Genomic DNA, 72089 nt, shown 5'->3' with positions numbered 1-72089 from the left:
CTTGTGAGCTTCCTAGTACCTCGTATGCAGGAAATAGCCGAATCAGAAAACTTTCTTGTATACGTTCTTTAGATTCAAAGAAAAGAAAGTTTTCGACTTTCAAACAGAATAAAGAAGTGACCGAAGGATCTTCAAGGCGACACGATATCAGGTGTATAACATATCATATATTCATATTCCATAAATACAGTAGTTAAAAGGAAAAATTACAAGTTTTGTCCTTTATCTTTATACCACTTTTCAGGCGATGTCCTTTTTAACAAATGTTGACAGGCGGTGGCCTTTACTAGGTATTTTGTTGCAAGTTTAGTCCTTTACACCAAACCCAGTTAAAAAACCCTGTTAATTGTTGACAGGCGGTGTCCTTTACTAGGTATTTTGTTGCAAGTTTAGTCCTTTAGGCGGTGTCCTTTACCTAGGTTTTTTAACTGGGTTGGGTGTAAAGGACTAAACTTGCAACAAAATACCTAGTAGAGGACACCGCCTGTCAACATTCGTTAAAAAGGACACCGCCTGAAAAGTGATATAAAGATAAAGGACAAAACTTGTAATTTTTCCTTAGTTAAAATGGTTCCGAAATCCTAAATGTACTAACTTTTGATAATATTCGTGTTTCGCAGCACTGCTGAACTTGAGTGGGAACATTCTACGGGTCGGATACCCGAAAAGGTGTGATTTTTAATGGTTATACAAACTATATAATCGATTAATCGCGTCTTGTACTAAACAATTTCTTCCTAACCGCAGTTGAATGCATCGACTAAAGAAACAGAAGAGTCGCATTGGATGATTAAACGAAAACGACGTCTTATTTTAACAACGCAGCTTATGCAACTGTTGTTTCAACCTCCACCAGCCAATGTTCTCTCGGAAGATGCGATTGCGCATTGTGATGCTGTGACATATTATGCTTCTAAATTAGCACAGGATAGCACGCGTAGTTTACGCTCGTAAGAGCTGTCATAATGGTTTTTAACTTGTTATTATGTAAATTTTGGTTAATTATTTTTTCTTTGGAATTTCGTTTCAGACGAGCGGGGAAAAACATGACGTCTAAACGCAGCGCTGACCAGGATCTTATAAAAGTAATAGAAGGATTCATCGACAGATCAAAGAGGCTGGCAGACGATTTTTCGAGGTAATACATATACTTATCAATACATATATATAGGGAAATTATAAGTTGAAAACTCCCCTGAGTTGAGTAAACCCAGTGTAAAAATCAAATTTTCTTATGTTTTTTTAAACATATGTAATGTATGTTATTATAGTAGTTACAAAAAAAATGAAAACAAAAACTGGAGGTACTTGTTACACATGTGTTTTTGCTTCTATGTGACACATGTAACATTTAAACATCGAAATTTGTTACACGTTTAAAAATTGCGTACAATTTTTTTGTAATAACTATAATAACATATATTACATATGCTTAAAATATATATATATATAGAGGAAGTTTAACGTACATTACGGCTTAACGTACATCACGTACGACAGGTAATTACGCACGTTCATTTTAAAATCACGCACGTTGTTGTACGTGAAGTATGTTAAGCTGTAATGTACGATATACTTTCTCTCTCTCTCTCTCTCTCTCTCTCTCTATATATATATATATATATATATATAGCTGTTACATTCGATTTTCACGGATTTTCTCAACTCAAGTGGATTATTGATTGGTTTTTTATAAATATATTATGATGGTGATGAAGAGTGGAGAAAGGCAAAGGCAAGTCTTTGATGCTTGAGGTAATGATGGATTGTCAAGATTTGGATAAATTTTCGTTCATCAACCGTTTTGCGAAGTTCCATAGTCGAAGGCCAATGGTTACAAGTGACTCGCCATCATCGACTATGCCAAAACCTGAAAGACATGTTAAAGCTATCCCGATGCCGAAGATGGTACCAGAAGGGCAAAACTGTCTTCTTCTATGAGATCTAGTGCTACTCTAACCTTATGTACTTTTTATCCTAGGCCTAATGCTCTTGTCTAACTAAATCAAGTGTGTGACAAAAGTAAATAATGGTTTTTGTACATATTAACCAATTTTGGCAGGTGTTTTCAAGAAAGTTGATTCCAAAAAGATTCTTGATCTTGAAAATCTTGTGTTTTTTTATCAAGTCACATGCTTTGGTTTTGGTTTTTGTGTAACATGTGAAGACACAAGATTGCATAAAGAAACTATTATGTGATCATTTGTTGTAGCATTCCAATGCTTGTGTTTTTGTGCTGACGTGAAGGAGAGAGAGGAGACGTGGACGAGAGAGGATTGGCGAAACTTAGGGGTCGATTTTTCACAATTCCGGGGGGGGGGGGGGGGGGGCGAAAACGTATATACCTAAAAATTTCTATACGAAGGTAGTGTTCATAACACTACGCGTCGAAAAGTTCGGGGGGGGGGGGGGGTCCCGCCCCAAGGAAGTTGTGCCCATGCGAGGAAGTGAAAAACGACGTTTTTGAGAAAAGAAATGTCTAAAACTGGATTATGTGAGAGAGCGAAAGACGCATTTTTGGAACTCTGCTATTATGTGATCATTCGGGTTCATGCTTAAAACACCAAGTGAATTAGTTAAGGAAAAATGGCCAACATGTGGTGAGCCAAAGCAAGCTCAAATGGACCACAACTGTTGAGGTGCAGAAATTGGTTGTTTCTTTAGACCGGTTCGGTTTGAGTCGAAGTTGGTCTAACGCGGTTTTTGGACATGAAAACATGAACCTATCCGGACCAATTCGGACAGGTTTGGAACCGGCTTGGTTTTTAACCGGTTCTAGTTTAAAAGTTTATTTTTTAACTACAAAAATAAATACATTCCCATGCCTATTAATATTTTTTTTTAGAATTTATAATCCTAATATTTTATTTTTTTAAATGTTATAGAATATAAAGTAAACATAGATTATATAAATAAATTCCAGTGCTTATTATATATAAAATATAAAGTAAACATAATGAATATAAATCTTTAGAAAAAAGATATTCCAATCTATTCTTTTATATCTATATATAAAGCAGGGGCGGACCTGCCCTTTGGCCAGGGTGGGCGGCCGCACCCCTTGAAAAAAAAAATTAGTGTATATTTTAGGTTAAAAAAACCCGACCTCAGTCACCGCACCTCTTGAATATATGGTTGAACACTTATCCGCACCTCCAGCAAATTATTTCTGGGTCGCAAGTCTAATAAAACATAAAAACATATATTTCATTAATAAGTTCCAATTCCTGTTTATATTTTTCATTAATTTACGGATTTTATAATTTATAAATACCTAGTATCAAAACACCGGTTGCTGGAAATCGGTTATCTTCGGACCACATGTTCCGATGGTGCCGAGTGCTGAAGATCCCAAGGTCCAAGTACCTAAGAAACCTGAAACTTACTCCGAGCAGGATTTTCAGAAAATTGAGTTAGATGCCAAAGCATTTAGCATCGTTACTACGGCGCTACCCAATGATATCTATGTTGGCATGTTACATAAACTAACGCAAACGGTGATTCGGGTGGGTGTCACGTGGGAGTACCATTTAGGATGGCGGTGGTGACTGGTGATCAATTCAGTTAGGTTTAGTAGTGATGAGTTTCACGCATTAGCAACTTTCAGTCTAGGTAAGATCACCCGTCAAGGATAAGAACAGAAAAAACGGTGTAGGTTGTTTTTTTTCTTTGCTGAAGTATCCAGTCGGATTTGCGGGTAGGCAGACGGAAGAAGATTTGTCAAAGCGGGATCCTTTGAATTTTGTCGCGTCTAGCAAGGGAAGAAAAAAATGGTAGAAGCATGGAGCTTGTTTTTTTCTTTGATCGGTGGTTAAGAGAGATGTCAAACTTGGTCAAGTGATTGAAGTTGTCGATAACGATGGGATGTGAAGAAACGAATCCAATTTAAGATTAAGCGGGAAAATAAAGACTTTAATCTTGAATTCATGAGATAATTATTAAACGAGATATAGATAATTCTTGTTGAATTTTTTATTGAGGGATAATTGTTAGTTTGACTTAGATATGTTTATCTAGATGGTTATTTTATTAATTAAATAGAGTTTGAGTTTGAGTTCGGTTAGGATTAGGATGAGTCTAGTATAAACAGACGGTTAGAGTCATTATATTGGGTGTGCTTTCAGTGATAAATAATATAAGAGTCGAACAGTTCGTTCAAATCATGTTTGTGCGTGTCTGATAAGGGTCTGATTTCTAACAATTTTAAACATTTCAAAGTGGTTTCAAACTGGTTTCCAAACCATGTTCCTGGCCCAAAATGCTGGACCCGGTTGGACTCCAAACCAGATTCATTCACAAGGAGGATTGGGCTCAGATCCAATGCCCGAAAGAATTATGCATGATGTGACTTAACATCCCATTATTGCTCGCCTTAAGGGCCTAACATTTTGTAAATAAAAAATTCTAAGCCTGAGTATTTTTTTATTTGGGCTTTTCCACAAGTCACAACACGATTTCTTGTATTTTGCATTACACGAAGTCACGAACTCCTCTTTTTGATATTTGTGTCACTTGGTTAATTTGTATATTCGGAATTTCGGATTCACGAACAACTGACTTCTAATATTTCTATAATCATGATGTAACACCCTATCTTTACTAGAAACGAGTTATGATAGACAATGATGTTGGAAATTTTAGTGAAAATGGGGTTTTCACTAAATATTTTGGACACAAATAATTATATTTATATATGTGTCGTATAAATATTCTTTAGTAGGTTTGCCTTCTACGTTGTGAATGCTTCATAACGAACCAAACTATGTTCAAAATAGAGCTAAGATAAATGATATATCGAAGGTTGAAGTTGCATGTTTGGAACAAACAAATAAAGATAAGAAAATTGGATTGAGCTTTGTCAACTTGTCCCACATAGGTGGAATGACAAAACTTGAAGTGCTTTATAAGGAGGAGCACTCCTTCTACATTGTTTCCTTAGAAAGACAAACACTAGTGGGACCCTAAAGGGTACGAAGCGCCCTTACTCGCGCACGAGCGTGGGGTGGGCAATTAATTGGCGCGCTTCGAAGGCACACACTCGCAACGCTACTGAAACACATGACGCGTGTCATTGGATACAACGGATGACAGGAGCGCAAGTAAGCTCGGCGCATATACATGTGGCGTAGCATATGGCGCATATGACAGTTTCGTTGACCACATAAAATCCATTTAGTACAATTAAATCTTGTTTATTACAAGATTTATTATCTAGTTAATTACTAGATTAATGGTAAGAAATGTTTCAACATTTTGATGAATGTATATATGAACATTGGGTTCATGTTCGTATGATATGGAGAAGAATCCCATATCACAAGATCATTAAAAGAAAATTATTGTTCTTATTATTAGATTGAGAGGAGAACTCTCTCAAATAAACAACTTCATTTTTCCACAAAACAATAACACTCCAAATAACTCGGTCCTATCTCGGACACGAGTGTCATCTCTGGCAGTACACATGCTGTTATGGTTGTTTTACCCTGGGAGACAGACTGTCTGAGCGAAGACGTGGAATCTGTTTTAAGGGCCCCGTGTCAAACACGATCCTCAACCAAAACCGTCAACAATTTTAGTGTGTTCCTTGTTGTAGTCAAGAAGCAAGGTTGAAGATTCAACATGACGAAGACTCGAGTCTAGGATTTTGCTGAGCACCAACATGTGACGCGGCTTGAATCGAGTTTGGGATATGTTACTAATACTAGTCTCATCTTTCTCAATGTCTGTCCTTTTAAAATGTTGTTCATAAACATTAAAAATAAAATTCCTAATGCTTTCATTGATTCCCATCCATATATATATTGTTTTATTGCAATATATGGGGTGGGGTCCTCAACCATATTATCTGGTTCCGACGAATGTTACTTTAACTGGGTATACCTGGATTTATCCTTTGATCCGTCGTTTTCAAGTCAATTGCTTTTGTCATATTCAAAAACTCTTTTGCACCACCATCAATCTATTTACATAAAGTTCTAAGTAGCAAAGATTAAGGTTTTTTCTCTAGAAACTTATCTGGTCCATACTAACATTAACATATAACAAATGGGTTACGAAATGTTTATATTTCTATACGTCTCAGCATAAATTTTATTCATAACTGAGTTGTGAGTAATAATTTACAAGTAAACGAAATATAATCGTATATATTATCAAAGTATTTCGCGGTTCACTTTTTAGGCGCTTTTCTTTTGTTGTTTTTTCCACATATAACATTACAACACGTTTATTTTTATCTTCGTTTCCATAATAGTTTATTTAAAACAAAAATGGGTAAAATATAATCAAATTGTGTTTCCTTGTTTCTAAATACAATTTCGTTTTTTCTTTGTAACTTTTCATATACAATGTTTTAACTTGGGGAAGAAGAGCACCGACGGTTAGGGCTAAATGAGGGGAGACATTAATTAATGTCAAAAAAAATTGAAAAAATGAAATAGTTTTGTAAAATTACTGATTTACCCACTGATACATTTGGATGGAGTTAATTGACTAGATAAAAAATAACAAGATTTAGCAACCACGGGGACCCAACGCCAGTAAAACCAAAGGAACGAAAATGAAAGTTTACTCTATAATCCACATTTTGATACAATTTTTTTTAACGGGCTTTCTTTTTTAGTGACCCAATGTCACGTCACCTAATCGGCAGCTTTAGCCAATTCTGCCTAGACTTACGTTGTCTTAACCGGGCCCGCGCTGGATTAGCCAGATTAAATTCGTAAACTTTTTTTATAAAAAAAAAAACATAATAGACCGTTGTATTCCGATATAAATTTTATTAAAAAAAGATCCTTAATAAAATTTGATATCTTAAACTATACTAATTACCGATCACCAACCATACAAAATCACAAATACTCAATAAAAACTACAATAATTCGATAATAAAAAGAATTTAACATGCTACAAGTCTGCATTCAAATTATAAGTGAATACCAAAAATGAAATAAAAAACTTATATAATTTATGGTTACTGCTGCTGTACAGAGGAGGAACAAGATCCATAAAAATCTACTAATTTCTGTAAAATGGAGACCTGGGTACGTAGAAGGAGAATGTAATCAGCGGTTTCTTTAAACAATTGATCGGCCGATGAGGCGTTGGATGCGGTATCGGATCCATCGGTTTCTTGAGCGGGTATGAGGTTCTTCAGAGCCTCGAGCTTGTCGGAAACAGAGGATGATTTCGAAATTGATGATTTGTTATGATGGGGTTTGGATGTTTTGTAGTTTGAAGAAGTGGGTGGTTGTTTTCTTGCCGGAATGTTCTTTAATCTCCTCTGTGTGGACTTCATAACCGGAGTTTGAAAGTGGTGGTGATGAGTGATGGAGATAATGAGAGTTTGGGGTTTAAGTAGTTGGATTGGTTTTTTTTCGCCCTTGGTTTTCGTGTTATTTACGAATATGCCATTCTCTTATTGTTGAAATGGTTTTTGTTTTATCAATGTTGTGAAGACGGGACCGGCTGGTTGGATCGGGAAATGAAAGTTTAGATGACTTGGTTTGAATGAGTTGGCAAGGCTGGTTTTTGACGAGTGACGGTTGAATTGGGTTTAAGTAACTTTGTTTTGTGAGAAATTTTTAGTAACGAGTGACGGTTGAATTGGGTTCGAGTAACTTTATTTTGTGAGAAATTTTTATTTATATGATTTGAATACGTACTTATTTTTAATACACGTATAGCCATAGGGATGAGTACATGGTACAAGAATCGGTATCGGTATCCAATTTCCCGTACCAAATCATTTTCGGTACTGATTTGATACCCTTTTTCTGGCATTTTTCGGTGCTACTTTTGGGTATGGTACCGGTATGTTACCTATTTTTACCTTAAAATGCCGGTGCGGTACTGTATCGTACCGAGCATTTTCGATACTGGTACCCAAAATGACGATTTTTGGGATTAGTACTTTCGGTAACGGTACCAATCTCATCCCTATATACATATGAAAGTGATCTAAAAGGTCTTTGACTTGCGGGTAGTTGAGTACCATGGTGTTGGAAAAATGTGTCCGTTCTCTGGCGAAAGTTAAAGTCCTATGGTTAATAAAAGTTATAAATTTAAAAGTAGGTTTAAAGAGTGTGTTAGTTATTTTTTCTTTAAAAATCTAATGGTAGAAAGATATTGATGCCAAATTTATAGTTACCTAAGATCGAGTGGAGTGGTGTAATGCGCCATGCCAAATCAGCATAAGGGGACGCTAAACAACATGCAAGAGCATCGAGTGAATAACAGACGTGAAGGGAGATGGGGTCCACCAATCACAAATTTCTTTTTTTTCTTTTATATATTTTTAGTTAAACCACTACACTTCTATAAGAGTATAATCTAGTTAAAGTCTCTTAACTGTAACTGTATAATGAGAGTAACTTTTGCAATTTTTGCTTTTTTTCACCACATAGTAATAAAGCTAGAGAACATCTCTTCCAAACAATTTATTCATTATTAAGTTTTCTTTCTTTTTCAAACATAAATTTAAAATAACAATAAATAATGTAATCCCTTTTTTTATTGTGCGGTTCGATTGGTCCGAAGGTTTCTTACTTTCTTCATATAAATAAATGAAAACTTTTCATAATTGTGGTTGTATAGATAGATGGTTGAGGTTGAATGGGTTAAAATAAGGATATTTATGTAATTTGGCAGAAAACGACAAAGGCAGGATATCTCACTTGACTTTGAAAGATTTATAGCGGGAAGAAGATGGCACCCACATCCTACAAAGCCTGCTCACCTGCAAACAGCACATGCCAAAGCACCTCATTAAGGGGTCCATCTCAGTTCTATTTTACCAAAATACCCCTTGTTTTTATATCACATTCATGCTTTTATATTTTAATAATTACATGTAACATGTTGGAGGAGTGTCGACATCCTAAATTCTTCATTAGCCAACTCTAAGAAAGAAATAAAATTAAGTAGATATGTTAAGGTTTTTTTAGAATGGATAAAGTTTATTTACCATTTACCAAGCTAGCAAGTAACTGGCCGGAAAAAAAAAAGAAAAAAAAAACAATAATAAAATTATAATTGGGTTTCGCAACCAAACCACCCAACTATCCTTAACCTTACGTTTCTATTACCAAACTACAAATATGAGTAATTAACAATAGAAGCTGATTTTCTATGGGGGTAATCAGAGGGTATAACCAAACTTTTAAGATGTGCGATCAGGATTTCTGGCTAAAGATAATAATGTAGAAAGTCTTTTAAGCGGGGCGGCTGCCCCTGATGATGTTAGTATTACATGAGTTGAGTGTGTGTGTGTGTGTGTGTGTATATATATATATATATATGGTTAGGTTAACGTACAATAGCTCTTGTCGTATAATATGTATGCGCTCATCTCAGCCGTCCGATCTGGTGCGAATTCAATTTTGAACATGCGATTTATGCTGAAAAACCAACATGCGAAATTGCTTTATATACCAACATGCGATTTCATCGTATTTACCAACATGCGATTTCACTATATCGTACGTATTGTATGTTAAGGGATATTGTATTTTACACTTTCTATATATATATATATATATATATATATATATATATATATATATATATATAGGGAGAAGATCATGCGAGAACCACCTCTTATTGTGAGAACCGCGAGAACCAATGTTAACACACCAAAAATGCTTAAAAATAGCTAAAAATCACATAAAAAATTTTTTTTTGATTTTTTTAATATTTTTTAGGTTAAAATCGCTACTTTTCGAAGCAAAAAAAAAAAAAAATTTTTTTTTTTTAAAATTTTTTTTTTTTTTTTTGCTTCGAAAAGTAGCGATTTTAACCTAAAAAATATTAAAAAAATCAAAAAAAAATTTTTAGATTTTTTTTTAGATTTTTTTAGATTTTTTTTAGATTTATTTAGGTTTTTTGGGGGTTTAGTTTTTAGCATTTTAGCTTGGGTGGGGGGGGGGGGGGTTAGGTTTTTGGGGGGTGGGGGAGGGGGGTTTAGGTTTTTTGGGGGGGGGGGGTGGGGGTTAGGTTTTTTTTAGGTTTTTTTAGGTTTTTTTTAGCTTGGGGGGGGGGGGGTTTAGGTTTTGGGGGGGGGGGGGGGTTAGGTTTTTTTGGGGGGGGGGGGGTTTAGGTTTTTTGGGGGGGGGGGGGGTGGGGGTTAGGTTTTTTTTAGGTTTTTTTAGGTTTTTTTAGCTTGGGGGGGGGGGGGGGTTAGGTTTTGGGGGGGGGGGTTGGGGGTTAGGTTTTTTTAGGTTTTTTTTAGGTTTTTTAGCTATTTTAGGTTGTGTTCACATTGGTTCTCAAGGTTCTCACAATAAGGGTGGTTCTCGCATGAGCTCCTCCCTATATATATATATATATATATATATATATATATATATATATATATATATATATATATATATATATAGGGTGGAGTTATTGTAAAAAAGACTAAAAGTGTGAGAAAGGTAAGCAAGAATCTCAACCATTAGATCTAAATTAATTTAAAAGGGTAATATTGTAAATGCATTAACAAATTCAAATATGGTAATCCTTGATTTAAGGATTTGGAGAGAGAAAATCCTTGATTTAAGGAATATAACCGTCCATAACATCATTCATTTTAATTTTTTTTTTTTTTTGCATCATTCACAGAATCAGAGCCATGTTCATGACATGGTGTTTTAAAAAAATTCATAGTTCAATTCATGGTGTTTTTACGAAAATAATATAACACCATTCAGTGAACAAAAATATAACACCATTCAGTACACAAAATAACACCATTCAGTACAAGATATAACACCATTAAGTAAACAAAAAGTAACACCCTTCAGAAACAAAATAACACCATTCAGAAACAAAATAACACCATTCAGAACCAAAATAACACCATTCAGAAACAAAAAAAAAAAAAACATCCTGTAAACAAAAAATAACACCATTCAGAAACAAAATAACACCATTCAGAACCAAAATAACACCATTCAGTAACAAAAAAAAAAATCATCCAGTAAACAAAAAATAACATCATTCAGTAAACAAAATAACACCATTCAGTAAATAATATAACACTATTCAGTACAAGAATATAACACCATTCAGTAAATAAATATAACACCATTCAGAAACAAAATAACACTATTCAGAAATGAAAAAAAAAACACCATTCATAAAAGAAAAAAAACACCATTAATGATAGAATATAACACCTCTGTATCATCTTCTCCACTTCCGGCGCCGTTCGATGTAGATAGAAAGAGATCGCAGGACCACCACGACTGCCAAATCCGGTACCACCACCGCCGCACCACCACTGTCGATCCAGCACCACCACCGTCGCTGCCACTCGCACCGGCACCACCGCCGCTGCCACTCGCACCAGCACCACCGCCGCTGTCGCTTGCACCACCACCACCGCCGCTGTCGCTGGCCCCACTGCCGCCGCCGCTGCCGCTATCGTGTTTGATCTTCCGATTTCCGATTGGCCGCTGTCGTGATTATGAAAGAGATCTTTGATCGTAGATGGAGATCATCTGGAGAGAGAGAGAGAGAGATTGTAGGGATTATGATTTACAGTTTCCATTTTTTGAATGGATATAAAGACTTTATTACCCCTGGAATTTTCAATTCAGTCTAAAAAATAAATCAAATTTTACAATATGGTCCCTATTAATCTTAACCATTAGATCAAAGATCTAATGGTGTAGATTCTTTCTTACCTTTCTCACACTTTAGGCCTTTTTTACAGGATCCTCTACCTATAGTCCATCTTTTGTAAGAAGTGTAAGAAATAATTTGGGAATGACAAGTGTCCCTCATCTTAATTAATTCAAAAGGGTATATTAGTAATTGTACATTCTTTTCAATTAATTGATTTCCAATATAACTGGAAAAAAATAACTGGCGATGAGAATGTTTAGGGATTGATTCGAATTTTGTATTTTTTTGCAAGATTCAATACGATTGTTATCTACGTATCATTCTTCATCAATTAGAAATACAAGAAGTCTTATGAAATCGCTAGAGACAATACAGTTGTTTAACTTCTGCGCCCTTCTTCGATTCTGGTGTTTTAAAGGGTTATATACATACAGCTTCGATCTTGAATTGGTGTTTTAATGTTTTTTGGATTCCAGATAAAACACCATGACTTGAATCATAGTCATGGTGTGTTAAAATCTGGGAATGTTTCGTATTGATTGTCCAGATGTTAAAACACCATGGATTTAATCACAATACAATGTTTTCTGGATTCCAGATAAAACACCATGACTTGAATCATAGTCAATGTCTCCAGATTTTTAAAACACCACGCCATGAACAATGTCTCTAGATAAAATACCATGATTTGAATCATAGTCAATTTATCCAGTTGTTTTAAAACACCACGCCATGAATCTGATTATACAATGTCTCCATATAAAATACCATGACTTGAATCATAGTCAATTTATCCAGTTGTTTTAAAACACCACGCCATGAATCTGATTATACAATGTCTCCATATAAAATACCATGACTCGTAGACCACAAACTTGTGGTGTAAAAAACTACACGCACGGCATTTTTTTTAATTTTTTTTACGAATGTGTTTATAATACATGCATCTACGTTTTTGAAAAAAAAATTGGTCCACCTCGCCCCGTACGGTGTGGTTCTCGCGGTTCTTACAACTCGAGGTGGTTCTCATTCTAGCGGTCCCCTATATATATATATATATATATATATACATATATATATATAGGTAAAGAGTATGGTACAAATCCCACTATCGTACATTATGTACGCTACAACTACAGCTATACACGTGTCCTGATTCAATTTTAACAAATAAGGGTATATCAGACATTCTATTCTATCATTTTTACGACAGCTAATCATTGAATCCCGTCAATTATGGTGTTCGTTTCATAACCGTTCCATATAAGTATTCTTCTTTATCAATTTCGATTGCGGGGGTTTGATTGATTGATTCCACACAGAACGGCCATTTTTGCAGAGATTTCTTGAATCGTCATTTAGTTAAGTTTTGGGGGTTTTTTTATTTGAATTTTTTTTTTATAATCAGAGGTAGAAGTTAAGTGTTTATTGGAACTAATTGTTGGGTTACTATATCGCATGTCTTTTTTTTATATATCGCATGTGATGTGTTAAAATAAACCGACTAGTAATAGGTTGCATAAATTCGCATGTTTAGATATAGTCATTTCGCACACAATGAAGTTTGGTATATAATTTCGCAAATGTAATTCTAGATTTCGCAAACTTTAAAGATGTTTATCAATTGCAGCTTTTGATTTCGCATTCTTTTATGAGTAATTATTTTTATTTTTGCACTGTGTCTTCCAATTATTGAAATCAAATAATTCAGTTCAATAATTGATTTCAATAATTCATATCAATAATTTTTTTTATTATATATTCTATGTTTTCATCACTATTGCAGACATGCAATTAAAAAATGGCAGATCTACCAACATCCTCTTCTTCTTCTTCTGAACCAAGTATCAAGCAGGTTTTGAGGAAAAGGATTCAGCAACAGATTCAAGAGGATCAATCTTGTCAAGAGATGTTGGAGGCCAACATTTCTCGTGTAACGGAAAACATGAAGAGAAGACAAGAAATTCTGAACATGTTATCCCAGATGCAAGTGAGTAGTCTTAAAGAAATTGCAGTTATGTTTATGGTGGATTTGGGTGAGAGGGATGAGAAACAACTGAAAGAGTTGGCTGGTGCAATAACTGTATTAAGATGCTCTATGAAGATGAAAATAGAGTTTCTTTCATCTTTTGAATGAACTTTTGTTTTTTTTTTTTTTTTGATGTATGTTTTGTTCCAATAAATTTGCATGTTTTGTTATGTAATGGACTTTGTATTTCGCAAATTTTAAGAATTCAATGTGAAACATGCGACTTTCATACAAAACACATGCGAAATAAAAACAAAATTGGCAATTAAGAAACACCAATATATGCGATATTAAGAAGAGAACTAAAGCAGTTTGAAACAGGTGTAACAGTTGAAATATGTAACATAAATACATCATCAAATGTAGTTTAGGTTGCCCTGTCAAAATATATTTTCATCCTTTCTGGGATTTCCTTATCCAGATCTTTCATATATCTCTCTTTGTCTGGCATTTTGTCGAAAGCATTGGCCATTTTAATTATTTTAAGACGATGCATGTTGTGTTCTGACAGAATGATTTTGCTGAGATATCTTGTCCTTAGGAGATGAAGTTGTGCTTTCTGTCTGTTGTTTACTTCATCTTCATTCACAAATCCTGTCGCCCATGGTTTTTGGTCACCTTTGTACGTTTCCATGTGACGCATCGTAAACACTCCACAGTCTACGCCGTTATTCTTCGTCCTCCAATCCATTTCTTTTCTTTCTATCACTGAGGTTGCAAGCTCTTCTATAGCCGGTGTTGGTTTTAAAGCATTTTGTAGGTATAAAACCAATACCCTTCTCTGTAACATTGTAACATTGTGTTAGTAGCTTTTGCATAAAATATAACATGTATAAGTATAGGGTTTTGTATTACCAGTGTGTCTGGGAGCCCCTTGTATCTTTCCTTAAACTCTTGTTTTGCAGCTGAATTGTCAATCAGCTCAATTACGCCGGTTTTTAAGTTGAAGCACAACACATAGAAGTGGTCACCTTGAAGTACCGGAATAAACACCAGGTCAACCGATTCAAGTTTTTTTTACCTCATATCTATTTAACATGTCTTCAAAATTTGAGGCAAATATTTTGAGTCGTTGGTCATCTGTGTATTTCTCCTCGTCGTAAAATGTAACACCTCGAATTTTTGTGTCCAATAATGTGTTAACACGTGTCAATTGTTTACACGTGGCATTGATATTAAATAAAGGACTAATTTTGACAAACCTTGAAAGTATATAAATTCGAGGGTTATAAATGTCAACAAGGGTAAATATACTGTATAGTAACCCTAAATAATGCTTGTACCTTCAAACGAATAAATCATAGATCGGACGGAGGCGAAACGCGGAAGAAAGTGAGAGATTACGAGCTACAGGGGTTAACTATGTCAACATGTTTAATTATACCTCTGAGTGACCCTTTAACGTTCCCAAGGCTTCGTAACAGTATTGTACGCTCACTAGAATATACTGTATAAAATTCCGCGAAGTTCCGTCTTAAAACGAGAGAGTTCTACTCGAATTCGTATGAGAAGGGTTAAAAGCATCAACAGTGAAAGTTAAGGCTTTCCAAATAATTAATAAACTAACCGGGGACTTAATAATGCGGGTAAATAACACGAGGCCCCTATCGGTAAATAACCGAGGGCCAAACCGCAAAGTTACCCCTTCAAACCCGAAAGGTCAGGTAAATCATTACGAAAGATTTCGTTATTAATTACCTGGATTTCGTAATCATGACAAAAGATTTTAAAAATCTGAAAAACAAACCTCTCGCGACCCGCGTGAAGTTTAAGCTTAAGTTGAGGCGGGCCGCGAGCCACCTCAATTACGCGTCTGATTTCTTAAACTCAGGCGACCCGCGTAAAAGTGCATGGGAACTCCCATGCGGGTCGCGTGAGACGCCCAGATGCAGAAAGTTGGTGTTTTCTTGACTTTTGAGCATTATGAACGATCAATCTCCAATAAATGAGGCATGGGCGCCCCCTACTCGACCCATAGCCCTCTGGGACACCTACCCATCATCTCTGGACTGTTGTAGGTGTTTGTAATGATCATAGATGCTTGGCATTGGCTATAAATAGCCACATTATGCACATAACATTCACAACACCAAAAACACACATCTCTGGTCATTGCAAGAGCCCTCAAGTCCTCTTCTCTGCTCTATAATCAGCTCTCAACTTCTGTAAGTTGCCTAGATCATTTATAATTCAGTTTATGCTTAGTAAATAGCTAGAAAACAAACCGTCGTAAATACGGTTTGACTTTAAATTAAATCCATGATGGTTCTGTCTTATGACGAATCAAAGGTGGTTATAAGTTGGTATCAATGAGGGTAATAAACCCCTAAAAGGGTTCCCCCTGATCACCACTCTAACTATGTCAAATATCGAGTCAAACGTGCGGTTAAAAAGTCAACAGAAAACTATTTTAGCGATTTATGCATAATCTGTGATGTACATACTATGAAACCTGTTTAGACGCTCATAAAACATGATAATAAGTATATAAACTTGTTTGCGCTCGTTTGAATCGACCATTTGCTATATTGAACCGGTTCGGAGCCGAATGTCGCAAAAGTTTGACTTTTGCTTTGACTTCAGTTCTGACCCATTTTAGTGAGGTATAGATATACCTTAGAACTCTCTTAGGACCAGGTCACATGTTGGTATAAACCTCTGTGATCGGTTCATGAGTTATCCGAGTCTTTTGCGCATTTCCGTCATTCGCCTAAAAGTTGACCGTAACGGCCTTTTTAAATTAAAACGAGTATTTCGGACACGTGAACGGACCAGAACCTTGCTTATTAAATTATAAGCATGTCCTTAAAGTTTCACGTCAATCCGAGGTCTAGAATGAGAGTTATGCTAAATGGCGCATTTAAAGTAAACTTTAGTAATTAACGGCGCAATTAGCATAACACCTATCTAAACCAAGATTTCGTCACCAAAACTTTTACCCACTGTATTAAAATAATATTTTGGGAATTTTAAAGATTTTTAATAATTTTTACCTCGCTCATAACCTGCGGTTATGGCTACGGTTCGGTAAATACCGAATATGCCCTTTTCGGCCAAAACATGAGTTCTACAAGGTCTTTTGACCCGATTCCAGTTGCTACTGATTTTAAATAATAAATAAAGTATTTTAAGCTTTATAAGCTGTTCGGGAAACTCAGATTTCCTGTAGAACTCGAAAAGCTCTTTAAAAGTCTTTAAAATGACCGAAAAGCCCCTACGGGGCATAATATCAACTTAAACTCGTTACGGGCGTCACGGAAGGTATCCTACTGATACCACAACCCATTTAAGGCATATTGACTTAGGAAATAAGCGTACGACCCTCATGGTTAACCGTTTCGCCTATTGCGCGCACGGTTCGGCTTATGAAACTAGTTTTCATAAATTAGCCGATACGGGTCAAATTATATTATTTGAACCCCAAAATCCAGAGTGTGAACCATTAACCCATATAAAACAAGTCTCTGAACTTGTTGGGTCAGAATCACACTCCGTTCTCGGTTTTCGCCTTTTCGCGCGATTAAACCATATCTATATATATCGGAACCAACCGGTCTAGGCTACGGCCATTATAACGACTCGTTAGGATTCTAAGAGGTTAATTAAAACCTTCGTTCCAGATTAGGAGCCCCAGTAAAAGCTATCGGTGATTTAATCCAAATTAAGGAAATATACTTGCAAAGGTAAATACTTTAACTTATTTCCCCTATATGGGCTTGGGTTACGGTATATTAATACCGCTTGATTGAGCATTATATTCTTCCATCGCTTAGGTGGTTAATTAAATAATATGATCGGCTCATTTAAACAGTTTTGTTTCTTATAAGCCTTTGGGGGGTTTAATGACCGTTGTCCCGGATATCCTTGGCATCATTTTACGAAATGGCCACGACCATCGACATCCCGGTGTAGGCGTACACCCGGTATATAGTGTCGACATTAAATTAAAAGACGTAGCCGTTGGTTTTTATACTACGGGTTTACGCAATGTGGTGTGTCTATAAATCTTTAACCCGGCACGACCTGGGCTACTGAACGCATAAAAGAACATGTAAAACGTTCACAAGATTTTATTATAATTTTCCCAAGTTATAAAAGAGTTTGTGCCTTGTGCATTCAAATCAATTTTAATAAACATTTTTAAATGTGTCAGTTGAATGTATTTACCAGTGTAAACTGACGTATTTTTCCCCAAAGAGATTAAATGCAGGTACTATACGTAATGGGCTGGTATAGGCGTCCTAAGCATCGTACATAGTCTCGCAAACTCGATGCTGCATCTGAATGAACAATATTTTTTACTTTTTGATCCGCTGTGGATATATTCAACTTCTGTAATACATTTGATATTACAACCAGAGGTTGAAGTTTATATATTTATCTTAAGCTTCCGCTGTGCATTATATAATTGTGTGGTTTGACTATATTGTTGCCAACATCGTCACGGTAATCCCCCACCGGGCCCACCGGTGAGACACGTGGAAATCGGGGTGTGACAGGTTGGTATTGTCACACCCCCAAAATACCACCTAGGGAAAGTCCCTGCTAGGCGTGTGACGTATCAACCACGAGCCATTAATTACATTGAACCCATACAAGTTTATAAATAAAATCCTTAATTATTAATGAAAAATACCATTAACAAGTTTAAATGAAAACCAACATGTTCAGCGGAAGCAATTAGTAGACCGAAGTTAATTTGTTTCAAAACCAATGTATACTATTCATAATTCAATCACATGAATCATTCCAGTCGACCCATGACCACTCCTGGCTACACCAGACAGCAAGTTCCAATCCATGACATCTAAAGACCTGTGAGCATGCAACAAGTGTATCAGACAACGCTGGTGAGTTCATAGTTTTACAAAAACGTTGGTTACCCAAGTGTTTAGTTAATCCATTGAATTTAATTCCGAAAGTAATGTTGAAAACAATGTTGATAATACCCCAATACAAGACGGCTTCTGATTATTTTGCCCTTTCTCCAATGCTCCTATCAAAGCATTGGTCATGACTAGGTCATTAGTTCAACACCCGTCCTCCCAGGAACGGGGTGAGGTTGCCAAACCTAAGTAGCGCTACTAACTAATACCATGTTACCTTCCCAGTAACCAAACAACACGGAGGGACTTTAAAGGTGATAGGAAGAGTATATTATCCAACATTCCCGTTTTACCCAAAAGACTTATCCCTTCCCGGGTTACCCACTGACTGTCCCAACCACCGGGACGCATGCTCAAGAGAGATGAACTCACCTTTGGTTTGCTCGGTTAGATTAAGTGCTTGTTTAACAGTTGATCAATCAAACCCTATCGTGGTTACCAAAAATAGTCAGTTTACATGCAATCGGCCCAAATACACACAGTAGTCATTCAACTTAGCCTAGATGGCTCATGCAACCTATTACATATATACACCTAATTTCACCAATAACATCCATCAAAACAAGCGTCATCGATTATTTAAATCACATAACAGTATACCGGCATGCATAGCAAGAGAAATTAATTCAACACACATCTCATCATCACCAATAGCAATTGTATTGTTAAGTCAAAGCAAGGATCGGTTTACATGTTCAAATATTCAAATATGGCAACATGGCTACTCCACTTAACAAGTACATTATTGGACCAAATACAACCCTTCGGATTTTCTCAAGACTATGGCCGACATCCCCTAGTTGATTTGTCCATTTTGCTACTAATATACCTTCTATTGGACCAATTTAAATTAGTCAACTTCATGCTTTTGCACACAATAAACATAATCATCAATAACCATTATCGATCTCAGTGTATAGAACCTATATTATCATGCACCCTAAACCCCTACGTTCATTATTTACAAGTAATAATATGCCGTCATATTTGAAACCAATTACTTACATTCTTGCAGCCAATCACATAGAAGTTGCCAAGAATTCACATCATGTAGTATTCATGAACAATAATTCGACACCATTAAAACAACTATTATGAACTTTATAATAACAGTGAATTAGAGTACAAGACTAACCGAGAGCACCAATTGAGACTAAGTATCGAAGGGGGGAGGGTCTGCTATTGCCGACACACTTCTTCAAAAAGGGAGGTAGGGTTTGTTCGATGAGAAGGTGAGGGCATAAGGGAGTTACGTGCATCTAAATATAGAGTTAAAACCCCACCTTTCTGGGCCGGTCATGTAGCTTTGGGCTGCACATAACTGGGCCGAACATCAATTAACATTTAGATGTGCGAAGTTGGGTTCGGGTGGCCTTCTAACCGTAGAGTGTGACTAATCGGTCCAAAGTGTGCACCGTCCAACAAATGCCAGTACGCTACCTCGCTAAATTATTAAAATTTAACGGGGTTACAAATGAATAGGACGTTTTAGCATGTAAGTAGGAGATAAAGAGGAGTTAAGATTGCAAAGTAAAACGTTACTAACCTCGGAAAATCGGGTTGTCACATCATCCCCAACTTGAAAGAAATTTCGTCCCGAAATTTGACAAGTATGCATAGAGAGGTGAAGTGAGAAATCAAGGTTGTTGTGGATTTTGCTCAGGTGTGACATCATCCCCAACTTGAAAGGGAATTTCGTCCCGAAATTCACTTGTTTCACCCGGTTTAGACTTGTCATTAGGAAAAAGATGAGGATACTTAAGCTTCATTTGATCCTCTCGCTCCCACGTGAACTCCGGTCCACGTCTTGAGTTCCAACGAACTCTAACAATCGGAATACGACTATATTTACGTACCTTGACCTCCCGATCCATGATCTCAATAGGCTCTTCAACGAAGTGTAGCTTGTCATCAATCTTGAGCTCTTGAAACGGTACTACTAGTGTTTCGTCAACCAAACACTTCTTCAATTGCGAAACGTGAAAAACATCATGAACATTGCCCAACTCAGCAGGTAACTCAAGCTTGTAAGCGACTTTACCGATCCGCTCCAGGATTTTGAATGGCCCAACATATCGCGGATTAAGCTTGCCACGCTTCCCGAAACGTACAACACCCTTCCACGGTGAAACTTTCAACACGATACGATCGCCTACAGCGATCTTCCAGCGTTTCCCAAGTTCATCAGCTTTCCTGACAGTCACGCGTTGCCGCCAATCGACTCCCGATCCAAACAACCTTCCCAAGAGTTTCGAGTACCAGTCCTGGACCAGTAATGAAGTTGTCAACCATCTCAGTCTAACAAGAAGGTTGGCATTATTGTCTATGTAATGCCTCAACAGAGCTGTCTGGTTACCAAGATGATAATTGCCGCAGTAGTAGTCAACCATAGGTAAGAGTCCTTCCAATTTGCACCAAAGCCAGTCACATGCTCGCAGCATGTCTTCGAGTGCCAAGAGAGTTTGTTTTCCCGGATCTTTTGCCCAATGGCGATAAGCAATGCTCTGGTCCTGACGTGAGGCAAGGGTGTTGTGTATTGCCTAACATAAATCATATGTAGATCAAATTCGGAGGTAACAAGAGTTGGCACCTCGTGCGTAAAACCGCCTCTCTCAGAGGAACATTCACAGCTCGTGAAGACTCGTTAGTTTCCTTGATTGCAAGAAAGTGTGCTGGTTACGCAAGACAATCAATGATCACCCAGGTGATATTGTTTCTGTTTCGAGTTGTAAGTAGACTAGCAACAAAATCCATGGCAATCTGATCTCATTTTCCATATGGGTGTTGCCGGTTGCTGATACTCCACCTTGACTTTCCCACAAGTCAAACATCATTCACATACATTGCTAGATGGGTCTTCATGCTCGATCACCAGTACAAGATTTATAGATCCTTATATCTCTCATCAAAATCCAGACGACTAGAATATCGCAGCCGGTGTGCTTTGCTCAACACAAGTTCCCTAAAGTTGTCGTATAATGAGATCCACACTCGTTCCTTGAGGTAGCGAATATCATTCGACCTGCCAAAGGTTGTTTCTCCATGCCCCGCCTGGGTTCAACTTGAAAATACTCTTTCTTTAGTTCTCCAGTTTGAACAGAGCGAGTTTGATCAGGTATGTTAGAGTCGATAGTGAGCTGCAAAGCCCGTGCATATTCAAGCATCACAATCGTAATCATCCAAAAGTTCCATCCAATGATACCATTAACTGATTTAGCTCTTTCGTAACCTGGGTACACGGGAGGTCCTTGTGATCGGTCTAAGTAGTGCATTCGGTACCGTCCAAGTAATGCCTCCCACTTAAATCCAAAGACCACGGTTTCCACCGCAGATTGTTTGTCGTGCAGTTCCTCTTCGTAACCCCATTCCATAAGTCATCACTCTCTCATGTCGCATCGATGTGTAACTGGGACTCTGATTCGGACCACTAAATCACCCGCACCCTCGGATAAAGACGATGCTTAGTGCATTGCAGAGTTGGAATCCGACAGCTGAAATGACGTCCTCGTGTTTCGTCTTTCACGAACACAGCACCCTGCTGTGCTAAAGAGATTTAAGTTGTGCGACCTTCGAAAATTCTGTGAATAAGCTGCGATAGTATCTAGCGAAACCGAGGAATTGCTGCATCCCCGAAGGAATCTTTGGTGTCGATCAGTTTCTAACAAAATGGTTCTTGAGCAAGATCCTACGAAACTCCTGCCCCACAGTTCCTGTAGTTGATTTGACAGTTCTTGCGACCCTCCTAGCACAAGACTGTAAGAGGTACGAAGAATCATGGCTGCCTCTGGCGCGGGATCAAACTGAGAGTCCATCTAACAGTTGTGAAAGTAAACCTGAAAGTTACTCGAGTAGCTCACCGAAAGAAATCATGAACAGTTGTTGGATCCTCGATCCTCTTTTCCTTAGCTTTAACATCGGTACGAGTGCCAACACAGCAGGGTAATCCTTCCGTAGACACTTCTGTGCTTTCATAGCTGAAATGACGCTAACCTTTGCGCCACTCTGACGCTTTAGAACAGATAACGATCCTCTACGAAGAAGAGGATACCCAAAATTTTCGCCTTACAGCGTATATCTACGCGATATCTGGATAACCAATCCACACTACTTACCGCATCGAGACTATCAAGAATAGCAGAAGGAAGGTCGATGTCGAACACTTGTCCCACAAGGTCAAGTTTGCATCCCAACGAACATATGAGGTTTCATTTGACTTGCCATCTGCCGATTCCATAGCAAGTTCGGTTTTAAGAAGCATCAGGGTTGAGCAAAACAGCGACGAAGCGATTAGTTACTAAGAACGTGTAGGCCACCATGTTGTTATAATCCTAGCGTCGCCCACGCCAATCCTAAATGCCCTTCACGAGTACCACATCCAGTGTTGTTGCTACTGCTACTAGAACTCCCAAAACTGTCACTGTTCCCTGGGTTGTTGACGTCTTGACTTAACAGCAGTCATTCCTTGCCAATGTCACCTTCGTTTCCATGCTACGATTGCGAGTACCTTGATGTCACCGTGACTGTTGCCTCTAATGCCGTTGCTTGAAACGGAGCCTTACGATCTTTCACAAACAGGGTCCTTTTTGTCACATTTCCGTGCCACGTCCTAAGGCGCTACTCATAGTGCTGGCAGTTACACATTCCACACCATGGTCAATGGTCGTTGTTTATGTCACGATTAATCCGTATGAGCTAACTCCCATAAATCGCTGACTAGGGTTAAGGATTCAGTTGAAGTCAATCTGCTGGAGTTCGTTGCCGGTAATCAAGGTCGTTCTAACACTAAGGTTGCTACGCTCATCCTCTTGTCCATCGTTCTTGCAAGTTGACTGAGTAATACACGGTATGTTTCCAGAGCGTTCCAGAAGTGATCGCACTTCAGAGTCTAAGACGTCAGTACATTGAGTTCCCGCAAACAAAGAGGAATGAGAGAGGTACAGACCAATCGTTGACGCTGCAACATCCAACCCATGGACGTTCGTACAAGCACCTAACATTCTACACAGTTCGCTAGGCGTTCAGGTGGGTGTTCAAGTAATATTTGATAGCACCGAGATTCGAAAGGATTCTGAGAGAAGTGAAAAGGTCATGTTCAAGTAAGGAACAATCACTGCTATGACTCCTATAGGCTTTGTTACGTTTCACATTGATTAAAGAACAGGGCAGAACCCTTTTTCACTTGTTAGGCCTCACTGGGACTCACATGCACCCCACATTATTATTATGTGTGCACCCACAATAATATTGTGATTTGCATGCTCATCTCAGCTCCTCCTAACTCATGTCAAATGGTTCCTCAAACTTAAGTAGCAAACAAAGAGCATCACGAAATGTAAGTCATGAATGTTTAGGGAGATATCACCCTATCAGTCACATAACACATGCGAGTAATACATGAATTCATACTGTTGTGCTAAACGTGCAATCACATGCAATATCATATATAAGTGTTCACTGGTTATGCAGTGCAATGAGTATACGAGAGACGAACCTTGCAGTCTGGAGCTGAGTGTCATGGTCGTATTCACGTTTTCAGAGTTATTCGGTTATAGTCTGGTTTTATAAAAACGTTTTTAAAACCAAGTTCACTATAACCAGTGGCTCTGATACCAAACTGTCACACCCCCAAAATACCACCTAGGGAAAGTCCCTGCTAGGCGTGTGACGTATCAACCACGAGCCATTAATTACATTGAACCCATACAAGTTTATAAATAAAATCCTTAATTATTAATGAAAAATACCATTAACAAGTTTAAATGAAAACCAACATGTTCAGCGGAAGCAATTAGTAGACCGAAGTTAATCTGTTTCAAAACCAATGTATACTATTCATAATTCAATCACATGAATCATTCCAGTCGACCCATGACCACTCCTGGCTACACCAGACAGCAAGTTCCAATCCATGACATCTAAAGACCTGTGAGCATGCAACAAGTGTATCAGACAACGCTGGTGAGTTCATAGTTTTACAAAAACGTTGGTTACCAAGTGTTTAGTTAATCCATTGAATTTAATTCCGAAAGTAATGTTGAAAACAATGTTGATAATACCCCAATACAAGACGGCTTCTGATTATTTTGCCCTTTCTCCAATGCTCCTATCAAAGCATTGGTCATGACTAGGTCATTGGTTCAACACACCCGTCCTCCCAGGAACGGGGTGAGGTTGCCAAACCTAAGTAGTGCTACTAACTAATACCATGTTACCTTCCCAGTAACCAAACAACACGGAGGGACTTTAAAGGTGATAGGAAGAGTATATTATCCAACATTCCCGTTTTTACCCAAAAGACTTATCCCTTCCCGGGTTACCCACTGACTGTCCCAACCACCGGGACGCATGCTCAAGAGAGATGAACTCACCTTTGGTTTGCTCGGTTAGATTAAGTGCTTGTTTAACAGTTGATCAATCAAACCCTATCGTGGTTACCAAAAATAGTCAGTTTACATGCAATCGGCCCAAATACACACAGTAGTCATTCAACTTAGCCTAGATGGCTCATGCAACCTATTACATATATACACCTAATTTCACCAATAACATCCATCAAAACAAGCGTCATCGATTATTTAAATCACATAACAGTATACCGGCATGCATAGCAAGAGAAATTAATTCAAAACACATCTCATCATCACCAATAGCAATTGTATTGTTAAGTCAAAGCAAGGATCGGTTTACATGTACAAATATTCAAATATGGCAACATGGCTACTCCACTTAACAAGTACATTATTGGACCAAATACAACCCTTTGGATTTTCTCAAGACTATGGCCGACATCCCCTAGTTGATTTGTCCATTTTGCTACTAATATACCTTCTATTGGACCAATTTAAATTAGTCAACTTCATGCTTTTGCACACAATAAACATAATCATCAATAACCATTATCGATCTCAGTGTATAGAACCTATATTATCATGCACCCTAAACCCCTACGTTCATTATTTACAAGTAATAATATGCCGTCATATTTGAAACCAATTACTTACATTCTTGCAGCCAATCACATAGAAGTTGCCAAGAATTCACATCATGTAGTATTCATGAACAATAATTCGACACCATTAAAACAACTATTATGAACTTTATAATAACAGTGAATTAGAGTACAAGACTAACCGAGAGCACCAATTGAGACTAAGTATCGAAGGGGGGGGTCTGCTATTGCCGACACACTTCTTCAAAAAGGGAGGTAGGGTTTGTTCGATGAGAAGGTGAGGGCATAAGGGAGTTACGTGCATCTAAATATAGAGTTAAAACCCCACCTTTCTGGGCCGGTCATGTAGCTTTGGGCTGCACATAACTGGGCCGAACATCAATTAACATTTAGATGTGCGAAGTTGGGTTTGGGTGGCCTTCTAACCGTAGAGTGTGACTAATCGGTCCAAAGTGTGCACCGTCCAACAAATGCCAATACGCTACCTCGCTAAATTATTAAAGTTTAACGGGGTTACAAATGAATAGGACGTTTTAGCATGTAAGTAGGAGATAAAGAGGAGTTAAGATTGCAAAGTAAAACGTTACTAACCTCGGAAAATCGGGTTGTCACATGTATCAGAGCCAACATTGAGTGAATTAAACACTATCCTAATGTGTTTAATCTCAATGACACAATTGCACATACTTGAGTCTAGACAAGAACTTAGGAAAAATTCGAATTGTTATTCCAATTTTGTCTTTTCTTTTATTATTGGAATTTAAAGTTTTATAAAGCAGGAAAATGCCACATGTTATATTCCGAGGAAGAGGAAGGGGAAGAAGAGGCAGAGGAGAAATCGTGACACATCACGATAACGAAGCTGGACCATCTGGTACAAGGCATCCTTCGATGACACGGAGCGAAGAGCCACAACGACGAAGAGATCTCTACGAACCCGCGAGGCATTCCACCTCGCACAGCTCGACGCCATCCTACCGGCACTCCTTTGGGCCAAACTCAGAAAATGAACTCAACAACCCACAACCTTCCTTCATACCTCTACAGCGTTCGGTATCGCACCGAAATTACGACGACCCTACTCCATACTTCATAGGTCACTTCAATCCAGCTGATTACATACAGGAACCTTCAGGATTTGTTCCGCTTGGTCCACAAGACCACTTTTCTGAAGATCCCATGGAGGAAGATGAGGATCCTACTGAACCAGCTCGTGGTACGCCCACGCATCCGATAGAAGTCTCTGATGGGTCATCCTTCCATGGCACACCCTATCAGGGACCAGACAGTTTCCAAGCGTTGTTTGACCGACATGAGTGGTACTACACGCCACCTCAACAGACATCTCAACAACCGCGACATCCACAGGATCCCTCTGAGGATTCACGCTTTGAGGCAGTTACGCCACCACCTCCGCCACCGGAGCAACCAGTAATACCTGATCCGCCAAGGCGTAGGAGGACGAATGCTCGTATGTCTACACGAGGAGGAGGGGGTATCCACTTCAGCACTCCTCGACATTCTAGTAGTAGCCACTATCCGCCACTACAAGAAGAAGGACCTTCAAGTCCTATACAGGAGGCGAACTCCGCACCAGCTGCACAAAATTCGCCACCATTTGGGTGTGACCAACCCATACCTGCTTACACGGGTCCAACGGCTTACAACCCGTTCGAACCATCACAAGCACAATACAACTACGGCTATGAGCGCGACCCCTATGTGGTGTCGGCAAGATATAATGCGCGCTACCCTGACGGAGCACATGGAAACATGGGACCACCGGACTACTCAGCTCATGGGTATCCAATACCTCCCAGACCTCCAGTTCCGTATCAAGCGCCACAACCACGTTTCTCTCCTCCTGAACAGGAAGAAATACTCCATCGACTAGATCGTGTGGAGAGAGAGTTCGAAGAAGAGAAAAAGAGCCACCGAGGATTTCTCAAAGGCTTGGCGAACCTACTAAAGGGCATAAAGAAGAAACGTGACCATTAGCCCTTAATAGTTGTACTAATGTAATTTCTATTTTGAAATAAGTCCCTGCGTGGACACTTATTGTATTTCAGTCCCTACGTGGACTTATCTTTTAGTCCTTACATGGATACCTATCTTGTATTAGTCCCTGCGTGGACTTGTCACTTATTTTAAACCTCTATGGAGGTATGTACTATTTGAAAGACCCGTTTAGGGCAATATGTAATTGTATTTGAGATTATGGAATGTATGTTATGAGTTTTGTTTTAATATGTATAAAATAAATCAAAACCATTCCTTTTATATTGATCTGCCTAGATAAAGAATCTCAAAAGGTGAAACCTAGCTTGGTGTCTTTTAAGATCCAGTCAAGATGGTACGACCTAATTGAAAAGATTCTGATTCCCTGTTAACCTCTGTACGCATGTTAACAATCATGGCAGATGTGATTCGTTAAAATCACGCACGTCATTCCTATACAATAATCCTTTAAGGATTTCAAAACCCAACTAAATGATTTATAAATCGTGGGTTAAATCACCAATGAAGGTGATCAATATTATTAAAACATCCATTAGTGATGTAGTGCCTACGGGCCAGTATTGTTAAAACATCCATTGGTGATGTAGTGCCTACGGGCCAATATTATTAAAACATCCATTAGTGATGTAGTGCCTACGGGCCAGTATTATTGAAACATCCATTAGTGATGTAGTGCCTACGGGCCACTATTATTAAAACATCCATTAGAGATGTAGTGCCTACGGGCCAACCATATTAAAGCATCCATTAGAGGTGTAGTGCCTATGGGCCGTAATAATTGTCTTATAACGACAAAAGGCAGTGGTGGTCTATGACTCCCTGTCAGAAAGAGATAAAAGAACTACGGTTCAATTCTCTATGCCTTTGATTCTCTGAAATCTTGGCTAATATTATAAAACATCATCATGATTAGGCTTTATGCCGCCAATACTATTTATATAGCTGAAATAGGATATATTCAAATCCTAATATGTAATGAAGTAATAAGTTAACCAAATATGGTCTCTGTACCATGGTTGACAAATTGTCATAAACGACAATTATATAATAATCTCCTGAATAAAATTTTGTTATCTTCTGTAACAGATTCAAGTTACAATGGCGGATCCCAACGGAGAGAATAGCCATACTAATGATGATGAATACGACAATACGCCAGTACATTTGACAGGCGCACAACTGAAGGCTCTGATTGACAATGCTGTTCAGGCAGCTCTTGATCGTCAATATACTGAGTCCCAAGGCAGAACCGTGTCAAAACCACCCTCTAAACCAAAGACACACTCCAAACCACCCTCTCAACCCAAGAAAGATGACGACAAGCACTCGTCCACTGAGAACAGCGTTCATCGCGATAGAGAATATACTGATGCATCAAATGCAAAGGGTTGCACTTACAAATACTTTGTATCTTGTAAGCCCCGGGAATTTACAGGGGAGAAAAGTGCTGTTGATTGTATCACCTGGCTAGATGAGATGGACACTATAGTGGACATCAGCGGGTGTGCAGCGAGGGATGTGGTGAAGTATGTGTCCCAATCATTCAAGGGCGAGGCCCTGGCATGGTGGAGGGCGTTGGTGCAGGCATCTGGTAAGTCTGCTTTGTACAAAATGACATGGGAGGAATTTATTGCTCTCATTAAGGAAAACTACTGCCCTCAGCATGAGGTTGAGAAGATCGAGGCTGACTTTGTGTCACTGGTGATGGCAAACCTGGACTGCCAGGCATATTTGACGAGCTTCAATACGATGTCTCGCCTAATCCCATACCTTGTGACACCAGAACCCCGAAGAATTGCACGTTTCATTGGGGGCTTGGAGCCTGCAATAAAGGCGAGTGTAAAGGCCTCTCGGCCGACGACCTTCAGGTCAGTTACTGACCTTTCCTTGTCTCTTACCTTAGACGCTGTCCGTCTGAGGACACTAAGGAACAAGGAGGCCGAGAAGAGAAAACGTGAGGATGATACCTCACGAAGATCAGGGAAGAAGCACCGTGGAAGCGGTGAAGGCAAAAGAGGGTCGGAGGCAAAGAAGGATGGGCAAGCTGGTGAAAGGCCCAACTGCAAGATCTGCAAGAAACCCCACTCTGGGAAATGCAGATTTGCATCAAACTCACAGTCGCAATCAAAGACTCCTTCCTGTGGACTATGCAAGTCCAAGGATCATAAGACTGTGGAGTGCAAGAAAATCAAGGATGCAACCTGCTATGGTTGTAATGAAAAAGGGCACATCAAGAGTAACTGCCCTAAGTATGCCAAGAAGGCGGAAGAAACAAAGAAGTCAAATGCGAGAGTTTTTCGCATGGATGCAAAGGAAGCGGTCCAGAACGACAACGTGCTTACAGGTACTTTTCTCGTAAATAATATATTTGCAAGAGTACTGTTCGATTCTGGCGCTGATAAATCCTTTGTAGACCAGAAATTTTGCCAACTACTAAATATGCCTATCAAAACCCTTGATGCGAAATACGAAGTAGAGTTAGCAGACGGCACGATAGAAACCGTCTCAACTGTTCTAGAAGGATGTGAAATGTCCATTAGGAACCATTCTTTTCCTTTATCTCTACTTCCCTTCAAATTAGCGGGTTTTGACATTGTGCAAGACATGGACTGGTTATCCCGTAATCAGGCCCAAATCATTTGCGGCAAAAGGCATATAGTATTAAAGACTCCGAGTGGTGAATCTCTTACCATTCGAGGAGATACGCAGTACGGATTACCCGAAGACGTATCTATGCTGAAAGCTTCTAGGTGCTTGAACAGAGGCTGTGTAATTTACATGGCTCAGGTTATAATTGAAGAACCTAAGCCGAAGATAGAGGATCTTCCTGTCATTTCTGAATACCTCGAAGTTTTTCCCGAAGAACTACCTGGATTGCCACCAGATAGACAAGTGGAGTTCAGAATAGACATCATTCCTGGAGCGGCTCCGATAGCAAGAGCACCTTACAGGCTAGCTCCAACGGAAATGAAAGAACTGAGGACCCAGTTGGATGAACTGCTGGCGAAAGGTTTTATTAGACCTAGTTCATCTCCCTGGGGAGCACCAGTCCTATTTGTAAAGAAGAAGGACGGATCGATGCGGTTGTGCATCGACTATCGAGAGCTAAATAAAGTTACCATAAAGAACAGATATCCTTTGCCGAGGATCGATGATCTGTTCGACCAGCTGCAAGGAGCGAGCTACTTCTCAAAAATCGACTTAAGGTCGGGCTATCATCAGCTAAGGGTCAGAGATGAAGATGTACACAAGACTGCATTTAGGACTCGCTATGGTCATTACGAGTTCCTAGTGATGCCTTTTGGGCTCATAAATGCACCGGCTGCGTTCATGGATCTCATGAATCGCGTCTGCAAGCCGTATTTGGACAAATTTGTCATAGTCTTCATCGACGATATCCTTATATATTCCAAGAACCAAGCTGACCACGAGAAGCACCTCCGTTGCATTCTCGAATTACTACAGCGTGAGAAACTCTACGCCAAATTCTCGAAATGTGAATTCTGGCTACGAGAGGTTCAGTTTTTAGGGCACGTTGTGAGTGAGCGTGGTATCCAAGTGGATCCCGCTAAGGTAGAGGCAGTCATGAACTGGCAAGAGCCAAAGACGCCTACCGAAATTCGTAGTTTCCTGGGGTTAGCAGGATACTACCGGAGGTTTATTGAAAATTTTTCAAGGATTGCTGCGCCCTTGACTTCCTTGACCAAGAAGAAAGAAAAGTACATTTGGGGCCCAAAGCAGCAAGAGTCCTTCGAAATACTGAAGCAAAAGCTAAGCAACGCACCTGTGCTGACATTACCAGAAGGTACAGATGAATTCGTAGTTTACTGCGATGCATCACACACGGGCATGGGGTGTGTGCTCATGCAGAAGGGCAAGGTGATTTCCTATGCTTCAAGGCAATTAAAAGTGCACGAAAAGAATTACACCACCCATGATTTGGAGTTGGGTGCCGTTGTATTTGCACTGAAGTTGTGGAGGCACTACCTTTATGGTATTAAATTTGTGATTTATTCTGATCACAAAAGCCTCCAGCACCTGTTCAACCAGAAAGAGTTGAACATGAGGCAGCGCCGTTGGATGGAGACCCTGAATGACTATGATTGCGAGATCAGGTACCATCCCGGCAAGGCGAATGTAGTCGCTGATGCCTTGAGCAGAAAGGAAAGGATAAAACCCATTCGAATCAATGCCAAGAGCATTGAAGTCAAGAACAATCTAATTGAAAGGATATTAGCTGCACAGCGAGAGGCTGTGTTGGAAGCTAATTACCCTAATGAAAAGCTGGGAGTAACTGAGGAGCAGTTGACTCTTAGCAAGGATGGAATCCTTAGATTGAACGGACGTATATGGGTTCCAATTTATGGAGGACTACGAGATGTTATCCTCCAGGAAGCCCATAGTTCCAAATACTCAGTCCATCCTGGTGCTGACAAGATGTATCAAGATTTAAAGGCAAACTATTAGTGGATAGGCTTGAAAAAGTCTGTGGCCGCCCATGTAGCAAAGTGCTTGACTTGTGCTCAAGTCAAAGCCGAGCACCAAAAGCCGTCTGGCTTGCTACAACAGCCTGAACTTCCCGAGTGGAAGTGGGAATGCGTAACTATGGACTTCATAACCAAGTTACCCAGAACCAGGAAAGGAAACGATACAATATGGGTCATAGTTGATAGGCTGACTAAATCAGCTCATTTTCTACCCATCAAGGAGACGTATAGCTCCGATATGTTAGCCCAACTTTATGTGGATAAGATTGTAGCCTTACACGGCATACCTGTGTCTATTATCTCCGACAGGGATACCAGATACACATCACACTTCTGGAAGAGTTTCCAGCAATCTTTGGGCACGCGTTTGAACTTTAGTACGGCTTACCATCCACAGACGGACGGTCAAAGCGAGCGTACTATCCAAACGCTAGAAGACATGCTTCGTGCATGTGCGATCGATTTAGGTGGTAACTGGGATAAGAACCTACCCCTGATCGAATTCTCCTACAATAATAGCTACCACACCAGCATAAAGGCTGCGCCTTTCGAGGCATTATACGGTAGGAAATGTAGATCGCCTGTTTGTTGGGCGGAAGTAGGAGAGGTCCAATTATCAGGACCAGAGATTGTTTTCCAGACAACGGACAAGATTGTCCAGATCCGGGAACGTCTCAAGGCTGCCCGCGATAGGCAGAAGAGCTACGCTGATCCAAAGCGTAAGGATTTTCACTTCGAAGTGGGTGAAAAGGTATTACTTAAGGTGTCACCCTGGAAAGGGGTGATGCGTTTCGGCAAGAAAGGCAAACTGAGCCCGAGATACATAAGACCTTTTGAGGTCATTGAACGGGTCGGGTCAGTCGCCTATAAATTGAACTTGCCTGAAGAGCTCAATGGAATTCACAATGTGTTCCACATCTGCAATCTCAAAAAGTGCTTCGCCGATGAATCATTGGTGATTCCACACACAGATGTGCATATAGATGAGAGCTTAAAGTTCATAGAAAAACCTTTGTCGATTGAAGATCGACAGGTGAAGAAACTTCGAAGAAAGCACGTACCGATTGTAAAGGTCAAATGGGATGCTCGTAGAGGTCCTGAATATACGTGGGAAGTCGAAGCTACAATGAAAGAAAAGTACCCCTATTTATTTGAGTAAATCTCGGGTCGAGATTTATTTTAAGGGGGTGAGGATGTAACACCTCGAATTTTTGTGTCCAATAATGTGTTAACACGTGTCAGTTGTTTACACGTGGCATTGATATTAAATAAAGGACTAATTTTGACAAACCTTGAAAGTATATAAATTCGAGGGTTATAAATGTCAACAAGGGTAAATATACTGTATAGTAACCCTAAATAATGCTTGTACATTCAAACGAATAAATCATAGATCGGACGGAGGCGAAACGCGGAAGAAAGTGAGAGATTACGAGCTACAGGGGTTAACTGTGTCAACATGTTTAATTATACCTCTGAGTGACCCTTTAACGTTCCCAAGGCTTCGTAACAGTATTGTACGCTCACTAGAATATACTGTATAAAATTCCGCGAAGTTCCGTCTTAAAACGAGAGAGTTCTACTCGAATTCGTATGAGAAGGGTTAAAAGCGTCAACAGTGAAAGTTAAGGCTTTCCAAATAATTAATAAACTAACCGGGGACTTAATAATGCGGGTAAATAACACGAGGCCCCTATCGGTAAATAACCGAGGGCCAAACCGCAAAGTTACCCCTTCAAACCCGAAAGGTCAGGTAAATCATTACGAAAGATTTCGTTATTAATTACCAGGATTTCGTAATCATGACAAAAGATTTTAAAAATCTGAAAAACAAACCTCTCGCGACCCGCGTGAAGTTTAAGCTTAAGTTGAGGCGGGCCGCGAGCCACCTCAATTACGCGTCTGATTTCTTAAACTCAGGCGACCCGCGTAAAAGTGCATGGGAACTCCCATGCGGGTCGCGTGAGACGCCCAGATGCAGAAAGTTGGTGTTTTCTTGACTTTTGAGCATTATGAACGATCAATCTCCAATAAATGAGGCATGGGCGCCCCCTACTCGACCCATAGCCCTCTGGGACACCTACCCATCATCTCTGGACTGTTGTAGGTGTTTGTAATGATCATAGATGCTTGGCATTGGCTATAAATAGCCACATTATGCACATAACATTCACAACACCAAAAACACACATCTCTGGTCATTGCAAGAGCCCTCAAGTCCTCTTCTCTGCTCTATAATCAGCTCTCAACTTCTGTAAGTTGCCTAGATCATTTATAATTTAGTTTATGCTTAGTAAATAGCTAGAAAACAAACCGTCGTAAATACGGTTTGACTTTAAATTAAATCCATGATGGTTCTGTCTTATGACGAATCAAAGGTGGTTATAAGTTGGTATCAATGAGGGTAATAAACCCCTAAAAGGGTTCCCCCTGATCACCACTCTAACTATGTCAAATATCGAGTCAAACGTGCGGTTAAAAAGTCAACAGAAAACTATTTTAGCGATTTATGCATAATCTGTGACGTACATACTATGAAACCTGTTTAGACGCTCATAAAACATGATAATAAGTATATAAACTTGTTTGCGCTCGTTTGAATCGACCATTTGCTATATTGAACCGGTTCGGAGCCGAATGTCGCAAAAGTTTGACTTTTGCTTTGACTTCAGTTCTGACCCGTTTTAGTGAGGTATAGATATACCTTAGGACTCTATTAGGACCAGGTCACATGTTGGTATAAACCTCTGTGATCGGTTCATGAGTTATCCGAGTCTTTTGCGCATTTCCGTCATTCGCCTAAAAGTTGACCGTAACGGCCTTTTTAAATTAAAACGAGTATTTCGGACACGTGAACGGACCAGAACCTTGCTTATTAAATTATAAGCATGTCCTTAAAGTTTCACGTCAATCCGAGGTCTAGAATGAGAGTTATGCTAAATGGCGCATTTAAAGTAAACTTTAGTAATTAACGGCGCAATTAGCATAACACCTATCTAAACCAAGATTTCGTCACCAAAACTTTTACCCACTGTATTAAAATAATATTTTGGGAATTTTAAAGATTTTTAATAATTTTTACCTCGCTCATAACCTGCGGTTATGGCTACGGTTCGGTAAATACCGAATATGCCCTTTTCGGCCAAAACATGAGTTCTACAAGGTCTTTTGACCCGATTCCAGTTGCTACTGATTTTAAATAATAAATAAAGTATTTTAAGCTTTATAAGCTGTCGGGAAACTCAGATTTCCTGTAGAACTCGAAAAGCTCTTTAAAAGTCTTTAAAATGACCGAAAAGCCCCTACGGGGCATAATATCAACTTAAACTCGTTACGGGCGTCACGGAAGGTATCCTACTGATACCACAACCCATTTAAGGCATATTGACTTAGGAAATAAGCATACGACCCTCATGGTTAACCGTTTCGCCTATTGCGCGCACGGTTCGGCTTATGAAACTAGTTTTCATAAATTAGCCGATACGGGTCAAATTATATTATTTGAACCCCAAAATCCAGAGTGTGAACCATTAACCCATATAAAACAAGTCTCTGAACTTGTTGGGTCAGAATCACACTCCGTTCTCGGTTTTCGCCTTTTCGCGCGATTAAACCATATCTATATATATCGGAACCAACCGGTCTAGGCTACGGCCATTATAACGACTCGTTAGGATTCTAAGAGGTTAATTAAAACCTTCGCTCCAGATTAGGAGCCCCAGTAAAAGCTATCGGTGATTTAATCCAAATTAAGGAAATATACTTGCAAAGGTAAATACTTTAACTTATTTCCCCTATATGGGCTTGGGTTACGGTATATTAATACCGCTTGATTGAGCATTATATTCTTCCATCGCTTAGGTGGTTAATTAAATAATATGATCGGCTCATTTAAACAGTTTTGTTTCTTATAAGCCTTTGGGGGGGTTTAATGACCGTTGTCCCGGATATCCTTGGCATCATTTTACGAAATGGCCACGACCATCGACATCCCGGTGTAGGCGTACACCCGGTATATAGTGTCGACATTAAATTAAAAGACGTAGCCGTTGGTTTTTATACTACGGATTTACGCAATGTGGTGTGTCTATAAATCTTTAACCCGGCACGACCCGGGCTACTGAACGCATAAAAGAACATGTAAAACGTTCACAAGATTTTATTATAATTTTCCCAAGTTATAAAAGAGTTTGTGCCTTGTGCATTCAAATCAATTTTAATAAACATTTTTAAATGTGTCAGTTGAATGTATTTACCAGTGTAAACTGACGTATTTTTCCCCAAAAAGATTAGATGCAGGTACTATACGTAATGGGCTGGTATAGGCGTCCTAAGCATCGTACATAGTCTCGCAAATTCGATGTTGCATCTGAATGAACAATATTTATTACTTTTTGATCCGCTGTGGATATATTCAACTTCTGTAATACATTTGATATTACAACCAGAGGTTGAAGTTTATATATTTATCTTAAGCTTCCGCTGTGCATTATATAATTGTGTGGTTTGACTATATTGTTGCCAACATCGTCACGGTAATCCCCCACCGGGCCCACCGGTGAGACACGTGGAAATCGGGGTGTGACATAAAAGATATCCGGCTGTATGTTATGTAACAAGAGTCAAATCCATGAAAACAATGTACCAAATGCGAATAGTGTATGTACCAAATGCGAAATTACAACAGAAAGAGAAAGGCAAACTTTTGATTTTTTTCACATGCGAATAGTATATACAACACATGCGAAATTAAAAACAGTATGAAAATGTTTCAATAGCAAAAATTCTGCCATAATACATGCGATTTAGATATAAATAGTTTGCGAAATCATTTAGTATGCATTTACCTTTTAGAATTTCAAATGACAAAATGTACATGAAAACATACCATCATTGTGGAAAACAAGAAGAATCTGTGTGGTGATGATTTTCTATCCCTTTTCTTCTCTTCAAGGTTTAGAATATCTACAAATGCATCTATCCCGTTCGATGCTACGTATTGTTCCCTGAAGAAGCTTTCAAACACAGCTTAGAATGTGATAACCCTCACTAAACCAGGTATCCGTACGATTTAATTAATAATTAATTGCTGCTTAATTACTGTGCTTACTTGAAATTACTGATGAACTGCTACTTGATTTCTGATACTTGTATATTCCTGCATCATACTCTATTTGCTGTCACTACATTATTTACATACTGAACTCTAGTGACAAACATGATGCACAAAGGCACAGTAGCACCATGAACGGATAACCTATTGAACATGCTGATAAAGCCAGCATCAGGCAGATACTGCCTCTAAGGCCTGTATGAGCCAGAAATATTTTACTACACCCATAGTGAGTGTAGGGATACAAGGGTTGTAGAACTGCGTCTCCAGGAATAAGTTGTGTCACTAAAAATGTTATTTACGACACTTAAAAACTTTATTAAGCGCTTTAACGGATTACTATCCAACTGAACAACCGGACTATACCCGGAACATGAAAATTTTGACATTAACATTATTGGTCTTTTTCTGAGCCAGTTAGGGTCCCTGAACACCCTAACACCCGCTATAAAGCACAACATGTGACTAACCAAGTTAGTCCCTAAATCTAACCTAGTTAACTTAACTAATCACCAACTAACTAGTTGGAAATGAACTAGTACCCCCCCCCATTGTAACCGGCCCCAAACTAGAGGGGACACCCTTGTCCTTTGCTTGATTAAAATAATATTAGTGCCTAATATCTTGAAGACATCATAACCTTTGGATAAACATGTTAAGTTTGTCTATAAGTAAGTTTGGATGGCACAAGAGTTCATTCACACAAAACCACAAGAACAAAACTCTCTCTCTTTCCCTTGCTCTAGCTCACGGCCGAACACCCCTCCCCCTCTACACCCATTTTCGGCTCTTGATCTCCACATTCCAAGGTTGTTCAAGTGTTACGGGTCACGCATTAGGAGTCTTGGAGCAGGCGGAAGATGAAGGACCTCTCTACCTAGCTTTTATCCACCTCTTTTTCGCATAGATTCTTCCCTAGCCTCGAGCTAGAGGTATAATGCTTAAAACTCGTACTCGAACTAATCTAAGGTGGTTAATAAGATATATGATGATTAAAACTCGGAATCTTGCATTTTGAAGCATTAAAGTCTACTAAAATTACAAGTATTGTTGGTTAAAAGCATATAAGTTGTGTAAAAGTTGTAGTAACTGAAATTTGTGGTTACCTAGACCCGATCTACGTTGTGGTAGCTCGGATCACCATTTAACCCGGTTTGGTTAAGATCATGGATCATGACATAAGCTTGTTTTGAATGAGACAAGGGTTAAAAGGTGAAACTCTACCACACGAGAAACATGAACTTGTGTAAAAGTATTTTTACTTGTAAAATAGTGTTTGAAACTAGCGGATCTACGTATGTACAAATGGTATTTTCAAAGAACCACATATCAAAGAAATCATGTTTTCTAAAAGATTGATCTTACACTAACAAGTATGATTTTTATAAACCACAAGTGTGTAAACACTTGTGAAATGAAAGGTTCGACAAAATAACAAACCTTGTAAAAGATGACGAGAAGTTGTAAAGATGGATTTACTTTAAAAACGAGGTTTTTACGAGATCGATCTACTTTATATAAAGATCCACAAAATATAATGGGATTTACACTATAGTTTTCGGAAAAAATACAAGTTCATGCGATTATGCGATTTACATACTTGTCGACTAGTTTGATGTGTCGGAAATTGTTTGATTGATTAAAGAGGTTGTTGAAATTGATTTTGTAAAAGAAAATGATACGCTTGAAAGCGTGGTCACCTCCAGTTACAGAGGAAACTCTGGCGAAATTTTTCTAAAAACCTAACACTTAGAAATATTTACACTACAAGCGTTAGAATTATTTTTGACATGTTTTCAAAATATATTTCGCCATGACTTTATTTACAAATATTCGGAGGTGGGATTTTCACAAAACTAAACGTGATAAATATATGTTTAGTAAATATATTTTCACCACGCTGTTTGTGATTATTTTGTGAAAATACATAAATATTATTTTTAGAGTAAAAATAATATTTACGAACGTTAACAGATCCAAAATAATACGAACGCCTCTACGATGATTATATAAGTTACACCGGTAATTACTATTACCACACGAATGATAAAACGTAACTTACGCATTATACGGAAATATTCATGAACGCGTATTTTATCGACGTATTATTTTTGGGGAAAATTATGTGAAATGGAAATATAATATTTTTGAGAAAAATATTTATATTTTGGAATTAGAAATAAAAATATATTAAGTGAGACTTAATGATATAATTCGAACGCACATGTATTAAATCCCCCATCCTTGGGAAGGAGATTAACTACCAAGTACATACGAAAAGTAAACCCGAAATAGTTGTCTAACTATTTCCCAAAAACTTAAACTATAAAGCTAAGGCACGGCCGTCCGACTAATAGAATTAGCACATGTAGGTCGTTGCACAGCTGACTGATTTGGAGTACTTGGTAGAGACGCACCGACAGTGAGTTCATGTCCCCCTTTTCTCTTAACTGTTTTCAGTTTTCTAAACTGCGGGGGTGAAATACATGTTACTATGATTATGAGTACTTTTTACATGGTATGGTTAGCGTAAGGAGGGTTACTACTTAGATCATGTGAGTGGGTAGGCGGGAAATGGAGGCCATTAATCCTCATTGTAGGACCGAGGGACGTAAGCGGTAGATCTATCTGGGTGTAGCGAGCCCAACCCCAGGTCCAGCATAACGGACCTCGGGGTGACTTTGTGCCCCGACGCAAAATCGCAAGGGTTGAGTCTTCCTACTTGCACTTGACACATATCAATGGCCTTGCAAACCGTTGGTGATCTCTTTTTCCTTATTTGCTACCTACCAGGATTTTGATAAATACAAAGGTTTATTTACTCACTTACACATGAACTCGCTCAACATTATTGTTGATTTTTCAACTTACATGTATTTCAGGGAATTAAAAGATCTGGCACGGTATGGCACGTCTTCCCGCTGCACTAGTTTCCGAGGTCATCCGGGGTTTAGGGAATGTGACTCTTTCCTGGACAAGTCACAGTCTTTAAACCATATTTATGTTTTGTTTGCTTGTTGAACAATGTTATGGTATTGTATTTGGTTTTTTTAAAAACTTAATGGATGATCTTGCATGTTTTTAATTCATATAGCTTGGTTATGATTAAGCTATGGTATTAAGAAGTCACACCAAATTAACCACGCTTCCGCAAAGCCAGGGTGTGACATTGAATGTTGCAACCTCAGTTTTTGATCGGTAAAACTCTTCTCTGCCAGTCATAAAAACAAATAATTAGTTGTTGTTTTGTGTATATTTTTATTATATTCTTGTTTGTTTGATATATTTTTTTGATACTTACTGCAAGTCTGCAAAGGTAGCAAATGTGAAGCGGATCACACTCAATTCTTGGGTCAAGAGTGCTTCATGCATGTTCACCACTCTATTGCAGTAAGGTGAGCAAAATTTGTCTCCAAGTTCTGCACATCTTTTTTCACCTCTTATTCTTGCTTGTTCTATTGTCTTGTAAAGCAGTTCGTTTAAACCTTTTGGTATGACTTGTTTTGGAACTTGCTTTGGCTTTGTGTTTTTTCTCCCCCTAGTTTGTTTTTTCCCTTTATCTTCTTCCAATGTTGGCCCTACGCTCAAAACCAACTCAACTGAATGCAGTTCTTCAGCAGTTACCTAAGGGCATTCAGGTTCCATTTCCTTTTCAACTTCAACGTCCGTATCGAGTTGTGGGAGGTCTTTTTCCAGCACTTCTTCCTGGACCTTTTGTGTAGATTCTGCCAAGTTCACTGTCTCTTCGTCAACAGTTTCATTTTCACCAGTTTCTGCATGCCAGAGTAATTTAAGATATACAATAATTCATGATGTTTAATTTTTCTCAAAAAATAAAGGGTTTTTATTACCATTGGCAGTTGTTTGGTAAGCATATACACCCGGCTCCACTGTTTGAATATTTGCAATGAGGGTGTCTGTGACTCCTCCATCATCTGGTTGCAGTGTACCTATAGATCCAAATTATTTTATTTAATACAGCATAATCAAAATCGCAGGAGTATACATGACATTGTGCGCGAAACCAAATCTGAAATGTTTTTCATAGTATCGCATGTGTTTTTTATAGGTTTCGCAAATGCATAATTTTTAGTGAATTTTTACATTATATCGCATGTGTTAATATATGAGTTCGCATGTGTTACCTTCTGATGCCAATTGTACCAAAACACTGGATATTACTTTTTGTGCTTCTTCATCCTCTCTACCTTCTTTGTTTGTATCAACTTCATGATGAACCTCAGAAGTTGGGTTTTCAGGTTCTTGATGAACAGGAGAGGCTGCAGGTTCATCCTCTTGAACCGGTTCAGGTGGCAGACAAATGGGATTACTCTTAAGCGTCTGATCCCACTCCTTACAAGCATTCATAACCTCAACATCCCAAAAACACTTAGTTTTTGCCTCTGACACTAAGTTGTTCATCTCTTGAACTTCTCGAACCATTTTAAGGTATTTTTTGACATTCGCTTTCATCTTTTTCAACAGATTCTGTAATATGAACATAGAAGTTAAATATAATTAATTAAGTTAAATAAGTTAATTTAATATTTTTTTACACTTACCTTTTTGGCTGCTCTTGAAGCCTCTAGTTGTTGTTCGTGGCCGTGTCATAGATTACTGACGGTGAAAGTGGAGCAGGAGTGTTGCAATAATCCATCATTTTCTGCGTCTGCGTTCCAACTTCAAAGTCAATGTTCATCTGAGACATTTCATTTATTTCAAAACTGAAATTCATGAAATCATCGATGTTCTCGTTATCTTTTGGCTCTGCCCCGGTTTCTTCGTTTTGTACTGCGCGCGCAGTCCTTCTTTTGTAGCTTATTGTCGTGTCAACCGGTGGTCGTAGTGTATAATCATCATCCAGAGGACCCTCTTCTTCTTCCTTGTTTTCTTCATTTTCTTCTTCAATTTCTTCTTCATTTTCTTCTTCACTTTCTTCTTCTTCTTCACTCTCACTTGATATCCATAGAGGTCCGTTATCCGAAATATGTTTCTTCGACTTTATCAATCTCTGAAGATGTTATATAACGAATAACCGGCATCTCCATGGCTTTCTCAAACAGGTTAAGCTTTTTGTTGTATTCATGCGTGTACAAAAGCTGTATAAATCGCAAGATCAATTAATTATATAAAAGAACAAACTAGTATTTTTAAATGTGTTATTAAATGTAGTAATGTATACCGTAAGAAAGGCAACAGGTCCTACGAACTGTATCTTATAGTTCTTCCAGCCCGCTCGTGTCCGGCGCAAGGTTTCTAGTAGATATGAGCACCAATCTAGATTTTTTATTTCCTCAACATCTTCTACACCGAGCAAACATCTATCATTTGCAAGTGTTGCGTTTGTAATTTCTGCTAAGAAAGTCATCCAGTATACAAGGAAATTTAATTTAAATAGATGCCCTCCGTCTCTTTGGTTTTCCATTGTATTTGCTATTAAGCCATGGGTAAGTCTCGCGTTTTGTCCCCACTGGCGGATGAATGTATCCCGGACCGCATTTCCCGGTTCTTGACTTTTTTCAATTTTGTCTTGCTTTTTGACTTTCCTCTTATCGGCTATTATTTCAACCTTCTTTGGACCTTTTGGTAATCCAAATACCTCATATACTGTGTTCGATGTTATTTTGATTTGGTGGTTTCCTACGTTTAGCTTATCCAACTTTTCATCAAAGTTTCTCACTAGCCAATACGCCAATCTTGTCGAAATATGGTTGATATTGATATCAAGAATAGCTCCAAACCCCATATCCCTAACATCATCTATCTGTTTCTTTGAAAATCTTCTAACAGTATCCATATATGAGTTAGGTTGGCATCGCAGCAGTATTGCTTCATTGCTGTATTTGAAAAACTCTCTGTGTTCTGTTTTTGGTTGTTGCCCCTTCTTTGAATGTTTTTTTGTGACTATCTTTGATTTTTTTTATCTTCCTTCTTCTCATGCTTTTTCTTTTTTTTGGGTGGTTTAACAAATTCATCATCTTCTGAACTTTCTTGAATCACCAATCTCTTTCTATGCTTTTTAATTTTTATCAGACTTGATATTGGTCCTTCAAAGTCTTCATCAGATTCTATTTCTACAAAATCTCAAGCTATAGTTAAAAAACACTTACAAAATCGCATTTGTCAGCTAATCATGCACAACAAGTCATCAGTTCGCATGTGTTAGATATCAATTCGCACGTTTTATTTTATCAATTTTGCTTTTAAGTGTTATGATTTCGCATTTGTTACATAAGCATTACCTAAACAATACAACTAACTTCTGATATAAAATCGCATTTGCATTTATATCAATTCGCAAATCTAATTTAACCTAAAACAAAAAAACAATACAACTAACTTCTGATATAAAATCGCATTTGCATTTATATCAATTCGCAAATCTAATTTAACCTAAAACAAAAAACCTTCTACATACCAGCTTTTATCATATGAAATCGCAAATATCAAAAAAAGCACAACAAAACCCTATATGATATCGCACATCCATCAGTATCATTAAGACAACTGCATAAAAAATTCAAAACCTAACAAATAAATATACCAGTAACAAACCCTAGCAAAATTGATGTTGTTATCAATATATAATGTTATAAAACTTATATGTTTAGTTAAAACGTTAATAAACAAACAAAATCGCATTTTATTTTAAAGCACCTGTATATTACACTTTAAATCGCAAATGTAAATTGATACCTGGATTCATCTTCTTCGATTGTGGTCTGTCGTTGTTTGCTTTGCTTCTTTTCTCAATATTCATGGAATCGTAGTTGAAATCGCAATGGAGAGTAGCAGGTGATGTTTTGGAGAAGGAGAATGCTTTTGATTTTGGGTTTACGGTATGATTTTGAGTTATTGTGTGCTAATAATCAGGGGTTTTGTTCTCGCTATGGACGATTCTAACCTTGGCGGTTTCTTTTACTAATTTTATTTTGATTCATTTAATTATTTAAACACGCGCTTTTAATGAGATGTACGGTTGTTGTTGTAGCGTACATAATGTTAGATTAGAGCATTTGTATGATAACCGGCCTCTATATATTTATATATATATATATATATATATATATATATATATATATATATAGGGCAAGGATAAATTGAAAACCCGGTTGAGTTAACTAAACCCTGAAAACCCAACCACCACCATTGATTAAGCTTGATGGATGGTTGAGATTCATTTTCGTGACTAGTGAGATATGAATTCCTTTTCTCACTATTTTTTAATATAAATTATGTACTAAAGGGGCAATATGGGAAAAAATTAGTATACTCTGCATGACTGTGTTGTGTGTAAGAACCTTTACATCAAACATCAAACAGCTTCATCATTACACCTTCCTAATCCTAACTCTCTCATACCCTACATCACTCTACAATTTCAAAAAACACAAAACTATTACAAGACTCACATAACTCTCTCATACTCTTCAACAACCGCTCTCAAATTAACCGCAAAAATCACCGGAGAGTCACTCTCTCTCATCATCTTTACCGGAGAGTCGCTCTCTATCATCATATTCGTCAAGGGTATAACTTCATCGACGAAGATATTCAAAAAATCACCGTATAGTTTCAACGGTCACCGGAAGAAAAAATTCAGGCTAAAAACGAGAGGGGTTCAGGTGCGTCGCTCTCTTGGTTGACTAAAATCATCAACTTTGTTTTAGCTATTCAGATTTAGGGTGTTTTATAACAGAGATTATATGGTTTGGGCCTGTAGGGTTTTTTAAGACTTTTGAAAATGCTGGATTGGTTTATACCCATTTGGGTTTTTTCTTAATTACAGGTACCATTAGGGGTTTTTGTTGGTTTTAAATAATCTAACTTGTTCAAAAAGAAAGTTGAAAAAATGTAGGTAGTTATGAATTTTCTTTTAGAGATACAGATCTGGGATGTGTGAAATATAAACTATTAAACAGTTTTCAAAGTGCTCGGTTACTTCATACATATGGTTTTTCTGTTAATGACAGGGGTGACATTAGGGCTTTTTCGGGATGAACACATGATCAATTTGGGGTGGGGGGGTGGGGGGGTGGTTTGTGGGTTAATTTTGATTGAGAAAAAAAATATGATAGTGTGTACTTGTTCATTCTAAGGAAACAAAACTCTGCTTGCTATAAACTGATCTGGGCCATAGTGATCTACTGTTGATTGGAGTCCTATATTTGTTATCCACTAGTGATATGTGTCTGTTAGAAAAGTTATGTGGTCCATATATTGACTGCGTCTTTATCTCATACTTTTGCAGAATCCGTTGTAACATCTAAGAATAGCAAAACAAATCCAACAAAAAAAATGACCACAGGTGCTTATAAATTAGATAAACTATGATCAATTATGCTTACAGATTAAAAACCATTTTGTATTTATTGATGTTGACTACAAATAAAAAAAATGCAGCTAAAAAGGTTCGTGATACCCCGGTGGTTGACAAGCGCAAAAACAGGCAACAAATATGTACGTAACTACTTTTGATTCATTACATGTTTGTTTGTCATGTTATGTCTAATTTCCATAAACTTTCTAAAAAACAGTGACACCAGATACTAATACATGCGGACCATCAATGCGGACAAGGGGGGCTAGAAAAGGTTTAAAACTAGTCTTTTTTTTTTAATAAATATTTTGGTAAAGGTTGTTACCAGTTCGTGATCTATATAAAACTTGTACAAAATGTAGTAAAGGATGCACATTGTGAGGAGAAGGTACGCAGGAGAAAGCTAATAAGTACGTAAAAAAGCATTTTTTATCTTTCGATTGTCTAATAGTAATGCTTTATATAAATAATAAAACAACTATGGTGTCACAGTTTTACCAGATAGTGACTTGGACACTCCGATGGAAAACATTGAGAAAAAAAATAAAGGTACAATTTTTAATGTATGGAAGCTTTGGTTACATTCTTCTTGAATCTAATATTTATGTGTACATGACTTCGTAAAACATTTGTAAGGCAAGGGCGATCAGGACGGGCCGGCAACACGTACAAGAGGAGGTACAAAACTGTGCTAGACATGATCTTTGAAAGTCTAAATAAAATGAATATATGTTTGAATACTTGGCTTAGGTACTTTAATGCTAATTATTTACCAAAAAATGTATATTTACAGCTCAGCGATGGCGTGAAGATAGCAAACCAAAGAAAAATGTCAAAAGGAAACTAATAAGTACGTAAACACACCCCACTACTACTTTCCTTCTTTATGAAATATGTAAATCTTAACCAAAAGTTGCTATCTTAGTTTCAGCAGATGGTGACTCACATATGACTGCAGATACAGCTCTACCAAAACAGGATGCAATTGCTGTTAAAAAAACAAAAAAAGTAAAACATGATCGGGTGGAAACCCGAAGTGGCAAACACGCAAAAACGACGCATAAGTGGCCTAAATTAAAAACACGTTCGTCACCTATGCAGTTGTTCAAATGCATCAAGTCTCTAACGAGGAACCAACAAGAAGACGTTCGTAGGATGGGTTTTGGAAAAATGTTGTCATTCAACATCAGTGGGATACCTCTAAAAATTGCCCACTATGTTGTGGACCGCTTTAACCCAGAAGAAATGGCTATTGAATTGCCATGTGGGTCAATAGATGTTGATGTTCAGTCTATCCATGACCTTCTAGGGATTCCTAAGAAGGGCATAGACATGCAAAAAGTACGGACATTTTCAAAGCTTGATGTTGCTGTTGAAGCATGGAGAAAACGATATCATAAACGATTTGTGTCATCAACGAACCTGGCACGATCTATACTCACAAGTGATGAAGCCAACAGTTTTCATTTCCGACTGGACTTCCTGATGTTATTCTTGACCATCATGGTTGAGTGTAACAAAAATGGGCGAATGAAAGAGTGGATTTTGAAAACTTTTACAGGAGAAACGGATTTTAGTAAAATCAATTGGTGTGCCTATTTGATCCAACAAATCAAATCATGTAAAGATGGTTGGAAGAGTTGTGATCCTGAATCTCCATTTTCTGGACCACTCACACTTTTGGCTGTAAGTGTTCTGTTTAACAAAACTTACTAGCAATATAGGCATACAACATTTCTTTTGTTATCTTACCGCTTGTTTTTTTTTTCACCGTTACACAGTTGCTATATGTCGACAGAGTTAAATGCACAGGATTTCCAGTTGACCGGACGATATACCCAATCGTATTCTGGAGCAAAAACGAACTGAAAAAAAGAGAACGGTTTGAGATAAAACGAGGTGGCTTTGGTGGAGAGGGTTTGCATGAAGTTGGTGTGGTTAGACGGGATCCAATAAAAACAGACTTACATGCTAGTGATGAAGTTCTGAGTGTAAGATTAATAATTACAACCAATTACAAAATAATTATGTTCTTTCGAAAATCGGTTAAAAATGTATTTTATAACTTTGTTTGTAGAATGAGATTGCATTGATAGAAAAACATTTGGACGTGATGGAGGCGAAAAGAGTTACGGTGCAAAAAAAAATTGGAAGCAGTGTTCAATGCCAATCCAGCCAACGAGCAAGTTAAAAAATTGATACAACGATTTGAGAAAATTGTACACTCAAAAAAAACAAGGATATCGCTGTGGCCTGATTCCCCAAGGGAAAAAATTGCTGGGGTGCTCATGTCTCTTAACAAGACGGTCCAAAAACCAGATAATGATTACACTGAAGGTACAACGGGAAAACGGATATGTATCACTTCATTGAAGTATGTACTCAGTTTTTTCTACAAGCTCTTACTAATTTTAATATTTTTTTTAAACTGCAGACCCTGAAGATGATGTGCCAAACGCGGCTGCAGTGGCAAAGATCAATGGTATGACCTTTTTTACAAAAAATATTTATCTTTTTTTATTTGCAAATAATCGTTTACACGAAAAAAAGTATTCATATGTATTTGTAGCTCCATTTTGATTACATTTTCCCGACAAAAATAACAGTGCCATTAGAAATGCCTATGTATAGTAGTTCAAAAACTTAGGGTACATTTAATGTATCGTGGTCATATACTGACTCTTTAAGCCCATTCATTTCTAACACAAAAATAATGAGAATTGACAGATTCGAATAAACCGAATCATGTGGAAGTGCGAAATAAAAAACGCAGTGCAGCGAGTGATAATTTACTGAAAAAAGGTAAGGTGCAAAAAAAAGTATAATACACGCACGTGTGATAATAAACTGATACAATTTTTTTTAAATGTATATAGCATCTGGCAATGATCGGGGGAATGGCAATGGTAAGCGAATGAAGAATGATGTGTCGGCAAAAGGTAACTTTAGTGATGACAATCCTAACAAATACGCGACTGTAAATGACCAGTTTACGCCTATTTATGAAACGAGTGCCAAATGATAAATGATGATTAGATAATTAGGCAAAAGATCAAATACAAATAATCTTAACATACTAAACATACAAATTGAAAGAAAACTCAAAAAGACAAGGTGACATTTTTGTAATTACCACAAACTATCAAAGTTATTATACAAATGTGAACTCAACCAAAAATACCTGAAAAACACAATTTTTTTTTAACATTTTTTATTAAAAAATCGCTACATTTTGTTAGCAAAAAAAATAAAAAAAAAATTTGCTGCTACTAAAAGTAGCGATTTTTTAATAAAAAATGTTAAAAAAATAAAATAATTTGTGTGTGTTTTTTATTTTTTTAGGTTTTTTGGGGGTTAGTTTTTAGCATTTGAGCTTGGGTGGGGGGGGGGGGGGGGGTTGTTAGGTTTTTTTTTTTTTTTTTTTTTGGGGGGGGGGTGGGGGTTAGGTTTTTTAGGTATATTTGTAGAGTAACTTTAATAGTTATTGATAATTACAAAAATGTCACCTTGTCTTTTTGAGTTTTCCTTCAATTTGTATGTTTAGTATGTTAAGATTATTTGTACAAAACCTTTACCCTAGATAATTATTCCTAATGTGGTTTCCCAACATGCAGGTTTCATCTGGAATTTGGCTTAACTGGTTAATTACACTAAACATATTTTCATACTTTGAGGTTTTGCTTTGCACCGGTGCGCCACCCCCCCCCCCCAACGTCATGAGTCAAGGGCTGCTATACTAAATACTTATAAATGACCATTTTGCTCTTTTCGAACTTATGCTTATTGTACATAAAGTTTCTAGTCAATTTCTTTATGGTCCCAATTGGGTTCTTCAACCTGTACACATTAAGGACTATAGGAGTGAGTTTGAGAACGGTAAAACGGTCATTTACGGATATTAAATAACCCTTGTCTAATGATGTTTTAAGCCAAATCAGGAACTAAACTTGCAAGTTAGGCAATCGCAGGGGCGATTTTTGTCATTAACTTAATGTAATATTATTAATATTGTTAATGATGTAATCATTAATCACAAAATAAAATTAATATCAATACTTAACCATATTTATGTAATTGTCTTTGGGCTAACTACTGGAAAATGTAATGATCTTTGTATTAAATTTTCGAGTAAATTACAAAAATCGTCCTTTATGTATGTCACTTATTGCAAAATGTGTCCTTTGTCTTCAATAATTTCTGAAAACGTACTTAATGTTTGCAAACCCTTGTAAGTTATGTCTTTTAGCCCTAACTCAGTTAATTTTTATGGTTAAATCTGGCCAAATAGACCCCATATGATGGTATTTTAGTGGTTAAATTTGACCAAATGGACCCCACATGAGAGTAAAATGACCAAAATACCCTTATGTTGGGTCCATTTGGTCAAATTTAACAAAAAAAAAATTAACTGAGTTAGGGTTAAAGGACATAACTTGTAAGAGTTTGCAAACATCGAGTATGTTTTCTGTAATTATTGAAGATAAAGTACACAGTTTGCAATAAGTAACATACATAAAGAACGATTTTTGTAATTTACTCTAAATTTTCATCATAGTATTCAAAGTCACAAGCGCATAAGGAGTTGCTAGTCGCCTAGTCACAAAACACAATAATAGGAAAAAAAAGTAATAATATAGTAGCCATAGAAAGCTTAAAAAATAACAGCCTTCCACGAATATATATATATATATATATATATATATATATATATAGGGCAAGGATAAATTGAAAACCCGGTTGAGTTAACTAAACCCTGAAAACCCAACCACCACCATTGATTAAGCTTGATGGATGGTTGAGATTCATTTTCGTGACTAGTGAGATATGAATTCCTTTTCTCACTATTTTTTAATATAAATTATGTACTAAAGGGGCAATATGGGAAAAAATTAGTATACTCTGCATGACTGTGTTGTGTGTAAGAACCTTTACATCAAACATCAAACAGCTTCATCATTACACCTTCCTAATCCTAACTCTCTCATACCCTACATCACTCTACAATTTCAAAAAACACAAAACTATTACAAGACTCACATAACTCTCTCATACTCTTCAACAACCGCTCTCAAATTAACCGCAAAAATCACCGGAGAGTCACTCTCTCTCATCATCTTTACCGGAGAGTCGCTCTCTATCATCATATTCGTCAAGGGTATAACTTCATCGACGAAGATATTCAAAAAATCACCGTATAGTTTCAACGGTCACCGGAAGAAAAAATTCAGGCTAAAAACGAGAGGGGTTCAGGTGCGTCGCTCTCTTGGTTGACTAAAATCATCAACTTTGTTTTAGCTATTCAGATTTAGGGTGTTTTATAACAGAGATTATATGGTTTGGGCCTGTAGGGTTTTTTAAGACTTTTGAAAATGCTGGATTGGTTTATACCCATTTGGGTTTTTTCTTAATTACAGGTACCATTAGGGGTTTTTGTTGGTTTTAAATAATCTAACTTGTTCAAAAAGAAAGTTGAAAAAATGTAGGTAGTTATGAATTTTCTTTTAGAGATACAGATCTGGGATGTGTGAAATATAAACTATTAAACAGTTTTCAAAGTGCTCGGTTACTTCATACATATGGTTTTTCTGTTAATGACAGGGGTGACATTAGGGCTTTTTCGGGATGAACACATGATCAATTTGGGGTGGGGGGTGGGGGGGGTGGTTTGTGGGTTAATTTTGATTGAGAAAAAAAATATGATAGTGTGTACTTGTTCATTCTAAGGAAACAAAACTCTGCTTGCTATAAACTGATCTGGGCCATAGTGATCTACTGTTGATTGGAGTCCTATATTTGTTATCCACTAGTGATATGTGTCTGTTAGAAAAGTTATGTGGTCCATATATTGACTGCGTCTTTATCTCATACTTTTGCAGAATCCGTTGTAACATCTAAGAATAGCAAAACAAATCCAACAAAAAAAAATGACCACAGGTGCTTATAAATTAGATAAACTATGATCAATTATGCTTACAGATTAAAAACCATTTTGTATTTATTGATGTTGACTACAAATAAAAAAAATGCAGCTAAAAAGGTTCGTGATACCCCGGTGGTTGACAAGCGCAAAAACAGGCAACAAATATGTACGTAACTACTTTTGATTCATTACATGTTTGTTTGTCATGTTATGTCTAATTTCCATAAACTTTCTAAAAAACAGTGACACCAGATACTAATACATGCGGACCATCAATGCGGACAAGGGGGGCTAGAAAAGGTTTAAAACTAGTCTTTTTTTTTTAATAAATATTTTGGTAAAGGTTGTTACCAGTTCGTGATCTATATAAAACTTGTACAAAATGTAGTAAAGGATGCACATTGTGAGGAGAAGGTACGCAGGAGAAAGCTAATAAGTACGTAAAAAAGCATTTTTTATCTTTCGATTGTCTAATAGTAATGCTTTATATAAATAATAAAACAACTATGGTGTCACAGTTTTACCAGATAGTGACTTGGACACTCCGATGGAAAACATTGAGAAAAAAAATAAAGGTACAATTTTTAATGTATGGAAGCTTTGGTTACATTCTTCTTGAATCTAATATTTATGTGTACATGACTTCGTAAAACATTTGTAAGGCAAGGGCGATCAGGACGGGCCGGCAACACGTACAAGAGGAGGTACAAAACTGTGCTAGACATGATCTTTGAAAGTCTAAATAAAATGAATATATGTTTGAATACTTGGCTTAGGTACTTTAATGCTAATTATTTACCAAAAAATGTATATTTACAGCTCAGCGATGGCGTGAAGATAGCAAACCAAAGAAAAATGTCAAAAGGAAACTAATAAGTACGTAAACACACCCCACTACTACTTTCCTTCTTTATGAAATATGTAAATCTTAACCAAAAGTTGCTATCTTAGTTTCAGCAGATGGTGACTCACATATGACTGCAGATACAGCTCTACCAAAACAGGATGCAATTGCTGTTAAAAAAACAAAAAAAGTAAAACATGATCGGGTGGAAACCCGAAGTGGCAAACACGCAAAAACGACGCATAAGTGGCCTAAATTAAAAACACGTTCGTCACCTATGCAGTTGTTCAAATGCATCAAGTCTCTAACGAGGAACCAACAAGAAGACGTTCGTAGGATGGGTTTTGGAAAAATGTTGTCATTCAACATCAGTGGGATACCTCTAAAAATTGCCCACTATGTTGTGGACCGCTTTAACCCAGAAGAAATGGCTATTGAATTGCCATGTGGGTCAATAGATGTTGATGTTCAGTCTATCCATGACCTTCTAGGGATTCCTAAGAAGGGCATAGACATGCAAAAAGTACGGACATTTTCAAAGCTTGATGTTGCTGTTGAAGCATGGAGAAAACGATATCATAAACGATTTGTGTCATCAACGAACCTGGCACGATCTATACTCACAAGTGATGAAGCCAACAGTTTTCATTTCCGACTGGACTTCCTGATGTTATTCTTGACCATCATGGTTGAGTGTAACAAAAATGGGCGAATGAAAGAGTGGATTTTGAAAACTTTTACAGGAGAAACGGATTTTAGTAAAATCAATTGGTGTGCCTATTTGATCCAACAAATCAAATCATGTAAAGATGGTTGGAAGAGTTGTGATCCTGAATCTCCATTTTCTGGACCACTCACACTTTTGGCTGTAAGTGTTCTGTTTAACAAAACTTACTAGCAATATAGGCATACAACATTTCTTTTGTTATCTTACCGCTTGTTTTTTTTTTTCACCGTTACACAGTTGCTATATGTCGACAGAGTTAAATGCACAGGATTTCCAGTTGACCGGACGATATACCCAATCGTATTCTGGAGCAAAAACGAACTGAAAAAAAGAGAACGGTTTGAGATAAAACGAGGTGGCTTTGGTGGAGAGGGTTTGCATGAAGTTGGTGTGGTTAGACGGGATCCAATAAAAACAGACTTACATGCTAGTGATGAAGTTCTGAGTGTAAGATTAATAATTACAACCAATTACAAAATAATTATGTTCTTTCGAAAATCGGTTAAAAATGTATTTTATAACTTTGTTTGTAGAATGAGATTGCATTGATAGAAAAACATTTGGACGTGATGGAGGCGAAAAGAGTTACGGTGCAAAAAAAATTGGAAGCAGTGTTCAATGCCAATCCAGCCAACGAGCAAGTTAAAAAATTGATACAACGATTTGAGAAAATTGTACACTCAAAAAAAACAAGGATATCGCTGTGGCCTGATTCCCCAAGGGAAAAAATTGCTGGGGTGCTCATGTCTCTTAACAAGACGGTCCAAAAACCAGATAATGATTACACTGAAGGTACAACGGGAAAACGGATATGTATCACTTCATTGAAGTATGTACTCAGTTTTTTCTACAAGCTCTTACTAATTTTAATATTTTTTTTAAACTGCAGACCCTGAAGATGATGTGCCAAACGCGGCTGCAGTGGCAAAGATCAATGGTATGACCTTTTTTACAAAAAATATTTATCTTTTTTTATTTGCAAATAATCGTTTACACGAAAAAAAGTATTCATATGTATTTGTAGCTCCATTTTGATTACATTTTCCCGACAAAAATAACAGTGCCATTAGAAATGCCTATGTATAGTAGTTCAAAACCTTAGGGTACATTTAATGTATCGTGGTCATATACTGACTCTTTAAGCCCATTCATTTCTAACACAAAAATAATGAGAATTGACAGATTCGAATAAACCGAATCATGTGGAAGTGCGAAATAAAAAACGCAGTGCAGCGAGTGATAATTTACTGAAAAAAGGTAAGGTGCAAAAAAAAGTATAATACACGCACGTGTGATAATAAACTGATACAATTTTTTTTAAATGTATATAGCATCTGGCAATGATCGGGGGAATGGCAATGGTAAGCGAATGAAGAATGATGTGTCGGCAAAAGGTAACTTTAGTGATGACAATCCTAACAAATACGTCTTGTGTGATAATAAACTGATACTATTTTTTTTTAACGTATATAGCATCTGGCAATGATCGGGGGGATGGCGATGGTAAGCGAATGAAGAATGATGTGTCGGTAAAAGGTAACTTTAGTGATGACAATCCTAACAAAAACGTCTTGTGTGATAATAAACTGATACTATTTTTTTTAAACGTATATAGCATCTCGCAATAATCGGGGGAATGGCGATGATAACCGAATGAAGAATGATGTGTCGGCAAAAGGTAACTTTATTGATGACAATCCTAACAGAAACGTCTTGCGTGATAATAAACTGATACTATTTTTTTTAAACGTATATAGCATCTGGCAATGATCAGGGGAATGGCGATGGTAAGCAAATGAAGAATGATGTGTCAGCGAAAGGTAACTTTAGTGATGACAATCCTAACAAAACCGTTGTGTGAGGAAAAGCTAACTTTAATTTCTTTATTTGAAATAGAAACTCCACTTTAATTTTCCTACACGACAACATACACGTGCAGTAATTGTAGATATAAAAAAAAAAATAATGACATCAATGTTACATTCCCCTACATATGAAAAAATGTTTAACTAACTATAAGTAGTAAACCAACAAATGTATGGCCTAAAATTGCAAACTAAGCGTAACATGTGTGTATGTGGCCACGTTAAAATAAATAGATCGGGGTAAGGCTGACAAAACACCAGAGATGATAGATGGAGAAAGGTGCAGAGATGCCACTACAAAAAAAAATGCTACATGTGGAGACATAGGCAACAAAGAAATTGAGGCAAAAGATCAAGAGACGATAACTACAACAAGTAAGTTTTACATCTTATATATAACCCGTCTCAATTGTAGAATATTCAAGAAAACCAAAGCACACACAAAACAAACTAACACGTATGTGTCTGTGTACATGTGAATGAATATAAAAAGACAAGAACAACGAAACACAAAACATGCAAGGATTGTTTGACGCGCCTACCTTTCACCTGCTCACACAAGACACCGAATTAGGTGACTCATAATTCCCCCAAAAAAATGAACATGTGTTATTTCTGTACACAACGGATAGCCCGACTTATCAATACGAAAAAAAAATTGCAGGTGATGATGTCGATGATACGCATGACAAAAATCAAGAAGGTGAGTTCTACATGTTTTTTTTTTTTACTTCTTTCGAATATTATAATAAACTTGGCATTTTTTTATTAAAAACTAACAAACAAAAACTAAAATTGATCAGGGAAGGGAACGGCTGAAAAGGATATCACACGTAATGCTTGGATAAAGGAACTCGAATCAAGACGAAGAAAACCAGTTGGTAGGTTCGCCGGCTCACGTGATGACCATGAAGACGAAATGGGAATAGACATTACAACGGAAGAACAGCGTATTTGGGATTTCCTATTCGATGTGAAGTACTCAGTGTAAGTTTCAAATTAGAAATATTAAAAATATTACTTGTTACATTATGCAAAACTTTGGTCCTCTGATAGATTATGGAATGTTTTTGCTCCAAATAGTATGTTTTTTTTTTTTAAATAGTCTATTATGTTTTAAGTGTATAACTGCATATGATTTTTCGCAAAACAGGACACGTGGAATGGTCATCTCCTTGTCTAGCGGGGTAACAAAAAAATTTGGTCAATCTGCTGGGTAAGTTCACCTATAAAATATATACATAAAACATAATAGGCCTAGTTTCTTGATATCCAGAATCTAATCTACATATCTAACATTGTCTTGCGCAGAGATGTTATCTTCGAGAGTATATACGGCTTAGAACTCACAAAAACGCTGATGCGCACTTTGAGGGGGGAAGTGAAGGTCTGCTCTGATGTAGTTGATGCTTGGGTAGATGTGATGAATTATGAAGAACTTGACAGAACCGACGGCTGCCCAACGCGGGTTTATTTTAACACAACTGTGATAGTAAGTATTCATACTGTATTACTTGATCTTTGACTGTGATTATGGATTTATTAAGTCTTTCGGAACGTTGTAAGTATGTCTATCTAAATGCATCTTTTGAATTATGGGTGATTCGCGGCTTGCACAACCTTATTGACACAAAACTTATTTTGGAAAAAAATCAGGACAGCTGGCTTTTGACGGATTCTACTTGTGATGATGATGAACGTATGCAAACGTTCGGCGAAAGGATGGTCATAGGCGGCGCATATGATTTCATTGGGATCAAAATGGGTTTCTTTCCAATCCTCGAGAATGATGAATATTACATGCTTGTTTTCGATCTGGAAAACGGTGAAATAACCGTCATAGACCACAAGCCTGATCGCACACCCTTAGCTGGCATTAGGGATCATCAAGACTACTACAAAAAAGATACACCATACAAAGTGGTTAGTCATTTTCTTTTCCCATAAAAACATTAGGATGAAAAACAAAGAACTCATACAAAAACTGATTATTTTATCGTTTTTTTTTTTTAACAGAAGCATATGCTGGACAATTATTTGGAGCATTGCAAACATCCGTTAAAGGATAAAATTGCACCAGCCAAGATTAAGAGGTGTGATATCCATTGGGCGACAAGTGCACATCCAATGGATAGTGCAGTGTTCCTTATGCACCACATGCAAAATTTTAACGGCGTTGGTAAACACTTTGAATGTGGTTTTAGTAGCAACTGGAAACAAAAGCAAAAACAGATTCTTACCCTCCGAAAAAAATTCGCTACACGCATACTACTCTGTGATGTGAATGTGGTGAAGGGAAAGGTTCGTGATGCTGCATTATCAGTGTAAGTTGCTGCTCCGTATGGTAAAGGTTATGTTTTTTTGTGGATGGGACTATGGTGTACAACTTAAACAATTTAAACTCGTACTTTGTTAGTTGCCTATATGTATCTAACTATTAATGTCTGTCGTTGATCCGGACATATTAAACATTTTGGTGAAGCGTAAGTAAACTACTGGAAAGTTTGACAAGCGACCATAACTATCAATATGTGTGTTGTTTGCTATAATAATTAGCGTTACTCAAACGGCCATAACTATCATTACAGAATTGCTTTGTTACAAAAAAAAAAAAACCTTTCTTTGTACAAACAAACAGTACCAAAAAAAAATGTAACAATATATATTAAATTGAGGGGCGAGTTACCTACTATGCAAAACCTAACTACTCATTATAATATATTTTCATAAATGCCAGCTTTGAATTGTCAAATCTGCAAAAAAAAAAAAGTACACGCATGTACCCCAAACCATATCCAAGAAATATTTATTATAATATATATAAAGTAGTTGTTATGGGGAATCTAAGATGGACAAAAAGCCATGATAGTTCTCAGATTGTACTTGTGGGAAACGTTGATGTTATATGTTAACTCAATTGATATACTATTATAGTATTTTTATAAATAAAAAAAAGAGGTGAAGTCTTACAAAGTAGTTGTGCCAACTTGGAAGTGACTGCATAAGTACATACATATCGAACACTATATCCAAGAAATATACAAAAGTACATTCTCATTAATTGCCCCCAATATGGGGAATCTAAATTTGACAAAAAGGAAACTTGTCACTTATTAATGTTTAGACCAATAAAAAGGTATAAATAATAAAAAGGAAAAAATATGTGTACTCTATCTCTAAGTATTTTGTAACTACAGTACACACATCTGATAAATTCCAAATTGACTTTTTGCATGTAGTAATAAAAATATAAAATATATATATACACCTGGCGCAAAAATCAAAAGTCCAAAACTTTAAAGAAAACGGAACCTTTAAAGAAAATTGAAACTCATTAAATCAAAAAAATAATTATCTCCTATGTTGGTCAGAGTAGTACATTTAATGTTGATGTAAACTGATGTAAACAATATAATTAATTTTTCCACCTAACATCATTTTGTTGTCTATAAAAATAAGGTGAAATGTAAAATTTAGATTCATCACTTTTGCACAATAAAAAAGAACCAAAAAAAAAAAACACCTTACTATGTCTAGTCCATCATCACCGGCGAACTCAAAACGGGTTACCAAACGATTACGGAGAACTCTTTCATTCGAACTCCAAACTCCAAAATCGGATTGCAACCCAGAATGTTCTCAAATCACAAAAACCCCTTGCATTCCGTCAATGCCGCCCACTGTTGAAGAAAATCTGGATATCGATGCTAAGCTTATAAGTGATCTCCTTACTAACACTAAAGCTGAAGCAACAACACATGATGAGATGTCACTAGATGATGAACTTTTGGATGTTGACTGGGGATCATTTTACTTCACCACACAAGTTACCCCCGTCAAAAAAACTTCATCTGTAGTGCTCGAAGACCAAGCAAAACCAGTCACCGGCACCCAGGAGACCTCCCCGTCACAAGCAAAACTTCATCTGACTGGGGATCAAAAAACTATCGATGATCCTGAAGATGATCCTATAGATGATGATTACTCCTGCTACTCAGAAAACACCCTTATCTCGTGGGCCAACCACAACCCCTGGGAGAGTGAGCTTAGCCCAGAACCACTTAGCGCTGAAATTGAGTATGGCACACCAAGATCGTTTCTTGACTAAATAGTGGTGTTTACATCATGTTGCTATTATCGATGTGAAAAAAAATGTGCCCCAATTTTCCCTCTCTCATGCAATATAGGGGCTACTTTACTTATCCTATGTTGTTTACCATATCTAGTGTTGAAGTTATTATGTACTCAATTATTGAGATAAATCTATGTTTTTCGCAGTGTATCTTATTCAATAATTCGTGTCATTATTATATGATTTTAAAAAAAATATTGATATCTTAAAAAAAAAGGACATACATAGGTTACACACCTTAGGGAAAAAAAAAAAAAAAAAGAGTCACGTGATCAAATCTAAAAAAACATACAAAGTTGTTGGGGAAAAAAAAAAACTCAAGGAAGGTTCAAAGGCACATGATCAAACACACACATAAAAAAAATGTACAAAAAAAAACTCTCTGAAAAAAATGTATCTCGGATACACCAAAAATTTACAAAAATCATGGGCAAAAGAAAAATGTAACATGGTAAAGACAAGAACAAAAAAGACAACATAAAAAATTCAGATTCAAAACATCAAAACTCTACATAAAATCTTAGTGGGAAAAAAATGTAATATGGAAAAAACAAAACCCAAAACCCCAAAACATAGAAAAATCTCAGATTCAACCAAACATCACCAAGTACATACTAGAAAAAGTCATTAAACATACTAATAAGCATAATCCAACTAAGTACTATCTAATTCTTAATCATAACAAACAATCCTAACAAGTAAGGGGCCAAACACTAACGCTAATATCAGTAACCATATAACCCTATTCTTCTTCCGAATTTCTTGTTCGCGGGTAAACAGTTCAGCTTGCAGGTTGTTGATGTTCCTCAAAAGACCTGGTATGATCCTAGTTGACCGTAAGCACATCGGTGGGTCGACCCAACCAATGAAAGGGCAGTTGCTAGGCTACATTAAAAAAAAGGCCAAAAAACATGATTAGAAAACACGTTTACTTAATAAGACCAGGGTTTGAATCTTTTACCTTAAATGGACATGAATAGAACCTTCTTCCTGGGTTATCGTCGGTCCATGATGTCCGAATAACAGCAATCCTCCCACATGAACACCTTTTCATCTTTTTTGAGAGATAGATGAATATAGTTTGGGTAGTTGGAGATGGAGATAGTTGGAAGCTTGTAATTGAAATGATGGATCTAATATAAAGATATGAACCAACCATTTGTGGGTCCCATGGTAAATATATCCTTTTGTCATTACCCACGTCCACCTACTTCCTACTTTTTTAACTTTTCATTACTTTTTTTAAAATAAACCAAAAACATAATACATCCAAAGAAATAAAGTAACAACACACAAAGTAGATAGTTTTTTTTTTCCATTACATATTACACCACACAAGATTACAAAAACATTAGACACATAAATTACTCCTTACATAATGTTGATAACCTGATACTCCCCTGATACTATACCTAATTTCTAATTAACCTAAAAACATACATACATCTTAAAAAACAACATAATTAAAAAAACACACCAACAACACCTAATTTCTACTTGAGCTTGTTCATGTGAACCATTTTTTGCACTTGCAAGGGTTTGCTGGCACAGGGGAAACTGATATGTTTATTGGGAAATATGAATCCCACTCAATTTCACTCATCCATGAGACATCATCAACCCAATCGCTGGTTGTGGGATCTTCAACATCTCTTTTTTTTGGGTTTGTTGTAGGCTCACCCTTGGGCACTACTCTTGGCTCCATCTTGACTGTAGCGTTAACAGTAGGCTCGTTCTTCGGTATTGCTCGCGCCGTAGGCTTCACATCGGGTTCAACCTTGGGGGTCGGAAAACTAGTTCTCTTCCCGCGGGGGTGCCCATCACTGGTAAAAATCTCCCTAAGCTTGCGTATGGGCATAGCGGGTAGAGGGGTTGTTTCAGGAATATCGCCAACGCCGACTGGAGTCGATGCAAACTTTCGAAGTCTCTTGCCAACATTAACGAACTCATTTTTTTCAGGCTTGAGATCGATCGCCTCAACATCCAGAACTTTGGAAAACAAACATGGCCTCTTGTGCATTGTTATGCTTTGTGTGTGATAAGTAGGTAACAATGCTTTGGGGATATACACATTGGGGGGTGCTGAAAACTTATTTATAATGAAAAAGGATGGTGGTGATTAGATATGAGAGTAAATGACAAATTAAATGCATCACCAGGAAAAATAAGGGGAAAAGTAACAAAAAGATAAATCTTGTTCTATGTATTATGGAAAAATGTATCTACGGCTAGTGTTTTGTACAAAAAATACAAGCAGAAAAAAAAACACAAACTACTATATGTGCTCATAATTTTTTTTTTGTTAACGGCTTTTGTAACGAAAAGGGACATTTTCTAGCTAATTATATACATAAAATGGATGTAATGACCAAAAATATGTAACATGGTATAAAAAAAAACAAAAAATCCATAAGATTGAAAAATCTCAGATTCAAACACAGCAAAGAATCTACAAAAATACTAATGGTGAAAAAAATGTAACACATTAAAAAAAAAACTGCAAAATACATAGCATTAACAGGTACATACTAACGAAAAAAAAAACTGCAAAATCATTATCATACCAACAAAAAGATAAATCCAACTAAGTACCACCCATTTCATAATCTCAACAAACAATGCAACGTTTACTTCTAACACAAAACATTAGGGATATCATTTCATAATGCAACTGATCAGTTAAAACATAGTCATTAAACTTAAAACCATACGACATACCAAAACCACATACATCCTAACATGCAAACATATGCATGTGCATCGACTTTCATATAATCTACACATGCAAACATGTGCATGTCCAAAAGGGTTGATCAAAGTTTACTTGCGCTCCACTAAAATGGAGACCAAAAAGCTTGCGTCATAAAAGTTTTCAAAACACGCACATCACACACATCAACATAAAAATACCAAATCAAGTGGACTGCTGGCTCGCAGAGCTTGAGTCTTCGTCCTCGTCCTCGTTACCCGATTTATTCTTCTTCTTCTTTTTCTTGCAATTTCTTGAATCATGCCCAGTCGCGTACTTCATACAGGTTCGGCAAAGCCTGGGAGTTTTGGGAGGTTTGACAGCAGGGTTGCTCGTTCCATCCTGAGATGCTCTAGACAAACGCCGGCGTTTGCCGCGTCCTTTGTTCCTGATCCCGTCTGGGTTGTCGAGAGTTACGTCCCCATCTAAAGAAACACCAAGCAATTCTTCAACAGCAGCATAGTTATCATTGTTGGCTCCGTCATCGACTGGTCCTCCATTTAGTAACTTGCATTTCAGTTCCTTTATCTGCTCAGCGAACGAGGAAAGTCCTCCAACATCGCTTCTTAATGCGTCCACACATTCAGTTACGAGCTCAAGGATCTGACTTCTAGCAGCAGCTTGTGGACGAGTGTCAACGCCATATCGACTCTCAATAGAAAATAAGCTTTTAGGAAGCACGTCCCTAGACCAACGCTTAACAACATACTGGGCCGGTATTCTTTCAATATTGTTTACCCGGTAAACACAAAAAATGTGCCTACACAAATATCCAATACGGATGAAGTTGTTGCATGAACAGGAAACCGACTGGTTACTCAACTCAAGAATAACCTATAAACACACCAAAACACATAATTAAGCTTCTATGAAAAAAAGCATAATGAATAACTTAAAACAAAAAATGCAACTATAAAGATACATCAAAATTACCGTAAATGTGTTGGTTGCATTGTTACGTTTGTCCAATTGATTCACATAGTAAACACAACCTTCCTCACAATCCTCCGTGTTTACAATGTAACAAAACAGCTTCCCCTTGTATATCTCTTTTCTTACTTCCGTAGAAATTGCATGTGTATACAACTCAAAGGCATGCTTCTCAATAGCTAGGTCAGTACTGTCCATGAATACACTAGATGAAGTTTTAAACTCTGCAACGCGTTGCCTGTAACGCTGATTGTCTATCCTAGTCTCGTAACATAGCATGAACTGAACTAGTGTGTTAGCACTAGAAGAGTTGACCTTGAAGCTTGAGTTAGAGCTTTCACATCTTGATGTAGTCTTCATCAAACAACACATTGGGATGTCACGGAAGTAGGCAGGTACCCATTGGTCCCTAATTGAGTACATGTCCTTCAACCAGTCGTGATCTTGTAACCCATATTCCTCCATCAAAAGTTGCCACCGCGTCTCAAATGTAGATGGCTTCATGTGAATACTCCACACCAAACGATGCATCAATGCTCTTAGCTCAGAGTTTTGTAAAAAGTCTCCAGCAATCTATACAAATGAAAACACAAAAACTGTTAAAATAATTGAAACAAAAAAAAACTTCTCAAAAATAGATTCATAAATTAATAAAAACCTTGGTGGGAAGTTTCTTCATAATATGCCACATGCAAAGGCGGTGCCGAGAGTCTGTGAAAACCTCTGAAATGGCAGCTTTCATTGAAGGATCCTGGTCCGTCAGAACTAGCTTTGGTTGCTTCTTGTGTGCCTTGAGAAATGATTCAAGTAACCACTTGTAAGACTCAGTGGTTTCGTTGAATAACAAGCCAGCACCGAATGTCACACATTGTTTATGATTATCAACGCCTGTGAAAGGGACAAAAATCATGTTGTACCTGTGCGACAAAGAAAAAAAAAAACAAAAGTTAAATAGTATGTTAAAGGGAAAAAAAGTGCAACTATCAAAAACCTTACTTGTTAGTATGATAAGTCGCATCAAACGCTAACACATCCCCAAACACCTCGTAGTTTATCTTGGAAATTTCGTCTGCCCAAAAAATCGATCTCAATTGCCCTTTCTCAACAACAAACTCATAGAAAAAGTCTGGTAAGCTCTCGGATCTTTCTTTGAGACGATCTATAACAAGTTGCGCATCACGATCGCCAATATAAAGCCTAACCGACTGGCTCCAGTTCTTAAAATCAGTTGGCGTGCCACGTACATTGTGATGTCCACCCATCAGGGACACTAAAACTCTGTGAGAAACAATCGGACCAATTCTGTTCAAACTCATGTTATGGATAAACTGTTTGGATGCAAATGGTAGTTTCCTTGAAGTCCTACTTAGGTCACGATTGAAACGCTCAACAAACGGATGATTATGGTGCTCATTGAACCCTACCACTGTGCACGTAGAGCTGCCCTCACAAAACTTAACCAGTATACTAGCCTTGCAATCTGTCACTGTGAAATTACTTTGCCTAATAGTCAAGCTTGAATGCTCCAAAGTATCAGTTTTACGCTTAATCTGTGGTTTTGAATATTTAGTACACCTTATGTACTGGTGAGTGACAACCCCCTTCCATCTCTTGGTTTGCCCCTTACGAATAGAAAACCCAGAATACACAGCATAATCCTTGTACATACTGAACACATCCTTCCACGTTTCATAAACAGAACCAACAACAGGCTTTAAAACAATAGGAACATTAGGACACCACATTCTAGTCCCATTGGGTGTGTGGTGAACATAAAATTCCTCGTCCGCATGAACACCTAGAAAAAGAGTATTGATGAAATAAATCATAGCACGTATAGGTTAAAACACAAATTTACTTGTAACATGAAAACATAACAAACTGATACTATAGTTTCCAAAAATACAACATTAACACCTTTTCCAAAAAAAATTCAAATAAAACGTGGAAGTACATTTTATTGATGACGCCAAAAAGTGTAGCTGCTATTGCAATTTTTTTAATGCTGACCATATGTCATACTTTGTTAACGTATACTTACTAAATTATTATTATGGTATGCCATAGTGTCACCTTTTCAATACATACTATCATATATAACCTAACCATAGTACCAGGTTCAATACCTTGGTTTCCAAAAACATATAAAAACTTAATACAAGTCTAACGACATGTTTTCTAAAAGCTTGTTTCTTAAAAAAATGGTTAGACTTGTTTTTTGCCTTGGAAAAAAAAAATACCACATTTTCAACCAAACTACCCAAAATATCATCTGTTTAATAATAATAATAATAATAACAACAACAATAATAATAATAATAATAATATTAATAATAATAATAAACTACAAACAACAATTAAACTATAGATAAAGACAATGACCTGTTGATAACAACTGAGTAAAAGTACAGTCTTGAACACCATCTTCATCATCATCTAGACCATTTTGATTCAGAATTGAGGCTACACATAAAAAAAAAAAGTTAATCAACAAGAATCCAATGTACAACTAAACAAATAAAATCCTTATTTTACACAGCAGAAAAAAAAGGAACCAACATGATTTGAACGAATATCTACACAAGCATTTAAAGCTGTACATCTAATGAAACAGAAAAAAAAAAACTCACGTGTAATCGCTGAAGAAATAGGTTCAGGATCTGGAGAAACTCTACCCTCTACCAAAGCATCTTCATCTTCATTAAATGCAAAATGAAGTGAAAGATTATGTGGGACAACATTTAATGGTGAACCGGGATCATCATTGAGGTTGGCTACCTCCGTACCGCCGGCAACAGTTAGATGTTGTTGGTTGTTCAGATCATCCATGTTTAATGCAAGTTCTCATCAAAGGGGAGTAAATGGTGAGTAAATGAAGAGAAAGAAACGGATGATAAGAGAAGAGAGAAGAAGAAAGCTGTGATATTAAGAAAATAGAGAAGAAGAAAGTCTTTGGACTCCAAGTACATGCATTTATTAAAAGCATGACAAGTTGAAAAGGTGGGTATGATACAAGTGAAAGAAGTCTGCGTGTGCAGACATCACCATCGCCATCTATACATATGTCAAAAGTGATATATAGGCAAAATTACTATCATGCCCCTCATTCTTCAAATAACATATTAAACGTGGATCAATCCTGGCCACATATTAGAGTTTTCAGGGTTTAGTCAACTGGACTGAGTTTTCTCATTATAATTAGCCTATATATATATATATATATATATATATATATATATATAATGTAAGTATCTATAGAAAACCCACTTTAATTTAGAAAACCCGGGAAACTCAAAGCTCCCGATGTTTTTTTTTTTTTTTTTTTTGAGAAAATTTACACATGTTATATACATGTTTTTAAGGGTTTTGGGCAAAAAAATCAAAAAAGCGCCGAGTAGATATTTTTAAAAAAATTAAACAAGTTTTGGTGTAACACATGTTACAAATATGTCAGATGAATGTAACATGTGTTACACAAAAACTTGTTTATTTTTTTTTAATATCTACTCGGCGCTTTTTTGATTTTTTTTACCCAAAACCCTTAAAAACATGTATAAATTTTTTCAAAAAAAAAAAACATCGGGAGCTTTGAGTTTCCCGGGTTTTCTAAATTAAAGTGGGTTTTCTATACATCCTTCCCCTATATATATATATATATATATATATATATATATATATATATATATATATATATATATATATAGGGTAATGCTAGACAAAAAACCGTCAAATTCTTAGAAAACTCTGGAAACCCAAATCTCCCCCCATTTTTACCCAACCTCCCGACATTTTTTTTTTGAAAAAAATTACACATGTAATATATATGTTTTAGAGTGTTTTGGGCCAAAAAAAACAAAAAAGCGCCGAAGGGATTTTTTTTTTAAAAATAAACAAAATTCAGTGCGTAACATGTGTTAGACAAAAACGCTGAAAGTTGCTGAAAAATTTTTTTTTTTAAATTATCCCTTCGGCGCTTTTTTGATTTTTTTGGCCCAAAACTCTAAAAAACATGTATATTACATGTGTTATTCTTTTCAAAAAAAAAATGTCGGGAGGTTGGGTTTTCTAGGGTTTTTTATATAGATAGGGTTTTCTATCTAGCCCTACCCTATATATATATATATATATATATATATATATATATATATATATATATATATATATATATATATATATATATATAAAACAAATAAATCACCATATTACAATTCTAGTCTCTTATCTATCACTAAACATCTCTTGGTCTAATGATTTAGTTCATACGTGAAGGTAGACGATTATTTGTTAGAGTGGATGTCAATCTATCATGTAGTATGTTTTCACAAGCGAAATGCAATATCATTTTTCTTTTACTAGTTTCCATACAACTTTGTGAATTTCATATAAGATAAAAGAAAACATCCACATTCATGTTTATATATTTGGAATGTTAGTTTATCAAATTATGATGAGCTTAAACATGACCATAATTTTTCATAATAACTAAAATTTTCTGGGTTGTTTTTTGGTTTTCGGTATGCCATATTCGGCGATCTTATGTACATTTGGTATAGCTCTTTGCTAATTAATAAAGTTTTTTTTGGCCGATAAAAAAACTAAAATTTATAAAAAAAAAAAAAAAAAAAAAGGGGGGTGCGTAGTGCGCAAAGCCGGCGCATGCACATGCAAAGAGAGGATTGTAGGTTAGAGAGAGAGGCATGTGAATGTGAGAGACAGTGAGACAGCATGACTTGTACCGCATGTTCTTCACATTCCCAGCAGCTTCTGCTCCTCCGGTGGCAGCTACCCCTCATTTTCTGTACAACTTGTTATGCACAATGTACAACTTACTTAGATTTCTTAAGATTAGATCGCATGTTTTTCAACTTTTAGCTTTATATTATATAATCATTTGTCCACTAATGTCACGCTCAAGTTTATCTTACAAGTCAATTACATTATTTTATGTGCTATTGAAACGATCAAGAATTTAGAGTTAAATGTCATTTTAGTGTTTGTGATTTGGTTTAATTTGGCAGTTTAGTTCAGATGTTTCATATTTCATTTGTGGGTCTAAAAAGGTTTTATTGTTGTCAGTTTAGTTCACTGAGTTGTTTTTGTGTTAACAAGAAGGTTAATTCAGTCATTTTATATGTAATTATGTTAACTAGAAGGACAATTCAGCCATATAAAATGAAGTCATCCTAACCTTTACTCATCCTAACTTTTTTTTCTTACCATGACCCAAACCTGCCTAACCCACCACTTTTGTCACCCCTAGATATGACATAAGCTTTGTAACATGGTTGTGTATTATTATTTTTTACATGAGATGATAGTAAAGAGAACATCTCCAAAATATAAGGTGTGGGGTAAAAGTTGATATGTACAGAGTACATATATGTAGGGTGCGAGATCAATCGACCTCACAGTTTTTAATATTTTTATTTGTAACGTATGTTGCAGGTTTTCAACTTGATTAGAAAACACCAACCTACATGTTGCACTTGAAAACATGTGAAAGAAAAAAATGAATATCGAATTCGATCAAGTTATTAAGTTGTTTTTTGTAGAAAGTTATTGAATGAATATCGAATTCGATCAAGTTATTAAGTTGTTTTTTTTAAGTTATTGAATAGTGCGTTATCGTTTCGTACTTATGATTACCTCACTGAAAGTGTTAGTTTTACATCTAAACTATGAAAAAAATCCAGCCCGACTAAAAAGAAATCAAGTTTTGCCACTTGATAATATCACGAAAGTGTATAATTTTCCCCTCTATAACTTTCATTCTGTATTAAAAATAAGTGCACTTTACATCAATAGCATAGGTAAACGAGCAACAAGCTGCGCCGCTACCCCTTTCTACATAGGTGTAAGGTTATTATTATTATAGGTGTAAAGTTATTATTACCGATAATACATAAAGCTATAACAAAATGAATACTTTGTGATTCTCTCTCAGTTTGTTGGAGCAATAAAGGTGGCATGTAATTAAAGGTGTACGGCCACATGGCAGGTAAGGCACGTGATTATATTCGAAGAAATTTAGTAAACTTTGATAACAACAACGTTTGTATCTTGTTCTATCCGGAACGCCTACCCCTAATCTTAAACTTTCTAAATATATATATTTTTAAAGCACATTTTGAATCAGTTGAATATATATATATATATATATTTTTTAGTTATTGCTAGAACTTGTCTATTGTGGATAACTTACAGTGAATTATCAAGGGTAAAATTTGCACTTGTGATTTTAAGGTTTATTATAAAAACACGAATCACGTGGATAAATCTGATTAAAAGATAAATATTTAACTTATACATCAAATGGATGTTATTATAATTTGAGATTAATGATTTCATTAAACAGAGGGGGATGAGGACTCTCCGAACTTTTCGTTTAGTAGTGGAGAGTATGTAGTTTTCGTATAGAAATTTTTTGGTATATACGTTTTCGACCCTCGGTTGACTTCGCCCCCCCCCCCCCAACCGGATCGGAAATCTCAAGCTTCCCCACTGCTTGCTTTGAATACAACTATGTTTTCAACAAAGTTTATATCATTATTTTAAAAAATAAACACAACTACATATTCGGTTTTTTAAGTATCATAGACAAGTGACTCATTGTGTTGGCTATATACATTTTTATCTATCTGTTACATTGGAGTTGGTACATTTATTCGCATCATATCTGTTAAGTTCGACACACGGTACACTTTCTAGACTTTATGTTCACTTAAGTCTTAAAAGAGTCTTCTATTGTAATGTTACCGAAAAAATTAACATGAACCATTGTAACACCTTAGACAAATCTCATATCGGCTCATAAGAAATGTTGTCTCTTAAATCACCAACACGTTTTGTACATTTATGTGTGCTCAGATAGGAGTGGTACGAGGATGGATGACCTTCTGGGAAGTGGTACCAGGGCAACCAAAAGCAAATCCATGAATTCTGGTGGGATTTGGGTGGTGGTGGTGGATGGCTTTAGGTTCATGTATATTTTAAGCTGGTAGGTGAGATTTTGGTCGAAAGTTATTTCAAATAACTATTTCCACCATAGATCAAGTGGTGGAGGGCTTGCATTTCTCTTGATAGATGTAGGTTCGACTCCCATTTGGTGCAGAGTGATGCACTGGTGGGCAATGATAGGAGACCCGGGGAAACCTGGGTTGAATCCTTGAGCCAAACGGAACCGTAACTTACGGTTAAAACCGTAAGCTACGGTACGCATTCTCTGTTTCTTATTCTCATATAGACCGTAGGCTACGCACTAGATTCTATAAGCTACGTTTTGACCTCCTTGGCTCTTATAATTCAACATATGTTATCCGTAAGTGCTGACTTCTTATTTAACTTTATTTCATCTTTCAGCAAATGACAAATAGCCCAATAGACTTAATTATTTCTTGCTTCTTTGAGCTATCTTTCGACCCGAACAATTCCCGTGTAACGTGATATCTCTTTAATAATCACCCGTTCTTGTTCCGTTTCATCACTAACCACTTTAAATTCACCGAATTAAGTGATTAACCTGCAAAATCACAATCTCGCGTAGTTATCATATTCAAAGCATATAATCACGTAAACAACACTAAAATACGTAACATAACACACTTTAAGGCACGGGTTTCACACTCTCCATCACACTGTCGTGCCTACGGGCGGGTGGGTTACCGGGTTTTCCCTGGAATTGGTGGTGGACTCGGGTTACTCTCGGAGTACTCCGTTTGTCCAGTGGGTGCCCCGAGAGTGCCCCGGATTAAGTTTGTTGGCCGTTCAAAAAAAACTTCTTGGATTTCAATTTATGGAATTGCTCGATTGATTTCCCGCAAACCGCATCATATTTCCTACGACAACCGGATCGAGAGTAGGCGGATGCAGGGGCGGACCCAAGCCCACTTCAAGGTGGGCGGGCGCACCCCCGGGGAAAAAAAATTTAGTGTTAAATTCCTTCGAAAATCCCGTCCGCACCCCGTGGAATTTTTCGTCCGCACCCCTTGGAATTTTTCGACCGCACCCTTGAAATTTTTCGTCCGCACCCCTTAGGTAAAAAGTGTTATCAATTTATATTTTAATTTTTTTAGTAAACTCTTATTTAAAAAAAAAATACTACCTAAATTATATAACTTTTAATACCTAACTAACTAAACCCAAATACCCATACATTTACCCACTGATAATTCCTAACTAGCTAGCCCACTAAGTCTTAGCCCATTAACCAAACCCAACAATATTTAAAACTATAATAAAATAATTAAAGCCCAAAACCTTTAGAAATTCTCTCCCGCTCCCTCCCTCTCTTGCGTCCCTGCACTGCCAACGAACAACATCACCCAACGACAACAGTCCAGCAGCCGGCGACCACCGTAATCAGCCACCATACCACCGTCGTTTGACACCAAATCTAACCGGAATCCGATAAGTTTCTTTGTTATTTTGATGATTTTGGTTGATATTATAGGAGAAAAAAAGGTAATAAAGTTGTTAAATAGGTTTGAAGTTGGTACATTTATTCGCATCATATCTGTTAAGTTCGACACACGGTACACTTTCTAGACTTTATGTTCACTTAAGTCTTAAAAGAGTCTTCTATTGTAATGTTACCGAAAAAATTAACATGAACCATTGTAACACCTTAGACAAATCTCATATCGGCTCATAAGAAATGTTGTCTCTTAAATCACCAACACGTTTTGTACATTTATGTGTGCTCAGATAGGAGTGGTACGAGGATGGATGACCTTCTGGGAAGTGGTACCAGGGCAACCAAAAGCAAATCCATGAATTCTGGTGGGATTTGGGTGGTGGTGGTGGATGGCTTTAGGTTCATGTATATTTTAAGCTGGTAGGTGAGATTTTGGTCGAAAGTTATTTCAAATAACTATTTCCACCATAGATCAAGTGGTGGAGGGCTTGCATTTCTCTTGATAGATGTAGGTTCGACTCCCATTTGGTGCAGAGTGATGCACTGGTGGGCAATGATAGGAGACCCGGGGAAACCTGGGTTGAATCCTTGAGCCAAACGGAACCGTAACTTACGGTTAAAACCGTAAGCTACGGTACGCATTCTCTGTTTCTTATTCTCATATAGACCGTAGGCTACGCACTAGATTCTATAAGCTACGTTTTGACCTCCTTGGCTCTTATAATTCAACATATGTTATCCGTAAGTGCTGACTTCTTATTTAACTTTATTTCATCTTTCAGCAAATGACAAATAGCCCAATAGACTTAATTATTTCTTGCTTCTTTGAGCTATCTTTCGACCCGAACAATTCCCGTGTAACGTGATATCTCTTTAATAATCACCCGTTCTTGTTCCGTTTCATCACTAACCACTTTAAATTCACCGAATTAAGTGATTAACCTGCAAAATCACAATCTCGCGTAGTTATCATATTCAAAGCATATAATCACGTAAACAACACTAAAATACGTAACATAACACACTTTAAGGCACGGGTTTCACACTCTCCATCACACTGTCGTGCCTACGGGCGGGTGGGTTACCGGGTTTT

The 72089-nt window shown here is 37.1% G+C and overlaps 4 protein-coding genes and 2 long non-coding RNA genes across 8 annotated transcripts in view; 4 read left to right on the top strand and 2 right to left on the bottom strand.

The window, feature by feature from the left end:
- LOC110868722 overlaps positions 1–2144 on the top strand; it is a 4264-nt gene extending 2120 nt beyond the window's left edge. For all 3 annotated transcript variants that reach the window (XM_022117961.1, XM_022117962.2, XM_035975324.1), the window contains exons 2-6: positions 1–151; positions 621–669; positions 748–950; positions 1031–1138; positions 1719–2144. The exon at positions 1–151 is cut by the window's left edge. In XM_022117961.1, coding sequence (XP_021973653.1) covers positions 1–151; positions 621–669; positions 748–950; positions 1031–1138; positions 1719–1941 — 734 coding nt within the window. In that variant the 3' untranslated portion in view covers positions 1942–2144. The remainder of the gene's footprint in view (positions 152–620; positions 670–747; positions 951–1030; positions 1139–1718) is intronic.
- A 32371-nt stretch (positions 2145–34515) lies between these two features.
- LOC118480281 lies at positions 34516–40875 on the bottom strand. The gene is made up of 4 exons (XM_035975050.1): positions 40864–40875; positions 40398–40720; positions 40265–40307; positions 34516–34524 (listed from the first exon to the last, which is right to left on the bottom strand). Exons 1-4 carry the CDS (start codon positions 40873–40875, stop codon positions 34516–34518), a joined length of 387 nt encoding a protein of 128 aa, XP_035830943.1.
- A 4903-nt stretch (positions 40876–45778) lies between these two features.
- On the top strand, positions 45779–45956 carry LOC118480456. The gene is made up of 2 exons (XR_004862832.1): positions 45779–45826; positions 45909–45956. It is a non-coding gene; the product is annotated as an uncharacterized LOC118480456 (long non-coding RNA).
- Positions 45957–51724: 5768 nt separating this feature from the next.
- Positions 51725–51902, top strand: LOC118480455. Its single transcript, XR_004862831.1, has 2 exons — positions 51725–51772; positions 51855–51902. It is a non-coding gene; the product is annotated as an uncharacterized LOC118480455 (long non-coding RNA).
- A 3133-nt stretch (positions 51903–55035) lies between these two features.
- Positions 55036–57226, top strand: LOC110866995. The gene is made up of 7 exons (XM_035975049.1): positions 55036–55147; positions 55437–55475; positions 55576–55759; positions 55926–55988; positions 56084–56264; positions 56429–56695; positions 56789–57226. Exons 1-7 carry the CDS (start codon positions 55036–55038, stop codon positions 57098–57100), a joined length of 1158 nt encoding a protein of 385 aa, XP_035830942.1. The 3' UTR covers positions 57101–57226.
- A 4332-nt stretch (positions 57227–61558) lies between these two features.
- LOC110866996 (protein FAR1-RELATED SEQUENCE 5-like) lies at positions 61559–65580 on the bottom strand. Its single transcript, XM_022116143.2, has 6 exons — positions 65214–65580; positions 64966–65046; positions 63580–64381; positions 63242–63500; positions 62587–63156; positions 61559–62487 (listed from the first exon to the last, which is right to left on the bottom strand). The coding sequence occupies exons 1-6, from the start codon at positions 65410–65412 to the stop codon at positions 61819–61821; spliced, it is 2580 nt and encodes an 859-aa protein (XP_021971835.2). The 5' UTR covers positions 65413–65580; the 3' UTR covers positions 61559–61818.
- Between the last annotated feature and the right edge of the window lie 6509 nt (positions 65581–72089).

Source organism: Helianthus annuus, chromosome 7 (genome assembly GCF_002127325.2).
Source record: "Helianthus annuus cultivar XRQ/B chromosome 7, HanXRQr2.0-SUNRISE, whole genome shotgun sequence".
In the NCBI taxonomy this organism is placed as follows: Eukaryota; Viridiplantae; Streptophyta; class Magnoliopsida; order Asterales; family Asteraceae; genus Helianthus; species Helianthus annuus.
The sequence above is the reverse complement of the archived record's forward strand: the minus strand, read 5'-3'. Positions and strand labels throughout refer to the sequence as shown.

What these genes read in the sequence shown, in the direction of transcription:
- LOC110866995 (XM_035975049.1), top strand. Translation starts at nt 55,036, where the DNA reads ATGATAGATGGAGAAAGGTGCAGAGATGCCACTACAAAAAAAAATGCT. An exon ending in TTCGATGTGAAGTACTCAGT is followed by an intron (nt 55,760 to 55,925) that starts GTAAGTTTCAAA and finishes TTCGCAAAACAG; the next exon opens with GACACGTGGAATGGTCATCT. An exon ending in ATTTTAACACAACTGTGATA is followed by an intron (nt 56,265 to 56,428) that starts GTAAGTATTCAT and finishes GAAAAAAATCAG; the next exon opens with GACAGCTGGCTTTTGACGGA.
- LOC110866996 (XM_022116143.2), bottom strand. Translation starts at nt 65,412, where the DNA reads ATGGATGATCTGAACAACCAACAACATCTAACTGTTGCCGGCGGTACG. An exon ending in TATTTCTTCAGCGATTACAC is followed by an intron (nt 65,047 to 65,213) that starts GTGAGTTTTTTT and finishes TTTTATGTGTAG; the next exon opens with CCTCAATTCTGAATCAAAAT. An exon ending in GCGACTTATCATACTAACAA is followed by an intron (nt 63,501 to 63,579) that starts GTAAGGTTTTTG and finishes TTTGTCGCACAG; the next exon opens with GTACAACATGATTTTTGTCC.
- LOC118480281 (XM_035975050.1), bottom strand. An exon ending in GCTACCTTTGCAGACTTGCA is followed by an intron (nt 40,308 to 40,397) that starts GTAAGTATCAAA and finishes TATGACTGGCAG; the next exon opens with AGAAGAGTTTTACCGATCAA.